We start from the raw sequence: 53,789 nt of genomic DNA on the forward strand, positions 1-53,789 counted from the left end.
CAGGCATACTTTGCATGTGGTTGAAAGTCATACTCACTACTGTGTAGCAGAGACTGGCCACCTGCTGCTATTATGCATCCTTCTCTCCCAGTAGTGACCTACCTCACTCATACCCTTACTCACATATATACACACTTGCACACCAACAAACTCTCACACTTACACATGTGTCCTTGCATACACACATGTGCTCACACATACACGCTCACGTGCAGGTCTGCCCATATAAACCCACATACATTCATATACTCTCATACACATACATCCCACATTTGCACACACCTACATACCCCCACACAGCCATATTTTCTTTTCCACACACTCACACAACCACACACACTTACATAGACTCTCTCATTCTCATACATATGCTTTCACACACACACACATTTCTTCATACATGCTCACAACCACACACACATCCCGTGTAAGCCCTCACACGCACACTGCCATACACCTTCATTATCACGTATTCCAGTCATTTGTGGCAGTCTTTACCAGACGACCTTTGTGTCCTTGTGAACTGAGGAAGCCAGTGGATCCACATGTCTGGGTGAAGAGTGTGGTTTTCACATAGGCATGAAATAGGAAGGTTGGTTCTTAAGTTGACAGGGGGACAAGATAGAGTTCTTTTCAATTTTGGGGGGACACCTGGATGCTTTTCAAAAATACACATTCCTTTGACTCAGCATCTAGACCTCACGGCCAGGTGAGAGGAAATACGGGGACCATGTGTTTCTCAAGCAGTACAAGAACACATCCTTCATTCAGTCATTCAGTCAATTAGTCTGTCAGATATTCTTAAGTATTGATTGAGCACATACTAAGAACCCAGATGTCAAGAACATAAACAAGAAACCATAGCCCCTACCCTGGCAGTATTCACAATCTGGTGGGAAGACATGAGTAAAGGACGACAGTGTGGCCCAAGGTTGATGAGACAGAAGTGCTCTGTGGGTGCACTGAGGACAGGTATATCCCCTGATCAGGGTGACCATGTAGCAACAGTCTCTGCTTGCTCCTTGGAGGGAGAGGCAGACATGCAAATAAGCAAGCTCCATGGTTAGCAAACTTGAGGGCACATCAGCAATCCCCAGAGGGATTCTTACAACACAGATCCTGGGACCCAGCCTAGAGTTTCTGAATCAGTAGGTCTGAGGTGGGACTTGAACATTTGCACTTCTTACACTGTTACTGGTGGTCTTTGGGTCTACACCTGGGAGTGGAATTGCTGGGTCATATGGTAACTCCATGTTTAATTTGCTGGGGAACCACCAGACTTTTCAGCAGTGACAGGACCATTTTACATTTCCACCAGCAGTGAATGAGAGGTCTGATTTCTCCATATCCTTGCCTGCTCGTGTTATTTGGATGTGCATTTGTAACAGTTCAGGTTAAGGAGAAGGAATCTGAATGGGACTAGGAGGAGCAGCAGGGAAGACAGGGGGAAAACCATAGCAGCACACTGTTCTGAAAGCCTGAGAGGCTAGGTTTCAAGACAGCCAGTAGCCATGCTAGCAGGGTCGTAATAGTGCTATAATGCTGTGGAGAACTGGTTAAGGGGTTTATTAGAGACCAGGGCAGGGGCAGGAGCTAGAAGTATGGTAGGAGATTGAGAAAGTGGAGACATGGTCGCTGGCCTGGGAGGGGGTGTTCATGGGGGTAATGGGAGGAGGTGGAAATGAGGTTTGAGGGAGGGCTTTGGTCAAGGCTCTAGGACCTGCATGATATAATTTGAGTTGGTTCCCATGCTGACAGCACCCTCTATTATTGCTGGGGATTCGGAGCATGTGCTGAGGGCCCAGAGGCCCTGCTGGCCTGAAAGTTTATTGGAAGAGGAACTGTCTGGAGCCAGCCATCAGGAAATCTGGCTGAAGCAGCTCTAGGGGAGCCAGAGAAGATGCAATTTGGGAAACTCAGCAAAGCTTGGGCAGTGCTGGAACCACCCCCACCATTGAAATGACAAGTCCCTCTTTCCAAGGGGGAGAAAGTTCCAGTGCCCAGCTCAGTACCTGGCAAATGATGGGGATCTAATAAATGTGCTTGCATGAATGAAAAGGTGAGAGAGGGGTTTGGGGGAGGGAGGGCAAGAGAGAGAGAGAGACGAAGACAGAGACAGAGAACCCTCCTCACAGGTTCACAGGAGTTTATTTGCATGAGACTTGTGAGGTTCAAGGGGGCCGGCAGGGTTCAAGGGCAGCTGGTTGGTAGCAGCTGCTGGGGCTATGAGCAGCCAGGGAAGCAACAAGAGGCTGGTGGGACAAGTAGTTTAAGGGTTGTTAGGGCCATGTCCTCCTGTCCTCTTTTCCCCAGTCTGCTCCCCACCTTTTGATTTAAGGGCTGAAGTGAGGGTAAAGTTCCACAAGGGCCCTTTGGCCAGGATGAGCACCAAGTCCTAAGCCGAGCTGGTAGAGTCTATGCCTGACCTCACTCAGCAGGGCCTACTGCAGGCTGATGCCCAGTGCATAGTTAGTGGTGGAAGACTGGATTGGTATGGTAGGAGAATCTCAAGGCACAAGGATCTCTGAATGTCCTGCCAATCTTGTCAACCAGGTTGGTTGACTTTTTGCTGGGCCCTGGGAAGGATGGACTTCCAAAACTGAGAGTAAGGCAGAGAATGCAAAGTAGGGTGGGGAGCAAGGATGGGGAGGTGGGCGGGGGGGGGTGAAGTAAGGAATAGAAAGTGTGTTAGGACCATCCTGCTGTGCTGCTTCTTTTCTAGAAGCATGTCACCATTTCCAAAGACTTTCCTATCTATTCATAGATAAGGCTGAGCCACCCTCTTGTGCTGGCTGTGAGTGGGACACCAAGACCCTTCTCCCACATCAAACTGGCACTCTGGGGTAGTCCCACTGGCATAAGGGACCCCTGACCATTCTGTCATCAAAGCTATTTCCTTTTGCCTACTCCTCCATCCTCTTCCCCTTCTTTTCCTCACCCGTCCCTCCTCATTTTTCTCTCTCCTTTTTTTCTTCCCTCTTGGTTCTTCTCCTACCTCTGTTCCCCTCTCTTCCCTTCTATTTCCTTCCTTAACCTCCTATTTCCCTATCTCCCTACCTCTACCTCCTTCTCCTCCCTCCAATCCTCTCCTTCAACCTTCCTTCTCCTCTCAACTTCTCCATTTGCCTTTCCTTTCCTACCCTTTCCCCTCTGTACTCTCATCCTTTCCCAGGTGGAGAGAAGGCTGGGCCTGAGTCTTCAGCCTCTCTTAGAGGGAGAGTGGAGGGAAGAATGTGGTGGAAGAGGAGATAGAGGCAGAGAGAAGCTGCCTGTTTTAGGCTCTGGAAGTTTGGTGTCACCTGTGGTGTGGGGGAGGTGAATAGAGAGTGGAACTTCCAGATAGAGTGCTGTATACACCTCCCTACCCACCACCCCAGTCCCCTCTACATACACTTGGTGTTGCTGTGGAGTGGCCGAAAAAGTAAGGGATGGGTGACTACAAGACTGCTGTGTCACATGAATGCTTTCTAGAAACTTCCTGGCTTCTACATGCTGGACCACCGTTGATGATGGTGATGCTGGTGGGAAACACTACAGGGTAGCTGCCATGAATCAATCCCCTTGGCCATTTTTAAGCATATCCCCATGCTGTGGAGGGACATGTATATGTTCTAGAATAGTCCTTTTGAATATGTGTATGTGAAGAAATAAAAAGAACTGTGAACAGGCAGTCTGGACTTGGCCACTAGTGTGATTATGGTTAAAGCCACTTACCTTCTTTGGGTTTCATTTCACTCATCTGGGAAATACTTTGCTCTGATGGCTCCTGGGGTTCCTTTGACCACTGGCAGTGAGCCAATTTTAAGCTGCTGTACCATCCTATTCAGGCTTTCTATTGTTGGTTGGCCAATTGCAAGGTAGTGTGGTGCCTGAATCCACAAACTGGCCTTCCCTGTACAATCGTTGGGCCAGCAGTGTCAAACTCACCTAGGACCTTAACAGAAATGCAAATATCTGCCCCCTCCACACTCTGACTTAGAAATTCTGGGGGTGGTGCCAAGAATCTGGCTTTGAACAAACCCTCTGGGTGATTCTACTGTGCGTTGATATGTGACAACAATCCCTGATCAGTCCACCCCCCTGTTGGCAGCCTTGCTTTTAAAAGATAGATTTGATTATAGCAAAAGTAAGGATTTATTTCCATGAAAGACATCACAGATAGTTAACAGACAGATGACAGATGGGGAGGAGATATTTGCTGTTTAAACTGACAAGAGATTAATGGAGAAAATATACAAGAAAATTCTGCAAACCAATAAGAAAAAGACCCAACAGGAAAATGAACAAAGCATATGAATAGGCAATTCCCAGAAGGAGAAATCCAAAAGGCTAACAAGTGAGTATGTGAAGAGATGCTCAACTTCATTAGTAATCAGAGAAATGCAAATTAAAACAATGAGACAGAATACACACATGTCAGATTGGCAAAAACAGCTATATGATGCCAAGTGTTGGCTAGGATAAAGAGAAAGGGGAACTATTGTGTGTATTGGTGGGAGTCAAGCTAGACTGATACAGCTGCTTTGGAAAGCCACCTGACAAAATCTAGGCAGATCAAGTGTACCTGTCCACACTGACCTAACAACCTCTGCATGCCCACAAAGGGGATACTAGTTTCCTGTGGCTGTTTTATTACCATGAATTTGGTGGTTTAAAACAACAGAAATTTATTCTCTAGTACTTCTGGAAGCCAAAAGTCCAAAATTAGTATCCTTGAGCTGAATCAGGCTGTTAGCAAGGCCCACATTCCCCAAAGGCTCTAGGAGAGGCTCTTTCTTTACCTCTTCCCATTGCTGAGGGCTCCAAGTGTTCCTTGGCTTGTGGCTATATCACTCCATCCTTTAAGGCCTGCATCTCCACTTCTTTCTCTGTTCCATCTTCATATCGCCTTTCGTATACACGAAGGCAATGTGTGAAATCTCCCTTGCCTCCCCTTTATAAGAATATATATGTACTGATTGAATAGTGTTTCTGCAAAATTTATGTTCCCCCAGAAACTCAGAAGTGACCTTATTAGGAAATACAGTCATAGTGGCTTAGGAGGGACCCTTGATCCAATGACTGATGACCTTATAAAAGGGGGAGTGGATACATGGACACACAGGGGAGAAGGTGATGTGAAGATACAGACACAGCTTAGAGTGATGCTGCCACAGCTAAGGAATGCTGGGGACACCAGAAGCTGGAAGAGGCAAGAAGTGTTCTCTACTAGAGACTTGGGAGGGAGTGTGCCCTGCTGACAGCTTGATTTCAGACTTCTGGCCTCCAGAACCATGAACCATGAAAGAGTTAATTTTTGTTTTAAGACACCCAGCTTGTGGTACTTTGTTACAGCAGCTCCAGGAAACTCATACAACACATGATTGCAGTTCAGGCCCACCCTGATATCCGGGATAATCTCTCCATCTCAAGATCTTTAATTACATCTGCAAAGTCTCTTTTCACATACAAGGTAACATGTATGGGTCCCAGGCATTAGGACCAGATATCTTTGGGCCAACATTCCACCTGTTACGGGGACCCACACAAGGAGTTCATCATGCATTGCTAATGCTAACAGAGGATCAGAGGCAACCCAGGTGTCCACCACTGGGGAAAAGGGAAAGTAACTGAATGGTTACAAACAACCAATTTAGGAATAGACAGCAGCATGAAAAGGTAACACACATATGGCTGCATGGAAAAGCATCCAGGGAGAAACTAAACAAGTTCTCCAGGACAATACCACTTGTGTTTACTGGAAACATATATACACACCCTACATATTTGCCAGATCACACACTGAAGTGTTTGCTACTGAAGGGAGGGTAATTGGAGTGGAAAACAGTAATCATGAGGACAAGATGGATGGATGAATGGATTGATCCAGCCAGAGATGGATCTCACACACCAATGATGGTAATGCCATGAATTGAGGTGTGTCATTACTTAAGGTCCAAAATAAAAGTAAAATAAAAAAGAAAAAGTCCCAGATGGGTTGTTTCCAGTGAAGGCTATATTACACTGGAAGTGCCTAGCATATTTGGCACAAAGACACACTGTTCAGTTAGCTGCAGTGATAAAGGGTGGCAGCCAGTGAGCTTCATCTTTCTCTTTCCATTTTTCTCTTCCCCCTGGGAAGTAGGAACGGGAGAAACCATGTGGCCTCCAGAGTGCGGGAAGGATACTTTCTCTAGCAACGCCAGGGAACAAAGAAAGCCACATGGATGTCATTTGCTGTCACCTGACAGTTGTTTTCCATCTGCTGTACTGAGTGCCCCCTCCTAGCAGCCTTCAGCAGGCAGCTGATGTTGGCTCACCTATTGGTCTTGCTTTAGACCTCCCATGGTTTTGTTAATTCTTGGGACACACCCTGTCTCCCTTTTTCCAGATACAATACTTCTCCCAATGCTACTGATCAAGTAGCAGAAGGGCAAAATACAACAAGGCCAGCGGTCCTGCCCTGGAAAGAGTTATATAAATCAGTGTGAATTCCAAATCACTTTGGTAAATAGTCAGTTATTTTAAACTCTGGGAAAGGGAGTTGGATCTTGTTTACTTCTTTCCCATTGGGTTCCTCCTTGTCTCTGGTAAATTTCCCTTCAAAAATACCATTCTTCTTGCTTATGCTTGGGTAGGAAAAAAAAACTTAATTTTTAATGTTTTGTCTGTTAATACCAAGGCAAGAGGGAAAAGGAGAGTAACATTTTAGTGTAACTTTCTCTATATTCCCCACAAAGCCTTTTTAGTAGACTTGCCTTCAATATTACTTAATCTAACAACAGCAACAAAAAAAATCTGATTGTTGCATTCAGCTATGTTCTCATTCGGGCTCTCTTTGATCTACTTAAGGATTCATATTTCTGGGTACACTAATAGCTGCTTAATTTTGCAATTTATTCCTCTTTACCTCCTTACTCCTACTGTTATAGGCACACCTGGGAGACTACATTTCCAAACACAGGTGAGGAGGAATCAAGCAGTGGTTTTTCATCTCCTAAAATGCTGTAACAGCCTGCTCAATGTCTGTGCTCTTTGTGAACAAATGTTTCATTTGAGCCTTGCCTCCTTTAACACAATTTGCAGAGCTTATTCAAAGCAGAAATTGGTTCTAAGCACAAAATTCATCAGAGATTCCAATGCATTCTTCGTTGTTTGCTTGTGAAACAAGAATTTAGTCCAACAGAAAAGGGAAGATGAGAAAACAGGCAAAGGTAGCTTGTCTTGTTTCTTCCTCACAAATATTCCCTGCTCACCAGCCAAGAGAGGCCCTTAACCAATCCCATGGTACCACAAAACTTCAGTGTATCCATCTGTACAATGATATGGTTGGAACTAGATGCATGTTTTCATACTCTACTCATGGAATGTTCTTGGAGGTATGTCAGGAGCCACCATAGAGATAGGAAGAGAACTAGCAGATAGGGATCCTAACCCCTCTTTCAACAATTGCCCCTCTACTTTCATCTGCTGTCATGATAGACTGCAGCACATGAATTTTCACTTGAAAAGTAATTGATTTTGCCCTGGCTGGGTATTGGTTAGAGCATCTTCCCCATACGCAAAGGTAGCATGTTCAACCACTGGTCAGTTCACACACAAGAATCAACCAATAAATGCATGAATAAGTGAAACAACAAACTGATTGCTCTCTGTCTCTATCTCTCTCTCCACACTTTCTCTCTCTCTAAAAAACATCAATAAAATATAAAAAGAAGAGTCGTTGATTTTGCTGCTAAAAAGTGTGTGGAAACCATCCAATTAAATGAACTCTAAGAGTCCCGTACTAGTTTCTTGGGTCTGCCATGACAAATTACCATAAATTGAGAGCTTACAACAACATAAATTTATTCTGTTTTTATTCTGTTCTGGTACTGAAGGCCAGAAGTCCCAAATCAATATCACTGAGCTAAAATCAAGGTGCTCTAGGGGAAATTCATTCCTTGTCTCTTCTAGCCTCTGGCTGCTGCTGTTGTTCCTTGGCTTGTGGCCAAATCACTCCAATCTTCAAGACTTACATCTTCAAATCTCTGTCTGCTCTGTCTTCATAACTCTTCCCCTATGTATGTCTAATCTCCCTCTGCCTCTCTCTCTTATTGGTACATGTGATTGCATTAAGACCCATTCAGATGATCCAGAATAATCTTCCCATCTTAAAACCCTAAACTTTATCACATCTGCATCTGCATCAACTTTTTTTCCCATACAAATTAACACTCAAACATTCTGATGATTAGGATGTGGACATCTATTGGGAGCATTTTGCAGCCTACCATAGGTCTTTTCAACAATAAGATTCTGCACCCCACCTCCACCCGTTGCTGCACCAATTTTCATCTTGTTATCTATCTCTCTACATTCCCATGCCTTAAATTATCCAAAAGTACAGCATTGTTTTTTTATTCAACAGGAATACAGAATCTAAACTTCATTCCTTCATCATGAAATAGTGTAGGTTTGTGAGCCCCCTGCTCTGATCTGTGATGTTTTTCTTTCTATGAAAGTCTAATGGGAATTATAAGTTGTTTTTGCTTTGGTTGACCTTGCTGCCCAGAAGATACTGTGTGCCATGTATAGCCCCCAGACAATGTAAAGAGAAGCACCAATGTTGACTCCAGGGCACAAGTTAGGACTACAGTTCTGGCACCCATCTTCTAGTTTGGGCGATTTCCTTTGCTCTGTGATCTGGAAGCACCTGTCTGCTCTCTGTCAATGAGGAAAATATTTGCAGGACCTCGCAGCAGTAACTTCTGCAGTAACAGAGGTGGTGTTTAAAAAATATTTTGTTGCAAGGATCGTTTCCTGCCCCAAACCCCACTTACATTCTATTTTTCTGGTCATGAAAGTAATTCTTGCTTAGTATTCAAAAGTATAATGAAATACTAAAAAAGATACCCCAAAATTCATCCTTTGCAGGACAATCACATTATTGAGTACTTTCTATATGTCCAGACACAGGCTAAGTGCCCTCCACACTTTATCCCTTCCAATCTTCAGAACTACCCTTTGACTTGGGTATTATCAGGCCCATTTTACCTATGAGGAAACTAAAGCATGGAGAAATTTAGCAACCAACTCAAGCGACTAAGATAGGAAACATGAGAATTCAGGCTTGACAGGTAATCCTGACTCCAAAGCTCATGCTCTTGACCTCTGCACCCACCACACGCATTCAGTATAATTTTGTACTCAGGGGTCTCAAAATATGACTGTGTACTCATGAGGACATATCCCTGCTAAGATGCGTTCTTTCAAGAATGTATCTTTGCCAGGATCGACTTATATTCTGTCCTGCTCAAAGTCTCATTCTGTGAAGCTCTTGCAGTATTCTGAGTTTCTGGAGGGGGACGTTGGTTGGTGGGGTATTCATCTGGCCATCAGTTGATCAAGAAACTTAGGGAAAGCAAGGCCCCATCAGCAGAGCCTGAGGAGTCTGTCTCTACCCAATTCCACCCACTTGATGGGGGTGTGGCATGGTATATTGAAAAGGCCAGTTCACATACATAAGATAACAGGAATGGTGCCATCATAGAGGTAGGGTGGTGGGAGGCCAGACATTCTTCTTACCCTTAAATTAACCACCTTGCCTTTTACATTCATTTCCTTTCTCAGCTAGTTATGTGCCTCCTTTTCCTTTGGTGCTCTAGAAACATATCCACTTCCATTTCTAAAGCATTGGAAAGTTTTCCAGTCCCCACTTTGGTGGGAGGAGGCAGTGTGATGCAGTGGGCAGAACTCAGGGTAGTGAGGCAGAGTCCTTTGTTTCCATACTCAGCTCTGCTACTAATATATCTGTGTAACCTTGAGGTCCTCTCTGGGACTCAGTTCCCCATCTAGAAAAGTTCACACTAAATGCCAATTGTCCTTTTACCTGTAAAATTCTATGATTTATACAGTGTTAATACTTGGCATGCTAAGAGGGGATGTGGAGACCCATCACAAATATTTAACTAGCAACATATGCTAAGATCATCACATAATAACAAGCAAAATCATGGCAAGATTTAGAAGAGAGAGGGTGACACATAGCATAATTTGATACTCTGTTCTCTCTAGACCTCCCAATCAATCCATTGTTCCAGAAGCTGGATTTCTGTGTGATCTCCAGCTGATCATCATCATTATCATGACCCAGCTCTTAAGATTAAAGGCAGGAAGCTAGCTAGCAGGGAGAGTTTCCCAGAGGCTGCTACAATAGCAGCAGCAGCACAGCAGCAGCAGCAGCACAGCAGCAGCAGCAGCACAGCAGCAGCAGCAGCACAGCAGCAGCAGCAGCAGCAGCAGCAAGGCCACTGTGGATCTTTCTCTCACCTCACCCTTTAAAAAATATATTTTACCCTGGCTGGTGTAGCTCAGTGGATTGAGCGCGGGCCTGTGAACCAGAGGATCATGGTTCAATTCCCAGTCAGGACACATGTGAGCAGGGGACACACGAGAGGCAACCATACATTGATATTTCTCTCCCTCTCTCCTTCCCTTCCCCTCTAAAAATAAATAAATAAAAATTTAAAAAATATATTTTAAAAATAAATTAAAATAAAATAAAGTATTTAAAAATATTTTCTTTTTTTATTTCTAGAACAAGGAGAAACACCGATGTGCAACCCAGGCATATGCCCTGAAGGTGAATTGAATTGGTGACCTTTTGGTTTGTGGGACAATGCGCAAACCACTGAGCCACACCATTCAGGGCTCCTCGCCATTTAAAAAAAATAGATTTTAGCTCTGGCTGGTGTGGCTCAGTGGACTGAGCACCGGCCTGTGAACTAAGGGGTCACTGGTTTGATTCCCATTCAGGGCACTGTCTGGGTTGCAGGCCGGGCCCCGGTTGGTGGTTGCACAATAGACAACAACACATTGGTATTTCTCTCCCTCTCTTTTCCCCTCCCTTCTCCTCTTTAAAAATAAATAATAAAATCTAAAAAAATAGATTTTATGTTGCTGCTTTTATTACTAAATGATGCTGGCCTTCATCTCTCAACACTGTTAATCCAATTTGATTGTGTTCACGTTTTATTCTGAGATCCTAGTTGTGAGGAAACCCTTTGCAGGGCAGTGGGCTGTCTAGAGGTCATGGGAGGCAGTTCTTACCCTGGAGCTGTCCAGGTCTGGTGGAGGAACCAGGCAGGCACAGAAACAACTGGAGCACCCAAGTTGTTCTGGATCCTAGGAATAGTACAAGCAGTGCTAGGATGGATCACAGGATCTCTGTGTGTGAAATTGGGTGTGTGGGGGGTTGTGCACTACAGTCCTGCAGTGTATTCATGGCACCACAGGAACCTGGCTGGAATTGAATCTTAAAGGGTCTTTCTGTAGTGTCATTTCAAGTTTATGGAGAGTCATGAAAGGATTTTAAACTGAGCAGTAAAAAATAAAGAAATGTACATTTATAAAAGACCCCTTGGGTTGTTGGTGTGGAGAGCAGATGATCTGAGAGGGCCAAGCAGGGAAACTTTGTTCAGGGGAGAGATGATCATGGCTCAGTAGAGGGAGGGAGGTGGGAAGAAACAGTAGTATTTGGGAGATATTCAGGAAACCTAATAGATAGGACTAGGGGACCTTGTGGGTATAGGAGATGGGGAGAGAGGGGGAACCAGACAGGATGCTAGAGTGATTGTGGTGCCACTCTCTGGGGTGCATATAAGGGAGGGGCTGAGGTTAGGGAGCTTGCTTTGGGACACACTGGGGTAAGATCCTGGAAGGTCACTCATCTGATGACTTCAGCAATTGCCCTCAGGCCCTTTGACCTTTGCCGTACTTCTCTCTGTGGCTTTCAGCAGACAGAAGAGTCATGGATGGTCATTGACACGGGAAATACACTCCGTGGATCCACCCTCTCCTTGTTTGTTTGCTCACTGAAGACAAAGGGCAGCAAGGCCTAATCAAAAGACTGGAAGGCAGGAGTCTTGATTCTGTCCAGATGGCTTGGTGTCCTCGGGCAAAACACTTGATTTCTCTGGGCTTCAATTTTTCCAATATATGCATAAATATCTCACAGTACCTTTGTGAGGTGCAGGGTAGATAGTAGTTATGCAAGCACCTTGTGAATCGTTAAGGAACAAAATGCAAAGTAGCATTATTATTATCATCATTATTATTATCATCACTGTCATTATCATCCTGTTCTCTGATCTATCTTGGGTCATTTGTAATTTATGTTTATAGTTTCTCACCTTTATCATTTTATCTGATTGTCCTTTTCTTTGATAACCAGTGAATCGCACAGGCCAGATACAAATGTCTCCAAAAGTAAGTGGAAAGTTGAGGTGATAATCTAGAGAAATCATTTTTTAAGCTTTTTCTTATCTTAAGGCAGGCTGAATGGGAGAGTCACATCACATTTAAAAAGTCCAGAATCATTTGAAAAGATTACCAAAGGAGATGTGTTTACAAATACAAACATACATTTGCCACTTCACTGCAAGACCATAGAACCAGAGTCTCTTAATCCATTCATTCCTTCAACAATCACTTGCATATGGAGTGTGCCCTCTTCCAGGCATCTGAGAAACACTGAGGGGTTTGTGCTCCAGTGGATATTAGTGTGAGAAAGACCCTGGAGGTCATCTAGTATCTGCAGCTCCTTGACTGTACAGAAGGGTAAACTGAGGACCAGTGAGGCTCATGGACTTGTCCAGGGGTTTGCCAAGGCCCCTGGCAGCTAAGGAAAAGCAGAAAGTAAAGCTCCATGTGCTCCTAGGCTGTGAGTACTTCTATGATACTTGTGCTGGTTTGGACTTGGAAACACAGTTACTTGCTCAATACTTCATGAAGCAAACAGTCTGTGTCAGACCTTGGGCTGGACCTTGTGGAGGTGAAGTCATTGAAAGATAAATGGTGCTCACTCCATGTTCCAGATGAGCTGTCAGTTCAACTGGAAACCACAGTACCGTGGTCTCAGTGCCCCTCTCGAGGATTCTGGCCCAGTTGTCCCCTTCTCCTCCTCAATCCCATATAAGATACAATACACAAGACCCAGACTCCACCAGGCATTTATGGAATGAACATGGGTTGAGGAAGGGCTAGTGTAGGAGTGGGTGTATGCCTTCTGATGCACCAGTCCAGCTGGTCTTGATTCTCTAGCTCAGGTCCCAGACAGCCCAGAGAAAGTGATTCACCAGAGAAAATACAACTCCCAACAGAGGCAATTGTTTCTCAGTTGTGGACAAATACAGTTCAGGCTTTGCTACCGGTGTTTGTATTGCCCTTCAACTGTTGTTCTTCTGCACTGTCTGAAGAATCAAGAATGAAATCAAAGGTGACCATTAGAACTGTGAACCCTTTATGAGTGCTAATTTTGTGTCAGGCATTGCTCTAAGGGCTTCATATGACCCACACAAGAACTTATGATGTGGGTACTATTACTGGTCTCATTTTGCAAATGGAGAAGCTGAGGTACAGAGAGGTAGTGTTTCTTGCTCAAGGCACACACCTGCCTGGTAAGTGGCAGAGCTTGGACTCCATCCCTGGCACAGTGGCTCTCATTTTTCCCCACACACCCAACATAAAATACTACTTAGAGTTGTTCAGACTTTGGTGTTCTCTTTGCAAGTCAAAGCCCTAGCTAGTGCCACAAATGCACCACTGGACTCTAGTGCTCAGAAATCAAGAACAAGGACCCACCCTCCCTCTGGTTTCCCAGCACTTCCCTGTGGCACCAGGCAGCCAAAGGGGAGTGTCCTTGCTCTCCTCCAGGAGTGAGATAGATCCATAGCCACTCTCTACTTGGCTGAATTAAGTCCCTTGTGGAGTTGGCATTTGTCTTCTAATTTTCTCATCATCCCCACCCTATCTGAGAGAGGGCTGATGACTGTTTCTGAGAGGGTGTGCCCTCCACACCTAGCCTTCAATAACACAGGGATGCCTTTACTTTCTTAGGCCTTTATTCATTCATCTAGTATTTCTGAGTGTCTCCTGGGTCCCAGACCTGTGCTAGTTGGGTAAAAGCCCACTTGAGACATATATTCAACAAGTAATAACCCAAATGATGGCTGTGAAAAGTGTCCCAAAGGAGACCAGGTGGAGAAAAGAATGTGGGTATGGGACCACAGGAACCTTTTACTGTATTGCTGAAGTGCGCAGAGGACCACCTGTCAGCTTTGTTTTTTTAGGGCAGTGTGAGTGGATGAAGATAGGAGAATCATTCCTTTTGTGAAGCCCCACTGATAAAGTTAAGTATGTTGATGTCCTAAGGGACCCCAGGGACATCTTGCTCTTGGTCTCCCCTTTCAGTATGGGAAACTGAGGCCAAGGAACAGGGAGGGAGAAACATTTTAAAAATAGCAACTCCAATCCCATGTTTAAAAGGGGCCATGTTTAGCTCCCCTTCTCCCCACTGCAGGAATCCCTTCAGTTCAGGTGAAGAGAGACGGCTTGTACCTTTTCCTTAAGATGGGGCACTAGCCCATTAGTTGCTCAGTCAGAGCGAGGCTTTGGCATGACACCAGGGGCAGGCACAGAAGGGCCTGGTTATCAGATGGTTGGAAACTCCAGGAGTGGGGTGGAGAAGGGGGCGATGAGAACCTGCTACTGCCTTCTGAAGGGAGGGGATCACAGGTGAGGTGGTCTAGAGCGGGTAACCCAGCAGCACAAAGAAGTCTTTTTTTTTAAATTAAATTTATCGTGGTAACACTGGTTAGTAACATATAAGTTTCAGGAGTACACTTCTATAATACAACATCTGTATATTCTATCATGTGCTCACCACCCATAGTCTAATCTCCCTCTGTCACCATATATTTGACCCCCCTTATCCTTTCCACCCTCCCCCCTCCCCCTTCCCTTCTGATAACCATCATACTGTTGTCTATGAGTTCATCTGTTTGTTTGTTTTGTCTTATATCCACATGTGAGTGAAATCATATGCTTCTTGTCCTTTTCCATCTCATTTATTTCTTCAAGATCTGACAGGGCAAGGCTGTCACTGCAATGGGTGGGGAGACAGTAAAGGAGACCCCACTGCAGCGTGTCCTCATTTCTCTACTCCTTTCTCCCCTAAGCGAGATCCCAGGACCAGGTGCCTGGGAGGACAGGGACCTTTATTTTATCTCCTTCTTCCTCACAGGTCCTGGCCTACCTGGTGGGCCCTGGTATTGGCCCATCCAATAGACCCTGGATGGGCTGGTATTGGCCAGGACTGTGTTCCCACAGGCAGCAGGGTGGGGAATAACTCCTAGGAAGCCCTTTGGCTGCTCACCCACATCTGGCTGTCAGTCATTATGAAAGCCTCAGCCAGCCCGTGGGCCTGGTGGCACTGGTGCTGCCTCAGAGGCCTGGGTGTTGACTCCTGTTTCAGGTGGGTGGGTCTTGCCATTCCCCTACAGGGCTAGAATCTTCAGAATGGGAGGGAGACCAGGAGTAGCCCACTCTTCATTCAGTGCGCCTGGGTGGAGGAGACATAGGCTGGCCTCAGCATTCTGCTGGGAAGGTAAGACCCTGGCTTCCTCAGCCATGACAGGCACATGGCTGAGGGTCCCATAGCTCAAGTAGCCCTTTGTGTTCTGGGCTGCTATGCAAAGTTTCCTTGGCCTCACCTGTGGCCATGCAGGCAGGAGAGGCTGAGCAGAGGCTGGTTTCCTGTGGGCCTTTTTTTGAGTGTGTCTCTTCTGAACCTGGAGCCCCGTTTTCTCAATGGCACTGGCTGTACCTGCCAGCTTGCTGATGGCTTTTGCACCAAAGGTGGAGCTGAACTATAAAGGGTAGGACAAATGTGACAATAAGGGTCAAGAGACCACACTTCTAGCCCTGGCTCAGCCAGAGACTCCTGCTCGACCTAATCTCTCTTCCCAGCTGTGCGATTCTACAAACCTATTTGCACCCAAGACCCTACCTACCCTTCAAAAACACTTTCCTCCCCATGGCAAAAAAGTAAAGTTAGAATGTAATTCCCACCCAAGAGCAGAGGGAGAGGGGAGATGTGAGGCTTCAGGCCTTGAATAGGTCACCTTGGGTGAAGAGGGTGGGGCAAGGAGCCTAGGAAGTCCTAGAAGCTAGATTTTTTATCTGTGAAGATATGAATTTACAAAGGCTCCTACATCCCCCTCTGAAATGGCCTGCTTCATTGTAAGACCTTCACAGCAAGTACCCTTAACATATTTTAAATGATTCAACAATCTGACCCTACACTTACCCCCATGTTCACCTGGCTGCATATTCACTGATCTTTAAGGAGGCTGGCTGAGTTAGTCCTTAGGGATGTCACCTTTAAGTCCTGGGCACCCAGGAGAAGACCTGCGGCAGGGGTAGGTGTAGTTGTGAGTGTAGATGTGTGTGTATGGGGGGTGGGTATAGGGGGCTAGGACTTCGTTTCTGTTGAATGAAGATTCCTTTTAATCTTTGAAGGGCCTGAACTGGCAAGAACAGAAAACCTCTTTAAATTACATTTGTCACTCTTTGTCCTATTTCCTGTTTACTTTCAATGTTTTCCTAACATCTTCAGGTAGTCAAGAAGCTTACAGGGTTCTGCTTTGAGGTACCCCTGTGTGATGGGGTTTGTCTGGGGCTTGGCCTCACAGGTAACTGGCGTGGTTAAGGTACTTTCTAGGGAGGACCAAAGCAGAAGTCCAGAGCACCCTCATTGCCTCAGCCAGTTGGACCTACACCCAAGCCACCACTGGGCGCGCTAAGCTTTGTTACAGAGGAGGCAGTCTGCCTTGGGGCCCTTGAGTTTAGAACTTTCCCAGGCACCCCTGACTTTCTGTCACTTTTTTCACCTTCCAGAGTTGTCTTTAGCCATTCTCTAGGTGGCCTTTTACTGGTGACACCCAGACCAGCTTCACTCACACCCTCCCCTCTCTCACAAAAAGATGAGACAACAGCTGGGGTGGGTAAGGTGAATTGAATTGCCATTTTTAAGAAATCTTCACCTCAAGATATGTTTACTGATTTTACAGAGAGACAAAGGGGAGGGAGAGAGGGAGGGAGTGGGGGGAGAAAGAGGGAGAGAGAGAGAGAGAGAGAGAGAGAGAGAGAGAGAGAGACTGATCTGTTGTATCTTGCACAATCCCTGACTGGGAATCAAATCCACAACCTTTTAGTGTACAGGATGATGCTCCAACCAACTGACCTACCTGATCAGGGTTTGAATCACCTTTGGCAGAGTACACTGAAGCTGGGAGACATGAGGTGATGTTGCAGAAGGCACACCAAGAAGCCAGGGCTCAAAGCCGCTGCCTTGCTCCTGCCTTCTAGCCCCTGCCGCATGACACTTCATTGACCCCCTGTTATTTATTAGTAGGCATTCAATACATGTACATGGAATTGAATTATGAGTTTCTGCTGAGGTAAGAACCTGCAAAGCCACAGCTTGTACTTAGGCATACTGCTGCACATGGGCAGCACTGAGGAGAAAATTATGCTGTGAGGAGCCTCCAAACTGAAGTTCAAGGGGAAGGGATGAAGGAATCAGGGCTACTGGGCCTAAAGAAGACATGGAGACTTGGGGTAATATGTGTATTTATGGGGCCAGGAGCAGGGAAACAGAGCAGCCATCTTTAAATCTCAGAAGATGCTCACTCAGTGATGTCATAATCATGTTCTGTGAAGTTCTGATGACGGCAACCACAGGTTTAAGCTTCATGCCTAGTGCTTCAGCTTGATAGAAAGAGGAGCTTTTTCAGAAGCAGAGATGGAAATAGTTTCTCTGAATAAGAGCAAACCTTTCGTCCTTCGAAGTAGGTACACAGAAATAGGAGACCCATGGGAAGGGCTGTGGCAGCAGGTGGGAAAGAATGGGTGGTGTACATGGACACTGCCCTTCTCTTCTGGCTGGGAGATACTCGTATTCTCTGGATTTGCCTTCATGCCACTGTCTCTGGGATTGCTCTGTGTGTGCCGGGGTGTGAATGTGAACGCATATGCTGCTTGTGTGACCCTCGCTATCCACTCAGGAGCCCAATAGTGCCTGGTGGGCTTTGTAGCTGACTACTCTTGTTCTTCCACCTTGGTGCCTGCCAACTACTAAGTGCAGTTTCCCAGTGTGGCCAGGATTCTGGGCAGTGACTGGATCAGAAAGAGATCCCTGTCCCGCCTGAGACCCCAGCTTGCATCCCTGGCTTAGGAAAGCCTAACAACATGGAAGCTAGGGTACTCTAGAAGAGTGGAAGTACTGGTCAGATCATATGTGGAGACCCTGCTTTCCTTTGGGAAGGGTGGAGACAGGGGAGAAAAGAGTGGTCTGGGCAGGTTAGACCCTGGGAACCTGGTCATAGAAGAAACTGGAGCTGTCTGCCTAAAAAGACCTGCTCTGCCACGAAATCTCTGAAGGGTGAGGTATTGGATTGTGGGTAGGATGGTGACCCAAAGGCTCAGAGATTTACCAAGATAGAAAAAGCCCAGAACGGAGGTGATGAGCTCCCTGTGAGTGAAGGTATGTGAGCAGGAGGTAGGCAACCACTCAGTTCCAGCAGGGCAGAGGATTAGAGAGGTGGCCTTAAGATGACCTTATTCCCAAAAGTCTGGAAATTGGGGACTTAAAGGAAGGTGACTTGATACCTGCAGGCACCTGCAGTGCCTTTGCCTTTTGGTCTCAGTTGGATCCCTAATGATGGAAACCTAGCAGTGCCAGCTGCAGGGTCTCAGGATTGTGTAGGAGGCTCAGAGGAGTTGGCAAGAACTGAGTGGGGATAGGGAGGCAGTTGCCTTGTGATGTCAGCTCCCCTAAGCACTTCAAACATAGCCAGTTTCTGGAAACAGCGTTTGGAAAACTCGTCTTTTGGTCTCACTTCTAAATATGGGAATTATAAATAGCTGGCTATCTTGCTGGGTTCAAAGTGCTTTGGAAAGGGAATGTCAAACTCATGATGCACCTCTTTCATTATTTTCTCCAAATTTCAACCCATAAAATGTGCAACTTTTCCTTACCCTTCCTTCTTCCATTCTTTCTAGGAAGCTCAAAGAAGGAAAGGCCCTCCAATATTTTTCAACAGGGCTGATACTAGTATTTGTAGTGGGACATTTCTTCCGTATGGCTGCCTTGCCCAATGCAGGACACTTAATATGCCTCCCTATCCTCTCCTCTTACTAAACTCCAGCAACAACTCTCAGTCATGGGGCATTTTTCAAACATCCCTTAGAGGTGACACTGCCTACCCACCCTCACTTTGAAAACCATAGCATGAATCCCCTAAAAGAAGTGATTTGCCTAAGCCCATTCCACTAGCCAGTGGCAAAACTGACGGGGCTAAGTCAAGTCAAATCCCATTCATTCCTGCCAAGAACTTTTATTCTTTACCAGGATGTGTGTCAGGACAGCGGAGGGACTGTGGGCCTGAACTGTGGCAGTGAAGAGGTGACTCCCGCAACACAGAAGTACTATTTCTCACGATTTCTGTGCTTTTGCCAAGCCCTGCTTTCCTCCTCTAGCCCACCTAGCTCAATGTTTTCGAAATTGCGGGCACAAACACCTTTCTGGCAATTAGTGGAGAGAGCCCAGTCAAGCAGGATCCTTAGGAGCGGAGTCAGGCTTCTTTCGGGCTGGGCAGCGGTGAAACGCCAAGGTCTCGGCGAACGAGCTGTGGCGAGACCCCTGCCTCGCAGCCGCGACAGAACTGGGCAGAGGTAGAGGACCTTTGACCCTCGCCCGTTGCCCCCGGAGGTTTTCTTAGGCTGGGAGACTGCCTGGGGGCCTAGGGCCCCGGGCCCGGGTGCGCCGGCCGCGGGGTGGAGGGAGCAAAGGGCAGCGCAGCTGGGCTCGACCTCGCGTTCCCACGCCAGAGGCCAAGGCCGCGGGGAATGGCGGGGCCACTTCTCCAAAGTCCTTTGAAATCCTAGCTCAGTTCGTGTAGGGGGCGTGGAGATTGGGAAAATAAGATTATTCCTGCCTTTTACCTCCGCAGCTAGCGCCTACGGGTTGTTCTGTTTGAATGAATGATCCCAGCGGCTGCGCCCAATGGGCGCCCGCGCCTGTTTAATATGCATGAGACCCGCAGCCAATGGCCGGGCAAGGAGGCTGTTTTAAACGGCGGAGCCCGCTGGCCAATCAGGCGGCTCTCGTGGAGGCAGCTAGCGCGAGGCTGGCGAGCTCTGAGCCTCGCGTCGTGCCCTGCGCTGCCCAGACTAGCGAACAATACAGGTACGTTTCCGCCGCCGGCGCCCGCGCCCGCCACCGCCGCCGCAGCGTCTGCACAACTTTCCAGTCCGCGCCGCGGCCAGCGCGTCACGTTGCTGCCGCCTCTTGCCTCTCCTCTTCTCGCCCTTCCCGCCCCCTCCGCCTTCCTTCTACCTAGGCGACTGGGAAAGAAGAAGCAATTCAGGTGTTTCAACTTTCCAGTGCTTCATTCCGACCTCCCCGCAGTCTAGGCTAGGCTCCTTTCCCGGAGCCACTCTTGGTCACGGCCCCCTGGGGCCGCGCCGCGGGGCTCAGACCCCCCTGAGGTTAGATGTTGGGGCAGCGGCGGTGGCAGCGCGAGCTGAGGGGCGGCTGCGGGCTCTGGCGGCACCCGTCCCGGATCCCGGCGACGGCTTTGAGAAGGGGGCAGGGTGCTCTCCGGCCCAGGACGGCCGCCTCCGGGGACAGGCAGCCGGTGTCCGCGGGGGGGCTGCGGTGCAGACAAACTTCGCTGCCTGCCTCTGCCGGTGCCCTGCGGGTCCGCAAGCTGCAATGTTTCTTTTGCATTAACATGGCCGTCTCAGGAGCGGACGGAGGTCGGGGGGGGGGGGCGTGGGCGGGCCGGCCGCCCCCCCCTCGTCGCCTGCCCGCGGGGCACCGCCGCTTCCACTAACATGGCTGGCGCGTGATGGGCGCTGGCGAGGGGTGGACAGGTGGGGGTTCCCGGGCGGCCTCTGGCTTTGGTCGAAGCGCCTGTGGCCAGGGGCTGGTGGTGTGGAGGGCCAGGGGCGCTGCCGCGGGCCGCAGCGCTGTCGAGCGTCATGGCTGCACGGCGTCTTTGTTATCCCGAGGAATTCGACCCGCGCCCTGCGGGCGTTGGGAGGGGTGTCCAGCCTGGCGCCCCCGGGCACCCGGGCAAGGGCGGGGCGGGGTAGGATGCGGGCAGAGGAGCGGGCGGTGGCGGCAGTGGTGGGGCCGGACGGCTTTGTTCGCCACCGCCGCCTGTGCCCACTGCTCTTGAATCAGCCATTTTAGCAAGTGGGGCTTGGAGGCACGGCGGGCGCCACCATCACTGCGGCCGCTTCTGGCTGGGCTCTGCGTCTCCAGAGCACTGCTGCTACCGCTGCCCCCGGCCCCACCTGTCCCCCTGGGAAGGCAACAGTGTATTTCAGGGGCACTTTCTTTCATCACGAAGCTTTTGACAAAATGGAAGGTGAATTATGGGTGTCAGGGTGACCCAGCACCTGACCGTGCCCGGCTGCCCGCTGCCGGCCTGGGGCTCCCCTGTGTTCTGGCCTGCCGCACCCGTGCAGACACTGTGGGGTCCTAATGCAGTCCCTGGGATGGTCCTTGCAAAGGGCAGTGCTTTAGTTTTACATGATGACCTTGGGTGTGGGAAAGGAAAAGATGGCGGGAAGCTGGGGTGGGGGGGACAGGGACGATGACACGCCACAGCTACATTTTTATTTGGAAACTTTGGAAGAAGTATTTCTGGCTGGGCATGAATTCTGCTTTACCAGATGAGCAGGACTATCCGTTTTGGTATCCCCTGCCCCTTTAGATGACGAAGAGACAGATGTGGATTAGTACAGGGGTATCTGCTCACTTGCTATATCACCATTCTTGTAAAAGCCATTTTTTATAAGTCTAAATGCATCAACGATAGTGAAATACCAAATTTTCTCTATTTACAATTCTGCTTTGATCTGTGTTTAGCAGCAGTGACAGTATTTTTGTTCCTAACATGGGGGTGAAACAGATGACCAGCTAGTTTTAAGTCATTGATTTCAAGCTTCTATCAGCCTGCACTGCCTACAGATGTGTCCTCCCTACTTTGTGGTTGTAGTTTCCAAAAACGTATTTCTCAATCAGAATCTAGTTAAGCCACTTGGGTTGCTTCCATTTGGAGTACTTGATCGCTCTTGGAGAAGTAACTTGCAAACCTGCATGCTTCATGCTGGTCAAAAGTTAAATGACAAGTGACAGTGAAGCTCATTTCCTCCCCAGTCTGTCTTTGGTTGTCTGTGACGTCAGGCATGGGGGGTGTTTCCTAAGAGCAACCTAAATTTCAATTTTACCATGCCTTTGGTATGTCATATAGTTCTGTTGTATTCATTGGATTGTTTTTCTTTGTTTCTTTTCCTTCCATCCATCAGTCAGGATGGCTAAAGGTGATCCCAAGAAGCCAAAGGGCAAGATGTCTGCTTATGCCTTCTTTGTGCAGACATGCAGAGAGGAACATAAGAAGAAAAACCCAGAGGTTCCTGTCAATTTTGCAGAATTTTCCAAGAAGTGCTCTGAGAGGTGGAAGGTATTTTTGTTTGTATTCTTCAAGCTACTATTAGTTGGATGTCACACTTTGGTGTTATTTATGTTTAGAGTAGCCCCAGGTATCTGTTTTCTTCCTCTTCACTTAGACACATCTTGCATGTTTTTAGAATTTTGTATGTGCACTTTTATTTTTTAAGACTCTACAAGGGTTTAAAGCTTTCATCCCCTCTTACAAGTGGTTAAAGCAGCTGCCACTTTAATTATAGGACAACCCAAACAGGTATGTGTTCACTGCATTGAGGAATTTAACAGATCCTGTTCTTTGCAGACAATGTCGGGGAAGGAGAAATCTAAATTTGATGAGATGGCAAAGGCAGATAAAGTACGCTATGATCGGGAAATGAAGGACTATGGGCCAGCCAAAGGAGGCAAGAAGAAGAAGGACCCCAATGCCCCCAAAAGGCCACCGTAAGTGACCAGAGGATTCAGGGCAACCATGAAGAGCTTTCCTTCTTGAAAGATTTTAAAAAGATACTTTACCTAAAAAAATGTCAGGGTACCTCTGCGAAGTATTCTGTATTTTGAGCTTGAGGTACTTGTGAGCTTTGTGTGCTTGGTGGTTGCCCGTTGGCCTTTCCACTGGGAAGCAGGCAGTCTAGTTTGAGGTTTCAGTGTCCTTAGGTACATTCTCTACCCTTTGTCCAATAACTGATAGACTGAGAAACCACTATATATTTCTAAAGCAGCTTAAATATTCTAGAACCTACAACTTTGAAATTGTATGTGGTATCATGCATTTCTTCAGTGTAGGTGGGAGTCATAGTGGTAGGAAGTATGTGGGTCCAGGAACATGGGGTTTTGACTTAAGCTCATGTTTTTGAGTGTTCTCATCTAATTTATATATTTTCTCCCCCAAGGTCTGGATTCTTCCTATTCTGTTCAGAATTCCGCCCCAAGATCAAATCCACAAACCCTGGCATCTCTATTGGAGATGTGGCAAAGAAGCTGGGAGAGATGTGGAATAACTTAAGTGACAGTGAAAAGCAGCCTTACAACAATAAGGCTGCAAAGCTGAAGGAGAAGTATGAGAAGGTGAGGTGGGCCAGAAGTGTGTGGTCTAGATGGCGAGTAGTCAGATGCCCTGGGTATGAGGGGTTGTGGGTAGAACGTTGCTTTGCTGGGCTGAGTAACTAGCAAATCATGTGAGGGCCCATCTCCACTCAAGATCAGCCACTTGTGCTGGTGTTCAGGCTTCTGACAGGTCTTTGTATTTAGAACAACTTCAGGCAGTGTTAAAAAAATAGGATAACATGGGATGTTACTGGCATGGGATTAGATAGTGCTATTAACATGAGTTAAAGGCTACTTGATCAACCATTACCTTTTAGATTTGAATGGCTGAGAACCAAATTTATATCAGGAAACAAATACTTCAGATAGCAGCCTTGTACTATTTTGAATTACTGCTCTCTTATTCTGAGACAGGGACAGCATGTTTCTACCCTGTGCTAAAATAATGGCAGGAGAGCTTGTCTCCTCATTTGGAATATGTCCCTGTTCCTTCCAGGATGTCGCTGACTATAAGTCTAAAGGAAAATTTGATGGTGCAAAGGGTCCCACTAAAGTTGCTCGGAAAAAGGTGGAAGAGGAAGACGAAGAAGATGAGGAGGAAGAGGAGGAAGAAGAGGAGGAGGAGGAGGAGGAGGAGGAGGAGGAGGAGGATGAATAAAAAAACTGTTTATCTGTCTCCTTGTGAATACCTTAGAGTAGGGGAGCGCCGTAACTGACACAGCTCTTATTTGAGAGGTGTCTGTTGCCCTCATTAGGATTAATTACACAATTGGATCATGATCATATGTAGTCTTTCAAAGTGCTCTAGAAATTGTCAGTGGTTTACATGAAGTGGTAATGGGTGTCTGGAGCACCCTGAAACTGTATCAAAGTTGTACATATTTCCAAACATTTTTAAAATGGAAAGGCTCATGTTCTCCTCACTCTGTGCACTTTGCTGTTGGTATGACAAGGCATTTAAAGATGTTCCTGGCATTTTCTTTTTTTAATCTGTAAGGTGGTGTTAACTATATGGTTATTGGCTAGAAATCCTGAGTTATCAACTGTACATATCTATAGTTTGTAAAAAGAACAAAACAACCAAGACAAGCTCTTGATGCTCTTTGCTTGGCGTTGAGGCTGTGGGGAAGATGCCTTTTGGAGGGGCCGTAGCTCAGGGCGTGCACTGTGAGGCTGGACCTGTGGACACTGCAGTGGGCATCCATTTAGCTTCAGGTTGTTTTGTTTTTGTATATAGTGACATAGCATTCTGCCATTCTTAGTTGTGGAAAAAGGGGGGGTCAGCTGGCATGAGAAGTGTTTGGATCTTTTTTAGTTAAGTGCAGTAGTTTTAAACTTTGTTTTTAAACAAACTAGAACTCTTCATCAGCAAAGAGTCGCTGCATCAATGAAAGTTGAAGAACCTTCTGTACTAAACACAATTTGAAACATTTTGTTATTTTTTGTATGTTTAGAATGCTGAGATGTTTTTGAAGTTAAATAAACAGTATTACATTTTTAAAGCTGTTCTCTATTATAATAGTCTAAATTTCTGACTCATAGCAGTGTTAGTGGTAGAACAACCCACTCCACTGTATTTGGCGACTAGCCTCATTGTAAGTCGTAACACTGTGGCTAGCATAAGATGAGATGGAAGAGGGGTACTTGAAGCTACTGCGTGATTTTGTTTGTGTCAGAATGGCATTAAGCTGAAGTCTAAACCATTGAATATAGGAGTTAAGATAATGACACAGGCAAGGTTAAGTAGCCTTTAGAGGTTCAGGAAGATGGGTGGTTAGGATTGAGGCTACTATAAGTTTAAATTTATTTGCCTCCTGCCTCACCACTGACATGGGCCAAATTCATCATTGCTAAGCAGCAAAAACATCTTCCTGAGGGTATGATGTGTCAAATATTCAGGCTTCATTAACTTTATCCCTCCAACCCAGAACATTTGGTCCACTCAACAATTGATGTCTTGAGTGCAGGTAGGGTAGGGAGTAGTGTCTCACACACACTTCAAGGAACCAAACAATCTAAGAAAGATTGCTTGGGGGCTCCTGTTGCAGGCGTGGTGTTGGGGCACCTGTGAGGCAGACTGATGGAATGTTTCTAAGCACATTTAAGTGCTTAGATGTCAGATGGACAGTAGGATGGCCTACACAAGATGTGAGCTCCTTCGTTGGAAACATGGATTGTTAAATGTTCTTAAACTTGAAGCTTGGTTTGTGTTCATTGATTATTTCATGTTGGTAGATAGTGTAACATTTTGTTCAAGTTGGGGTGAGGTGATGGCCACAGTGGCCAAATGGTTATACTAAATATTTTGAGGGCTGATGTGTTTATACATCTCAACTGTTGGCAGTAATGAAGGGTACTATGTTATGGGTGAATGTTGGCATTGCCTAGTATTGACACACAGATATGGATGTTCGAGGTTAGGAAGCACTTGGGAGTGTTTTAATGACCTTACTCAGGAGAAGGCAGTTTTCTGTTAAAATTGACTATTTGGAAATTGGCATGTTTGCAGATGGTGTCCACCTCACCCTGTCAGATCCTGGGTGGGTACAAGTCATAGTCATAGTCACTGGCCTGATCTCTGATCTCTAATCTACATTCATAGCCTTTCCTTCTCACATCAGAACTGTGTCCTAAATGTTTTTCTGGTTCTACAACATTACCACTAATTAAAAATCCCTTGGTCCCGAGGTTTGCCCAGAGGCACTTGCACTTGTTCCAGGATTGCCCCTCCTGCTTTAGCCATGCCCTTGTTACTTTTCTCCAGCTCTGCCTTGGCATTGCAGTCTGAAGCTGCTGCTGCCCAACACACAATGTGCAATGCTAAGATTGGGAAGCTGTGGGCAATGTTTGTCATATGGAAGAGAAGCTCAACTTGTCATAAAGAAGAGGTATTTACTAAGTGGTGTCCCTCTATCTGTAACTAAACATGCCAACTATGGAAGAGGGTGATTTTGCTGCAACATAGAAGTAGGGAGGCTGTCAGTGATCTTTGATTAAGGAGACATTTAGCTCTAAAGAGAGTCAAGTCTATTTGGCTCATTAGCTGCTTGCAACAAGACTGCTACTCATCCCAAGATTGCTTCTCCTGGTGGAATAATGTTCTCTAGCTTCCCTGAAGTGTGGTAAAGGGGCATGCTGTCACTACTGTAAGGCTTAGGCTTACCTTGATTTCTGGGCCCACAGTAGGTACTCTTTCAATGTCAACCTGCTATTTTTTTTAAATCTAAAGGACAGTACCTGCTGTCTCTAATCACCTCCTCTCCAACCCCTTCACCCTGTTCTTGAATGGTGTTTTATCCTTTGGAAAGAACAAGGTTGTGATGTAGCAACTATTGTCTGTGTCTCCTGTGTGTCTATTCTCATCACAAATGTATTTGGGGATGTTGGATGCACTCATTTTCTGTAATAAAGTTTCTTAATCAGTCATCCCCAAAAGTGATCAGTGGGCTTCCTGAAATCTGTTTGAGATACCGAATCTCTGTATTTTGGGTTGATTGTAATCAGGGTTTTACAAGTATAAGTTTTGCTGTAACCACAGGTCCAAACTAACATTAAATGGAAAGGTAACATCAAAAAGGACAAGTGTTAAGTACTTCAAAGTCCCTAGATCAACCCTTCAGACAGGTATAGGGGGGGAATTGGCTGTGGAGTTCTATGCCAGTATAAACATTCAATCTCCAGAATGCTAAAGTGACTGCTTTTAATCAGCCAGCCCTGCCAACTAGGGCTTCTTAAAGCCGAGGGTTGGGGCTTAGTTGGCTGACAGCCAGCCCAACAAAGAGTTTTGGGTGAGAGGACAATGGGGTCTGTTTGCTGTTCTTGGGCCCAAACAGTATCCTGTGGGACCCAGCACTACTTGGAAGGAAATTGTTGGGCCAATTAGGCAGCCCCAGGCTTCCCTTCCTGCTCCAACCACAGAAACTCCTATGCTGTGTTTTACCTTAAGCATCCTTCTAAGATTTTAACTTAAAAAAAGAAGCTGGGACACCATATTGATAAAATAAAGGGGAAAACCCCTATATCATCTTAATGGATACATAGAAAGTATTTGATTAATCCAGTACCATTTCATGATAAAAACAGTAAAAACAGTCTGGCAGGGAACTTCTTCAACCTGATGCAGAGCACTTAGGAAAACCCACAGCTGATACATATATGAAAGACAAAACTTTCTCCCTAAATTCAGGAACAATACAAGGATGCCTGCTTGTGCCACTTTTATTATCATTTTATTAACATCATAGAAGTTCTATCCAGGGCAATTAAACAAAAAAAACACCAAAACATTCAAACTGAAAATGAAGGAATAAAGCTATGCTTACTTGTGCATGACATGATCTTATACATGGACAATCCTAAGAAATCTCTAAATAAAACTGCCAGGACAAATTCAGCAAAGTTACAGGATACAAGATCAATAAAGAAAATTTGTTGTGTATCTGTATATTAACAATGAACAATTTGAAAATGAAGCAATTTATAACAGTATCAAAAAGAATACTTGGTAATAGACAACAAAAAAGAGCAGAACTTATATGAGGAAAACTGAAATATTGAAAGAAAATGGAAGGACATGTCATGTTCATGGGTTGGAAGACAAATTGTTAAGATGGCAATACTAAAATTGATCTATCAGAATCCCAGCTAGCTTCTTTGTAGAAACCAACAAGGTCATTCTAAATTTCATATCAAAAGTCAAGGATAATCAGAATGATCTTGAAAAAGAACAAAGTTGGAGGATTTAGATTTCTTGATTTCAAAACTTTATACAAAATTATAGTGACCAAGACAGTGTGGCACTGGCATAAGAGCAGAACAAATAGACCAATGAAATAAAATTGAGAGTTCAGAAATAAAGCCATGCATCTGTGGCCAATTGATTTTCAGTACAGATACCAATATCATCATTCAGTGGGAGGAAAGAATAGTTTTTTAAACAAATGATATTCACATCCAAAGAAATTAATTTTAACCCCTACCTCACACCACATAAAAACTAATTCAAAATGGGTTAAAGATCTAAACGTAAGAGCTAAAACTATAAAACTTTTAGTAAGAAACATAGGTGAAAACCTTTGTGACCCTGGATTTGCCAGTGGTTTCTTAGGATGCCAAAAGCTCAAAGCAACCTAAGAAAACAATTGAACAATTGAACATATCAAATTACAAAAATCTTTTATGCTTCAAACAATACCATCAGGAAAGTGAAAAGATAACCTATGAAATGTGAGAAAATACTTGCAAATCATATAAGAGCTTAATATTCAAAATATATAAGAAACTATTACAACTCATTAATAAAAATACAAAAAAAAACCCAGTTTAAAAATGGGCAAAAGATCTAAATACACTTCTGCAAATAAAGTGTACAAATAAGCATATCAAGAGATTATCTGCATCATTAGCCATCAGGAAGATGCAAATCAAAGCCATAATTAGATACCATTTCACTTCCAGTAGCATGGCTATAATAGTAACATTAAAAAACAAAGCAAAACAAAAAGCTAGTGCTGGTGGGCACGTGGAGCAGCCAGAACCCTCATACATTGGTGGTGGGAATGTAAACTTGTGCAGTCTGTTTGGAAAATAGTATGGTCCCTTCAGTTAAATGTAGAATATGAGCATAGACTATGACCCAGCAATTCTACTCTTAAGTATACACTCAAAGAATTGAAAACAGGCATTCAAACAAATACTTGTACATGAATGTTCCTAGCAGCATTATTTATAATAGGTAAAAAGTGGAGACAACCCAAATGTTCTTCAAGTGATGATGGGTAAAATATGTTTTATCCATACAACGAAATATTCTTGAGCCATGAAAAGGAATGAACTGCTGACACATGCTACTACACAGATGAACTTTGAAAACATCATACTGAGGGAAAGAATCCACTAAAAAAAGAGGCACATGTATAGTTCCATTTATATGAAATGTCCAGAGTAGGCAAATCTATAGATACAGAAAGTAGATTAGGGCTGCTGAGAAGTGTTGGTTGCTAGAGGGAAATAGGGAGTGACTGCTAATAGGTGTGAGGTTTCTTTGTTTGAAGATAAAAGTGTCCTGCCCTGGCTGGTGTAGCTCAGTGGATTGAGCAGGGGCCTGCGAACCATAGGATTGTGGTTCGATTCCCAGTCAGGGCACATGCCTGGGTTGCAGGCCGGACTCACGAGAGGCAACCATACATTGATATTTCTCTCCCTCTCTCCTCCTCTTCCCCTCTAACAATAGATAAATAAATAAATAATTTAAAAAAACTAAAAAAAGAAAACTTCTAAAATTAATGGTGATGGTTGTACAACTCTGTGAATATAGTAAAAAGTGAATACTTTAAATGGGTGAATCTTATGGAATGTGAATTATACCTCAATAAAGCTTTTGAAAATAAAATGTGGAAAAAGCTTGGTGTAGAGGGAATTGTTAAAGCACAGAAGGAGAATATTCTATTGATGGACCAAGGTCCCCTGGGCAGAGAGAAAGCGTGAATCTAGAGAAAAATGGAAGGAATTGGTTTTTTACAGAAGGGAAGACACTAGAGTTGTCAGTGGGAAGTGATGGATTGCTCATCTGGCAATTTTATTTTCTTGTGCAGTTGGTGGGCAGAGCAGAGAGGAAGGGTGGAGTTTAAGGCCAGTCTGGCTAGTGTCATGCAATGAAGGCCAGAAGAAGTGGATTTTAAAAAACATTTTATTTATTGATTTTAGAGAGAGAAACAATTATTTGTTGTTCTACTTATGTATTCATTGGTTGATTCTTGTGTTTTCCTTGACTGGAATCGTACCCACCATCTTGGCAGATCAGGATGATGCTGTAACCAACTGAGCTACCAGGCCAGGGGAGAAATAGATTTTGAGGTGGGAATATTCAGTACAGTCACATGCAGCTGAGAGTTCAGGTGATGCAGTGACACAAAGGTGTTTTTGCACTTGAGAGCACGGGAAGCCTGGTTGGTCTTATGACAGCTGGTTCAGGGGACTGGAGAACTGACTCATGTGTGAGGGGTTTGGGAGAGGAAATCAGTTGAAAAGCAGAATCAGAGTGGGTTCTTTTTTGTTTGTTGTTGGTCTTGATTTTAAGATAAGAGAGAAATGATGAGTTATGATCTATGATGACACTATCTATATATCTATTGACAGGCTAGGCCTCTCCCCCTGAGCTTCAGACTTGTAGATTAAATTGTCTCTTTGACAAGACACTTGGACGACCCAGAGGCAACTGGAATTTCACATGTTCAGACCTAAGTTCATTATCTTCCCCCAGATGTGTTCTTTTCTCCAGCCAGCTCCTTTTCTCACTCTTGTTAATCAATTTCCAAATCCTGCTGTAGCACAGGAGCTCCAAAATGGGGAGCTGCCTAAGTGTTTGTGATATTCTGGGGGGAAAAAACCCACCCGGTGGACTAGCACATGTGGATATACCATTTATTACTCACATTAAAGGAGAGTGTACCAATGGCAGTGCAACTCCTCCAGTATGAGGCTCGTTATAAGGGGGCCCAGGCAAAGGCAGCAGGGGTTCAGTTTGCACAAACCTACATGTGGCCTGGAGTTACATCAGTGTGTGTGTACAGGAGGAAAATGTCATGAAGCGGTCACAGGACAAGAAGCTCCTCCCAAAAGGAGATGAGGGAGAAGTTACAATCCACCCCCAAAACAATACACATTCCTTCTGGCTAGGGGACCCCTGACCAGCCCTCACCACAGGTGGTGGAAAAGCCATGTATTGACCCCACACCTGCCAGCTGTACTTCATAAAATATGTTGGATCCACCCTTGCTGTCAGTGTAAGTGAATTTCTTATCCCCAAATTAACCCATTCACTTTTAAAACTAGATTAGCCCTGGCTGGTGTGTCTCAGTGGATTGAGCACTGGTCTGCAAGCTAAAGGGTCGCTGGGTTCAATTCCCAGTCAGGGCACATGCCTGGGTTGTGGGCCAGGTCCCAGCAGGGGGCACTCAGGAGGCAACCACACACTGATGTTTCTCTCCCTCTCTTCTCCTTTGTCTAAAAATAAATAAAATCTTTAAAAAAATCTAGATTAGCACTTGCAATTTGGCTTTCGATCATCAATTTTCCTCCAGGGTAATCTCCAACTCTCAGGCCCTGATTGGATATGTCTGTTGTAGTACCATCAGAGCTGGAGTGTTAAAACTGGGGACACTCTCTTTTGTCTGGACGAATGCAACAGCTTCCCAAGTGATTTCCCTGTTTCCCTCTTACTCTGACTCTATCTCCATACCTAGTATAGTTGCTGAAGTATAGTTGGTGCTTAATATATATTTATTGAATAAGTAAGTGGGTAAGCGAATGAATGAATAGGGAAAGATCAGGGGAAATGTCAACAGGGGTAGACCTTGTAGGCCATCTTAAGAATTTTGAACTTTTCTAGAGTCAATGGCGAGCATTTAAGAATTTTCACCTGTTGGTGTTGTAGGCTGGTACATGGTGATATGATCAGCTATGTACTGTAGTTAAATTATATTGGCCTCTGAAGAGTTTAGACTAGATGACACAAGGAAGGGCAAGAATGGAAGCAGGGTGTTAGAGTAAGAATACTGCTACAGAGAGTGACCCTGAAATCCTAGTGACTTAATGAAAGCTTTATATCTCATTGACATTACAGTCTAATCAGAAGGCAGACAGTCTTCTACACTGTGACTCAGAGATCCCCGCACCTTCCATTCTGTGGTATTACCATGTTCAACCCACGACCTCCACGTTGCTGCAGAATAGGCTTTAGGACAAGGCCTGGAAGTGGCATTACATCACTGTTGCCCACATTCCATGGTTACCAAATGAACTACAAGGCATTTAGGTCATCTGCTCATTTTGGGTGCCTAGGCAGAAAATGAAATGGATTTTTGAACACATGGCATTTTCTCTGCCATCTGGGGAAACGGGATAGGGGTGATTATGGGAGTCTACCTAGATGAAAGATGCTGGTGTCTTGTATAAGAATGGTGGTGATGGGGGTAGAAATAAGTTGTGGGAATTCAAGAAATACTTAGGACTGCTGGGACCTGGTGGGGGATTGGAGGCAGGGGATGAGGAAGAGGGAGGGGTTAAGAATGAGTCTATTTCTCTCATTTGGGATGCTTGAGGGATGGCAGAGTCTTTCAGAAAGATAGACCCGTGAGGAGGAGCAGGTTTCAGAGGGAATCATCTCAAGACTCTGCAGTGTTTAGAAAGGTAACAGGTTCAGGTTCACATTTTCCTACAAGGGAAAGTTTGTAACTTGTAGTCACAGACCACTCATGCTGTCAGCCTGTCTTTCCCTCTCAGGACTAGTCTGGAATTTGCATTTTTTCAGGTTTTTTTAAATTGGTTTCCCTCCAGGAAAATAGCCAGCTCTGACATCTTTGTAGGAACTGTCTGCTATGGTATGATCTTACCAAATTGTCAGAGCCAGAAATTTCCTGGGAGGGAAACTAAAGCCCTTGGGCTGGAAGGGGATTTCCCCTTTTCACACTTATACTTCTAAATATGTTTCTAAACTGGGAGCATTTGAGAAAAAGCTCAGGGAATCACCCTGTTGTTAGCCTTAGGCCACAGTTGTTTTTTTTTAATCCACATAAGAAATATGAGATGCCTGTTTGTATATTGTGTTCCAGGCATGTGGTGGGGTTTTGTTTTAAAAGTCTTATGGAAGTGTGTCAGCAGTGATATTGTAGCAATGTTGACTGTAATATTTCACAGTTCCTATTGCAAGATTTGTATAACATATGATGCTTTTCTCCTTTGTCCAAACCCTCAGTTGTGTACATGAAAAAGGGCTTATATTTGAATGATGAAACATTAGCAGAATGCTGAAATACATCACTGAAAAATATTGGGCTAGCCATGATTTTTAAAATCTTTTTGTGCCAGACCTGCTTTTAACTTCATCAAGAAACTCTTCTGCATATATTATTTTATCAAATAAAAGCAGCTGATCAAGGAGCATAACTCCCAAAGTTTCTATCTTGATTTAGCTATTGGAGGAGCATCCTCAGACTAAGAGGCCACATGGGATGATAGAGGGAACATCAAATAACTAGCTGAGTGCACGGAATGCCAGAAGAGTACAGATATAAATTCCCCTTTTTGGTGCTGCTTACTTTTTCCCCACTCCAGGACTGAGAAGGTCTAGGTTTTAGAGGGGCTAAGTGACTTGTCTTACGTTACACAGATAGTTAACCTAAGTTAGGAAGTTAGTAGGCAGTACCTACAGATAGTAGTTGAGCTAGGATTCAAATTGATTTCTGTTGACTCCAAAGTTTTTCCTATCATTCACCCTGCCTACAGAGAGTACATGCCGTGTGACAAGTATCCCATTAGAAGCTGAGAATACAACATGATCCTGGCCCTCGAGTTGTTCATAGTCTGCTGCTGAGTTAAGTGAACAAGTAATTAAAATATAGTAACTGTGCTAATAGAAGTCAGAAGGGGACTCCTAGGAAGAAAGGAGGGGGAACAATTTATGCAGTGCCCAGTTAGAGAGATCTTCCTGAAGTAGAAGATGCTTGAGCTGTTTGTTAAAGGCAGAGGAGTAAGCCCTGACCAGTGTGGATCAGTTGGTGGAGCGTCAGCCTGCAAAAAGAAAGGTCACCAGCTTGATTGTCAGCCAGGTTACATGCCTGGGTTGCAGGGCAGGTCCTTAGTTGGGGCACATGCAAGAGGCAACCCGTTGATGTATCTCTCACACATCGATGTTTTTCTCCCTCTCTTTCTCCTTCCCTTCCCTATATCTAAACATAAATAAATAAAATCTTTTTCTTAAATGACAGAGGAATAAGCTGAATGAAGATGGTTTGGAATAGGAAACAACACACACAAAAGCAGAAAGGAGAAGCAGCATGGTGTATATGGGGAAATTGTAAGCAGTTTCTTCAAAGGGGGATGTATTAGTTATTTATTGCTGCATAACAAATTATCCCAAACTCCAGTGGCTTAAAATATAACAACATTTATTATCTCATAGCTCTTTGGGTCAAGAATCCAGACCACTTAGCTGTATTAGCTGGTTTGTCTTTCAGGGTTGCAAGTCATCTCACATCTTATGCAGAGGAGGATCATTTCCAAGCTTACTCACATGATTGTGGGTAGTGTTTAGTTTCTTGCTATCTGCTGGTTGGAAGCCTCCCTCAGTTCCTGGTCACATGGGTCTCTCCATAGGGCAGCTCACAATGAGGCGGCTTAATTCATCCATGGAGAAGTGAGAAGAGGTAGAGTGTGTGTGAGCAAGATGGAAGTCACAGTTTCTCTGGACCCTAATGCCAGAAGTGAAGTTGCATCACCTTTGCCATATTCTACTCATTAAAAACAAGTTACTAGGGCCAGCCCTCACTCAAAGGGAGGGGATTATACAAGGGCATGAATACCACAAAGTGTGGTAATCACTTCACAATATATGTAAGTCAAGTCATTATGTTGTACACCTTAAATTTACACAGTGTTTATGTCGATTATATCTCAATAAAACTGGGGAAACAAATAAATATTAATTACACAGAAACCCCACTAAATATTTGCATACCCCACAATTTAGTAATTCCACTTCTCAGCGTGTGTTCCAATAGAAAGAGTTCCATACCCATGACCCATGAACAAGATGTTAATAATGGCACTATTTGTAACAGCTATATACTAGAAACAACACAAATGCTCATCACAGTAGAAAGGAAAAATCAATTGTAGTATATTCATACAGTGGAATACTGTGCAATAATGAAAAACAATGAAATATAGGCATATGCAACAACATGGGTAAATCTTGCACACATAATATTGAATGAAAACACTCAGACACAAAAATGGTACATACTGAATGATTCTACTTGTATGAAACTCAAAAACAGACAAAGATAATGGATATTCCTGGGCCAGAGTACTGACTGGAAAGAGGAATGAAGGAATCTTTTGGGGTGCTGGAAACGTTCTGTGTCTTGATCTGAATGGTGGATATGTGGGTGTATACTATAAAAATGCATCTACATGTAGAGTTAAGATTAGCAGACTTTATCCACTTAATTGTATGCTCACTATCCCTTAATTAAAAAGTTATATTTTTATGATCACAGGGTTATAAAGTACAGCATAGGGAATATAGCCAATAATATTATAATAACTATGTGTGGTGTCAGATGGGTACTAAACTTATGGGGGTGATCACTTCATTAGTTATGTAAATATCTAATCACTATGTTGTACACCTGAAACTAACATAATATTGTATATCAACTGTAATTGAAAAAAAGAAAATATTTTTTTAAAGTAGAAAGATTTGCATTTCTGTACTTTTATTTCTGATAGTGGAAGATTAGGTAATTTGAACCAATCCTCCTATTGAAAAAAACTGGAAAAAATATTTTTCAAAATCACTTAAAGCCCTGGCTGGCGTAGCTCAGTGGCACAAATGCCAGCTTGTGAACCAAAGGGTCACCGGTTTGATTTCCAGTCAGGGCACATGCCTGGGTTGCCAGCCAGGTCCCCCATTAGGGGCATGGGAGAGACAGTGGACCTATGTTTTTCTTGTGCATTGATGTTTCCCTCTCTTTCTTTCTCCCTCCATTTCCCTCACTCTAAAAAATAAATTAATTAAATCTTTAAAAAATCTGTTTATCAAGAGACATTATCATTAAAGGATATGAATAGGTAAGCCACAGAGTGAGAGAAGATATTTGCAACACATATAACTGCAAAGGACTCACATCCAGAATACATAAAGAACACCTAAAAAGTACCACAGAAAAAGACAGATAGCCCTGCAGGAAAATGGCCAAAAATTTAAACACTTACTTCACAAATGTCTAATGACCAATAAGCGTGCTAAAAGAGGCTCAATTTCATTAGTAATAATGAAAATGAAACTTTTAGTCACAATGAGACACCATCAGATACTCATCAGAGTTGCTAAAATGAGCAAGCCTGACAATTGTAAGCACCGAGGAAGATGCAGAGCAAGGGGAGCTCATGAGTGGCTCATGGGAGTTTATGTCGGTATGACCACTTCAGAACATTGGTTTAGCATCATTTAGGAAATTAGGTGTGCACTCTACAAAAGGGCAGGCATGTGAGGCTAAAGAGACACATTCACAGTACCACTGTTTGTAATGGACACAAACCCATTGTAATAGTGCCGTATTGAGGGGGAAACAATCCAAATGTCCAAAATAAAGAATTCATGGTATATTCATTCAATCAAACAAATGAACTTCAGATATCCACAGCAACACAGATGAACCTCACAGGTGTTGTGTTGGATGAAGGAAACTGATTATTTCATTTAAAGAAAATTTTATTACCAGGCAAAGGTAATATATTTTTTCTGAATGTATACGGAAATGACTCAACTATAAACAAAAGCAAGTAGTAGATATTCTAAAAGTCAAAATAGTGGTTTACCCTTGGTGGGGCATGAAAATGATTATTACTATGAGGACTGTTATGGGTTGAATTGTATCCCACACCCAAATTCGTATGTCCTTACCCTCAGAACCTCAGAATGGTACATTATTTATTTATTTATGGGAAAAGGAAGGAAAGAAGAAAAAGAGGGAAAGAAACATTGATGTGAAAGAGAAACATTGATCCGTTTTCTCTCTCACAACTCCCTTTGGGACCTGGCCTGTGATCCAGGCATGTGCCTTGACCAAAAATTGAACTGGTGACCTTGTGCTTTGAGGGATGATGCCAAGTGCACTGAGCCACACCAGTCAGGAAAGATGGTACCACATTTAGAGCTAGGTCTATAAAAGGTAATTAAATTAAAATTAGGTAATTGAAGGTAATTGATATGGGCCCTCATGCAATCTGACTAGTGTTCTTGTAAGAAGAGATTAGGACACAGACACACACAGAAGGAAGACCATGTGAAGACACAGGGAGAAGATGTCCATCTACAAGCCAAGGGAAGAGATCTGCCAACACCTTGATCTCAGACTTCTGATCTCCAGAATTGTGAGATAATATATTTCTGTTGTTTTAGCCACCCAGGCTGTGGTACTTTGTTATGGCAGCTCAAGCAGACTCATTCAAGGGATATTTGAGAGGACTTCTGGATGCCTCCAATTTTCTATTTCTTGACTAAGATGATAATTGCACAGACACTTGCTTTACCCTAAATTTTTAGGTTGTATGTTTGTTTTATTTACCTTCCTGTACATGTATTATATTTCACAATAAAACAGCAAAATGAAAGAGAATGGCCTGGCCTGGACTGGGCAGGGAAAAAAACTTTTTCTTATTGGATCCTTACACCAGTCCTGTGGTAAAGACCTGGGAAGTACTCTTTCCTTTTGTAAACAGCTTTATTGAGATATAATGAACATATCATACAATTCAGTCATTTAAACCATACAATTAAATGATTTTTAGTGTATGTACAGAGTTGTGAAGCCATCGCCATAGTCAATTTTAGAATATTTTCATTGCTTCAAAAAAACCTCGCTCTTTTATTTCCTATCATCCACACCAGCCCTGGAAACCAGTAATCAAATTTCTGTGTCTATAGCCCTATATATTCTGGACATTTCATATAAATTGAATCATATATCATGTGGTGTTTTATGTCTGACCTCTTTCACTTATCATGTTTTTAGGGTTTGTCCATGTTGCAGTATTTATCAGCACTTTATTCCCTTTTATGACTGTATAGGTAGACCACATAATGTTTATTCCACTAATCAGTTGATGGACATTTGGGCTGTTTCTACATTTTGACTATTATCAATAATGCTACTATGAATATTTGTGAACAACTTTTTGTGCAGATACACATTTTCATTTCTCTTGGATATATATACCTAGAAGTGGAATTACTGAGTTTTATGGTAACTCTATGTTTTTATATTGTTAACAAACCTCCAAAATGTTTTCCACCATGGAAGCACTATTTTAAATTCTCACAATCAGTGAATAAGGGTTCCCATTTCTCCACATCCTTGTCAACATTTGTTATTCTCTGCCTTCTTAATGATAGTCCTCCTAGTTGGTGGGAACTGGTAGCTCTTTGTAGGTTTGATCTGCATTTCTGTAATGATGTTGGACAACTTTTCATGTGCTTATTGGCAAAGATTGCTAATTCCATTTTCCTAATGAATATATCAAGCCTCATAGAAGTTAAGTGACTCATCTCATGCCATGCAGTCCAAGGCTCCTTTTTCCTTCCAATGCATCCCTGACATCTCCATGGAATGCAGGATCCTCCCAGCAGGTGAGCATGAATTTCAGCACTGGTTTCTCTTAGGGGCCTGCCCTGGCCCCATCTTGAGACTTTTGGTTTCCTGGATCAGTTTCTGTCACTGCCACAAAACCCCTGAAATCTTATTGTGTCTACTGGCATCACCTTACAGCATCTGCCCTCTGTTCCATATAAAGTGTTCTTCTTGATACCTTGACTTTCCTATGGAAGGGCTCTTAACTTTACCCAAAATGGATCTGTGAACATCCTGGCCTAGCTAACAGAGAATCTCAGAATGTCCGGACTGGCAGAGCCCCATGACAGCATAAAGTCCAAGGCTTTATCATTCTGAGGGGTAAACAGGTTCCTATAAGCAGGTTGCTGTCTGAAGTCTCATAGAACATTAGTGGTGGAGTTGTGGACAGGGCAGAACTCTTTCTGCTGTGTACATGATGGAAAAAACAGGAGAACATTCTTTCCTTTACATTCTTCTCAATCAAGGGAGCATAAAACAGTGCTGTATTGAGGGGAAAGGGCAAAATACCCCCTGGCTGCTGCTCATCATAGAATGAAGCCAGAGCTCTGTGTTGGTGGGCAAACAGGGTGCAGCCACTGAAAGCTGTATTTGACTGCATTAGCAGGTGCCCTAATATGGTGGAGCAAGGTCTTCTGCCCTTATGACCTGTTAACCATAGTCACTTGAGAAAGGTAAAGACAAATGGATTTCTCCTCCAGACCCTTTGACCTCTGCAAACCAGGTGAAGAATATACTTAGACCTAGTAGAGTTGAGGAAGGATGGAGGGAATAACAGATCTTTTCTTTTTCAGTTTTTCAATCTTTGATCTTCAGCCAGTCCACTTGTTACCTCAAATCCACATTCACACTGAGGCCAGTGGGAGTTGAAAGCCCAGTATCTGCTGGGACTCCCCACCCACAAGTAGTAATGTTCATCTTCTCCTTAGAGCAGGGGTGTCAAACTCATTTTCACCAGGGGGCACAACAGCCTCACGGTTGCCTTCAAAAGGCTGAATGTAATTTTAGGACTGTATAAATGTAACTACTTTTTAGCAGTTAAGCAAGAGCTTGGTGCTGCTGCCAGGTAGAAACAAGGTGCTGGGCCAGATAAAACAAGGTAGAAGGCTGGATTTGGCCCGCAGGCCTTGAGTTCTTCTAAGCCACCTATGCCTTAGAGGATTAGGCCATTGGGGCTAAACTCCAAGCTTCAGTTCCCAGTCCCATGAAGGTCATTTCCCTTTCTAGAATATCAGTGCTATAAGAAGGCCTGAGGTATTGAGGATGTACCTTGAGCTAGGATGCAAAAGCCTGGATTCCACCCTCAAGTTCTCCACTACCTATGCCATTATGGGCACACACTTTTCTGGCCATCAGTTTCCTCATGTATAAAATGGAGTTAAGAAGAACACTATCATACCTTCCTCACCAGAGCATTATGAAGATAAAGTCAGATCATGTATCTTGACATAATTTTAAAGTCCTGAATGGACAGATAACTGGTTCATATCTCAAATATAAAAAGAGCTCCTTATAGTGATGGACAAAAGATAAACTCTACAATTAAACCCGGAAAAAGTTAGGAAAAGAAAGTCCACAAAAATAAGGAATATGAAAAAATCATTAAATATTAAATGTACAAAAATCTTGTCCTGGCTGGTGTGGCTCAGTGGATTGAGTGCTGGCCTGTGAACAGAAAAGTCACCAGTTCCATTCCCAGTCAGGGCACATGCCTGGGTTGCAGGCCAGGTTCCTGGTTGGGGGCATGCAAGAGAAAACTGATCAGTGCATCTCTCCCACATCTATGTTTCCCTCCCTCTCTTTCTCCCTTTCTTCTCTTCGCTCTAAAAATAAATAAACAAAATCTTAAAAATAAATATATGAAAATATTGAATCTAATAAAAATGCCATATATTTTAGCTTATTTGTTGACAAAAGTTAAGAAGAATGATAATACTTGGTGTTACTAAAGATGTGAGAAAGTAAAGTAATATAGCATGTCTAGAGGGCAATTAAGCAAAATGGATACAATTTTTTTAAAAATGCATGTATGTTACTCTTTGGGTATACCATAAGAAAGCAACTGAGATACATGCAAAAATGTAAGTGCACACAATCATATTATTCTGTTAAGCATTTTAATAATTCAGATTGTGATTTTTTAATTAAGAACAAATGTCCATGGTGCTTTAAAAATATAACCAATTAAAAAATACGTGTTTGTATTAATGGGAAAAAATTTCTAACTTCTCTTCTGACTAGTTACCTAACTCAAAAATTTCATAAAATTGACACATTTCCCATTTGTATTAAAAATTTTCTGTACCCAGAAATACTGAAATTACATATTAAATATATTTAAGTGGCAGAAACTGGTACAATATTAGGAAGTGAATACATTAGTACTATGTACTTAAGATGTAAAACCTAACACTTGCAAAAGAAAAGTCTACATAGGTTTAACACTACACATCTTTAGACCTAGTACACATAACTACTTTTCATATTATATGTACACTTTTTGTATATATGGAATATTTACAATACATTTTTTTCTTTTTTTGATTGTTTTTCAAATACAGTTGTACCCATTTTTACCCCACCATGCCCCCTTGCCCCACCCATCCCCACCTCCCACCCTTGAACCCACCCACTTTGGCTTTGTCCATGTGTCTTTCACACATGTTCCTTGATGCCTCCCCCATTACCCCCTATTATCTCTCTCCACCCTCCTCTCTGGTTACTGTCAGATTGTTCTTTATTTCAATGTCTCTCATTGTATTCTGCTTGCTTGTTTATTTTGTTTACCACATTCCACTTGTAGGTGAGATCATATGGTATTTGTCTCTAACTACCTGGCTTATTTTGCTTAGCATAATGCTTTCCAGTTCCATCCATGCTCCTACCACAAGGTAGGAGCTCCTTCTTTCTTTCTGTTGCATAGTATTCCATTGTGTAAATGTACCACAGTTTTTTATTTTATTTTATTTTGTTTTAAAGCATTTTTTAATTTAATTATTGTTCAACTACAGTTTTCTGTCTTTTACTCCCATTCCAGCCGACGCCCCAGTGCTCCCCACCTCCCTCCCATTTCCACCCCCCTTAGTTGTTGTCCATGTGTCCTTTATACTTGTTCCTGTGAATCCTTCCCCTTTTCCCCTGAAATTCTCTCCCCTCTCTCCTCTGGACCCTGTCAGCCTGTTCTGTATTTCAGTGTCTTTGGTTATATTTTGCTTGCTTGTTTGTTTTGTTGTTCCTCTTAAAGGTGAGATCATATGGTATTTGTCTTTCACTGCCTGGCTTATTTCACTCAGCATAATGCTTTCCAGTTCCATCCATGCTGTTGCAAAGGATAGTAGCTCCTTTCTCTCTGCTGAATAGAATTCCATTGTGTAAATGTACCACAGTTTTCAGATCCATTCATTTACTGATGGGAACCTAGGTTGCTTCCAAGTCTTAGCTATTGTAAATTGTGCTGCTATGAACATTGGGGTGCATAGGTTCTTTTGGATTGGTGTTTCAGGGTTCTTAGGATATACTCCTAACAGTGGAATTGCTGGGTCAAAAGGCAGATTCATTTTTAGTTTTCCTAGAAAGTTCCATACTGTTTTCCATAATGGTTGTACCAGTCTGCAATCCCACCAAGAGTGAACTAGGGTCCCCCTTTCCCCACAACCTGTCCAACATTTGTTGTTTGTTGCTTTGTTTATGATGGCCATTCTGACTGGTGTAAAGTTGTATCTCGTTCTGGTTTTAATTTGCATCTCTCTGATAGCTAGCAACATTGAGCATCTTTTCATGTGTCTCTGGATCCTCTGTATGTCCTTCTTGGAGAAGTGTACCCCAGTTTTTTTTTATCTACTCATTTAATGATGGGCACTTACATTGCTTCCAACACATGGCTATTGTGAATACAATACATTTTTTAAAGAAAATGCATTATAAATGAAAAATAATTGAATAAGGATGATTATCATGGCCTTGCTTATAATGGAAAAATGTTTAGAAGAATTTTTGTGTTACATTGATATAATAATGTTCTCAATGAGTTGTTCCTCTCTTTTTCTATCTTTTTTACGATGTAACATTGCTGCTGCTTGTATCATGAGGTAGAGTGGATTTTCTCATTACTTTGACTGTGGACTAGGCTTGTGACTTGCTTAAGTCAATGCAATGCATCATCAGTAATACTGTGTGCCTTCCAAGGCTAGTCCTTAAGAAGTCTTGAAGTTTCCATTTCTGTCTCTTGGAATCCTCAGACCACTATGCTATTTTCCAATTCTGGAGGATAAGAAATATGTGCAGTAAAGGGTTAACTCAGAAGACTTAGGGTGCTCAGAAGCTTCAAGCGCCAAAGAAATGACTAGCCTCCTGCTGGGCTCCTTGGAGACAAACTCTGAGTCCTTGGAATATCCTGCCTGTGAGTGTGAGTCCTTCTGTGTGACTGAGGCTTTGTGCCACATGTCAGTTTAACCTCTGGAACTAATATCTGAGTAGCTGAGGTCAGTCATGTGCTGCTACATGTCTCCTGACCTGACCCCCAATAAACATCTGAAACACTAAGGCTTTGTGAGCTTCCCTGGTTTGCAATACTTCGCATGTGTTTTCATACATGATTGCAAGAAGAATGAAGCATATTCCCATGAGATTCCACTAGGAGATACCTGGCAGCTCATAACTGATTTCTGTTGGACCTTTTCCCATGTGCCTTTTTTCTTTTGCTGATTTTGGTCATCATCATCACCACAACAAACCATAATCAGGAATATAACAGCTTTTCTGAGCACTGAGTGTGTTTCTAGCAAGTTGTCAAGCCCGAGGGTGGTCTCTGGGACCCCTGACACAGAGGCTGCATGGAGAAGAAGTGAGGAGCCCCAGGCAACAGGTAGCACTAACAGGTGCTTGAGGAAGAACATCTGGGGCCTTTGAGTCCTGGTGAAGCTGTTAGATGTCTGCACCTACAAGAGTGAACCTAGGAGAACCCAGCAGAAAGACTGCCACCCTACCTGCAAACTCAAGACTCAGATTTGGGTGATTCATTAATACCCATGGGTAGCTGAAATAGTAAATGATCAAAAATAGGCACATAGTTAAAGACGTTATGTTATATCTATACATTGAAATACTAAGATATCCTTTGAAATGCTGATCTAGATTCTGCACATACACTAGTGGGCAAAAGTAAGTTTATAGTTGTTTGTGTGAAAAAGACATAAAGATTATGCTTAATAATAAATAATACAAGAATAAACCTCATATTTGCATACTCACAACTGTAAACCTACTTTTTCCCACTCCTGCATTAACATGGGACTGTGTTCACTATGTATTTCAATTATTAAAAATTATAAATATGTATAATGCAATCCCATTTTGAAAACAATATATGCATTTATATCTAAATGTATAATTAAGATGAGCTGTATGCAGTTGTTGATATTCAACCATTTTTGACCTACCAAAATAACAATTTCATGTAATTTAACTAATGCATATTGATAGAATCAAGGTGGGAAGGCCCCACAGCAAAGTGTTAACTGTGGCTGTTTTTGGATGGTGAGTATAGACCCTGTTTTACTATCGTTTTTTGGTTCACCTTTATTTTCTAAATCTTGTACATCAAACATGCATTTCTTATTGTAATATTAGGGAAAAACAAAATTAAACTCTTCTTCACATAAAAAGCTAAAGAAACATGTGAGCAGTATGACTAGATGAGGAAACTGAGCTGGGGTGGAAGAATAGCTGAGCTCAGGCCTGGGGCTAGGTTTCCCATTAGCCTGAGATTCAGGTTTGCTGTCTGTGACTCAGGTTAAGTTCACACAAGTCCAGGGCATTGGAAAAGGAGGTCAAGTGCAGAGGCTTCTTCAAAATTGGCTGGCTGGCTGTGGCACTGGGCCTACACTTTGGGACGGCTTCCCAGAGCCTTGTTAATCATTGCCTTTTATCCCCAGTGGCACTGTCAGCTTTAATCCTCGGGCGAAAATCAAGGGGAGAGAGCCAGCCTGCCCTTTAGGTGGCTTGGGCAATTGTAGGAGGAGCAGCCTCTCTTCGAAACATTTCTGGGGCAGGGGAGGGGGTGTCTTAGCTCTGTACGGAGCCTTGGAGATTATCCAGTACCATTAATGCAGGATGCACAACTCTCCCCAGGAGAAACCCTCTTGATACTCCCCCCACAAAGTCCCACCCTCTGCCTATCTGACCACAGGCCTATGATGATGGGGATGGGGCTCATTATTCTCAGAGGCACCCACCACAACTGGCAGTGATCAATAAAATATCCGTTCTTACTGGGAATACCAAATCAGCTCAACCCTTCCTCTGTCGGAATCCCCTCTTCACTTTGAGCACATCAGCCTCTCCTTTGGACGTACAGCCCTCAGCAGCAATTGTTTTTTTCTAAGTGGAATACCATCCTCAAAAAATTTACAAATCTTGTTGACCCCATGGTATATTCCAGGCATGGGACTTGGTGTTATGATGTATATATGCTATTTCTTTTAATTTTCTGAACAACCCAATGAATGAGGTTTTAATGTCCATATTTTACAAATGGAGAAACTAAGGCCCAGGGAACAAGAATGCCCAAAGTAACATAATAGGAAATGGCAGAGATAGAGTTTGATCCTGATCTGTCCATTCAAACCACTATATTATATAGCTGCTTCCATTTCATTGATAGATACCTGGCTTCATTTGACAAAGAGTTTGAGACAGCTTAGAATGTCAATAATTGGATAAAAGAAATAGAAAGCAGGTCCAGAGAAAATGCAAACAACAGTAGCAAATTATAACAAGGTAAAGAAATGTATAAATATGCATAACATCAGGGCTATAATTGACAGTAGGAGTTGTCTGAACTGCCAGGCTACCAACATGAATAGGGAAGGCAATTATTCTTCTAATTCTTATTACTGGTAAGAAGTTGTTTAGAGAAAAACATAGCTGGCAAAGAATTCTAAAAGCAATTTATTAAGACTGTTGATGATACTGTCAACTGTTACCATTCGGCACCTTCCATTAAAGCCACTTTTGTATTCTGATATCAATGATGGGGTAGCTTAACTGTACCTTTATTTGTGTGTCTAAGATACCTGTATCTACATGTAATGAGTACCTGAATCCATGTCTCTAACTGTACCTGCATCTTGTGTCTTTATCTGTACCTTTATCTGTGTCTTCATTTGCACCTGTATCTAAATCTCTATCTGTACCTGTATACACATTTCTATCTGTAGACACATTTCTGAATCTGTGTTTATCTCTACCTGAATGTGTCTGCATCTGTATTTTTTCTATATCTAGGAATATATATATATATATATATATATATATATATATATTATATATATAACTTTCTTTACACCCATGTCTGGGTTTTTATAAGTATCTGTGTTTGTGTCTCTATCTTTACCTTTTTTGTGTGTCTGTATCTGTACATGTTTCTGGTCGCCATCTTTGCCTGTATCTATCTATCTTTCCAAGTGTCTGTATCTTTATCTTTACCTGCATCTGTCTGTATCTGTATAAATATCAGTATTTCTCACTGTGCCTCTGCGTCTCGATGTGTACCTGTATTTTGTCTCTATCTATACTTGTATCTGTCCATCTGTACCTCTATCTGTGCCTCTATCTTTGATTGTATTGTGTCTCTATCTGCCCCTATATCTGAGTCCCTATGTGTACTTTCATCTTCGTTTCAACCAGTATCTGTATCCAAGTTTATACTTACTTCTATTTGGACTATACATGTACTTGTATCTCTGTCTCTAACTGTAGCTATATCTGTGTTTCTATCTGTACAAGTAGAGGTACCTAAATTCCTGTTCCAATATGTTCCTATCTGGGTCTATAGAAATACTATATTATAATACTATTGTGTCTCTAAGTGTACTTTTATCTGGTTCTCCATTGTACCAGTATAAGTGCTTCTTTCTGTACCTGTAGTTGTGTCTCTGTATGAAATAGTGTCCCTGTCCCTATCTGTAAATATATTTCCCTCTATTTTATCTGAATCTATTTGTAATGTAATATCTTTATCTGCATCTGTTTCTGTGTTGATATCTGCAGCTATATCTGTGTTTTTATTTGTACCAGTGTCTTTCACATACAGGTAATTGGATCTCAGTCTCTTTCTGTAATAGTAAATGTGCCACTATTTGGACCAGTGTCTGTGTCTCTACCTGCATTTGTATTTGTGTCTCTATCTGAATCTGAACCTGTGTCTTTATTTGGATATGTATCTGTATCTTTATCTGTACTGTATTTGTGCTTCTATTTTTACCTGTATCTGTTCTCTATCTGTACCTGTATTTTTGTCTCTATAATTATGTGCATCTGCCTTTCTGTCTGCACTAGTGATTGTGTCTCTACCAATACTTATATTTGTGTCTATATGTGTATATGTATCTGTGTTTCTAATTGTATCTGCTTCTGTGTCTCTATCTGTGCTTATATCTGTCTTTTTATCTGGACCTGTAATCTGTGTCTGTATTAGAATCTATATTAGAATCTCTACAAGTACCTGTTTGAGTCTCAGTGTGTTCCTGTATCTAGTTCTCTACCTATATCTGCACCTTGCTCTCTATCTGTACCTATGTCTGTTACTCTATAACTATGTTTATCCATGTTTTTGTCCGTTATTGTATTTATATCTTTATACATATCTGTATGTGTACCAGTAGCTATGTCTCTCTTTGTACCCCATCCTTTTATTTCTCTACACCTGTATCTACTTCTTTATCTATGCCTCAATCTGAGTTTCCATAAGAACTTGTATCTGTGTCTCTATTTTTACTTCCATGTGTGTCTGTTTCTATATAATTGTGTCAGTGTCTCTATCTGCACGTGTATCTCTATCTCTATCTATACTCGTGTTTCAGTCTCTATGTGTAAATGAAGCTGTGTCTTTATTATTACCTGATATTTGTGTTTGTACATGGATCTGTGTCTCTATGTGTTTTTGTACTTCTATCTTTATCCGTATCTCTATGTGTATCTGTTAGTATCTGTCTATTACTGATTTGGTTCTCAGTCTACCTATTTCTAGTTTTATATGTGTATCTGTATCACTGTTTCTATTCATACATGTGTCTGGTGTCTATGTGAACCTTTAACTATATGTCTACCTGCATCTATGCATAGATCTTTGTCTGTTTCTATATTTGTGTCTCTCTGTGTAACTTTTTAAAAAATTATTTATTTTAATTTTAAAAATTTATTTATTTTAATTGTTGTTCAAGTACAGTTTTCTTTTACTCCCATCCCAGCCCACCCCCCAGTGCTCCCCACCTCCCTCCCATTTCCACCCCGCTTAGTTGTTGTCCATGTGTCCTTTATACTTGTTCATGTGAGTCCATCCCCTTTTCCCTTATGATTCTCTCCCCTCTCCTCTCTTGACCCTGTCAGCCTGTTCCGTATTTGAGCGTCATTGGTCATATTTTGCTTGCCTGTTTGTTTTGTTGTTTAGATTCCCGTTAAAGGTGATATCATATGGTAATTGTCTTTCACTGCCTGGCTTATTTTCCTCAGCATAACGCTTTCCAGTTCCATCCGTGATGATGCAAAGGGTAGGAGCTCCTTCTTTCTTTCTGCTGCATAGAATTCCATTGTGTAAATGTACCATACATTTTTGATCCAGTCATTGACCTATGGCCATCTAAGTTGCTTCCAACTCTTGGCTATCGTAAATTGTGCTGCTATGAACATTGCGGTGCATAGGTTTTTTGGATTGCACTTTTAGAGTTCTTAGGAAATAATCCCAGCAGTGGAATTGCTGGGTCAAAAGGCATGTCCCTTTTTAGTTTTCTTAGAAAATTCCATACTGTTTTCCATAGTGGATGTACCAGTCTGCAATCCCACCAACAGTGAACTAGGGTCTCCTCTTCTCCACAACCTCTCCAACACTTGTTTGTTGCTTTGTTTATGATGTCCATTCTGACCTGTGTAAAGTGGTATCTCATTGTGGTTTTAATTTGCATCTTTCTGATAGCTAGCAATATTGAGCATCTTTTCATGTGTCTCTGGATCCTCTGTATGTCCTCCTTGGGGTAGTGTCTGTTCAAGTTCTTTGCCCACTTTTTAATTGGGTTGCTTGTCTTCTTAAAGTGGGGTTGTGTAAGTTCTTTGTATATTTTGGAGATTAAAACTTCAGGCTAATATCACTGATGAACATAGATGTAACTCTTTTTTCTAAAGCTTCACCAAAAGGCATTTTTTATTGCTTTTAGAGATAGGGGGAGGAAGGGGGAGGGAGGGAGGGCGGGGGATAGAGAGAGAGACTGATGTGAGAGAAAAACATTGATGTGGGAGAGAAAAAAATTAATTGCCTTCTCATTTGTGCCCTGACCAGAAATCGAACTCACGACCTTTCAGTCTACAGGACAACAGTCTGACCAAATTAGCCACATTGGTCAGAGCTATCTGTAACTCTTTCTAGGACTCACTTTGTACCTCTACCTGGTTGTGTACCTGTATCTGTTTCTGGATCTCTATCTTATCCTGTCTCCATCTTAACTGGTGTCTATTTATATCTGTATCTGTGTTTCTATCTTTATCTATATCTGTGTGTCTCTCTCTTTGCATTGTATCAGAATTTTTACATATACCTGCATCTGTATCTTTATCTGTACCTATATCTGCATCTCTATAAGTATCTTTGTCTGTGTCTCTGTCTGCACCTGTATTTGTGTCTCCATCTGTACCTGTTTCTGCATCTCCATCTTCACCTGTATCCATTTTTCTATTTGTACCTATATTTGTATCTCTATAAGTATCTTTGTCTTTATATAAAACTTTATCTGGTTTTCTATAAATATATCTATGTTTGTCTCTATATCTACCCATGTCCATGTCTGTATCTCCATCTGTTTCTCTATCTTTACCTCTGTTAGATATCTATTAGTATCTATCTATGCTACTATCTGTACTTCTTGTTTCTACTTCTACCTATATCTGCATTTATATCTATACCTATGTCTTTCTGTGTATGTGTTCCTGTATATGGGTATCTATTTGTAACCATATCTCTTTGTGTACTTGTATCTGTGTCTTTATATGAAGGAAAAACCCCAAACCCTGGAGTTTATTTATAAAAAATTTGTGTATTTATTCTTACATGTTTAAACTTCAGTCACCTTCAAAATACTCTCCATTTGATGTAGTACACCTATCAAGACATTTTTTCAACTGCTCAAAAAGTTTTTAAACTAATTGATTTTGACACTTTTTACTGATTTTGCCTTTTTTTGTTTTACTTTTTCCCCATTGGCAAAAGATTTCCCTTTGAGGACTTGTTTCATCTTCGGAGACAAAAAAAAGTTTCTCAGAGCAAGATCTAGTGAATACAGAGGGTGGGGCATGGGGGTCATGGCATTTTTGGTCAGAATCTAATGAACACTCAGCACAGTGTGGGTGGGTGCACTGGTAAAACACCCATCATAAAATGGGCAAACACATTAAAAGAGGATACAAAAAAATTCACTGAAGCTAAACACAGCATCTCAGAACAACACCAGCTGCTACACAGATACAGATGGGTTCCTAGAACACTCATCTAGTGGAGGAAGTCTGTATTACAAGAAGCCCACCCTCCAGAAGATAATTCTGGGGAGTTTTGGGTCCCCTGGTGTGTACCTATATCTGTTTGTCTATCGATATCTGTACTTGTATCTGGGTCTTACCTGTATCTGTATCTGTATCCATATCTGTATCTGTATCTGTATCTGTATCTGTGTCAAGAAAACTTGGAAATGCTCTGACATTTTCAAGAAAGATTGTAAAACCTGCTTGTTACCTGTGCTGCTTCTACCGTTGTTTCTCATTTTATTAGTTTAGAGACTGATGTAAGAAATCACCGCAAACTGAGTGACTTAAACAAATTAAAATATTGTCCTAATTTTCTCATAGCTAAAAATCTGGGGTCAGGAATTAGGAAGGGATAGGTCCTCCTGAAACTTGTTGTGGGGAATCTGTTCTATGACTCTCTCCTGGTTTCTAGTGGATTACTAGAAACATTTGGCACTCCTTTATTGTGGGATCATCACTCTGATGTCTGACTTTATATTCACATGGTGTTCTCCCTGTGTGGGTGCCTTTGTGTCAGATTTCCCCTTTTTATAAGGATGTTAGTTACATTAATTTTTTTAATTTTTATTTTTATTTAATTCTTGTTCAAGTACAGTTTTCTGTCTTATATTCCAGCCCTGCCCCCCCAGTGTTCCCCACCTCCCTCCCATTTCCACCCCCCACCTTAGTTATTGTCCATGTGTCCTTTATACTTGTTCATGTGAGTCCATCCCCTTTTCCCTTATGATTCTCTCCCCTCTCCTCTCTTGACCCTGTCAGCCTGTTCCGTATTTGAGCGTCATTGGTCATATTTTGCTTGCCTGTTTGTTTTGTTGTTTAGATTCCCGTTAAAGGTGATATCATATGGTAATTGTCTTTCACTGCCTGGCTTATTTTCCTCAGCATAACGCTTTCCAGTTCCATCCGTGATGATGCAAAGGGTAGGAGCTCCTTCTTTCTTTCTGCTGCATAGAATTCCATTGTGTAAATGTACCATACATTTTTGATCCAGTCATTGACCTATGGCCATCTAAGTTGCTTCCAACTCTTGGCTATTGTAAATTGTGCTGCTATGAACATTGGGGTGCATATGTTCTTTTGGATTGGTGTTTCAGGGTTCTTAGGATATACTCCTAATAGTGGAATTGCTGGGTCAAAAGGCACGTTCATTTTTAGTTTTCTTAGAAAATTCCATAGTGTTTTCCACAGTGGTTGCACCAGTCTGGAATCCCACCAACAGTGAACTAGGGTCCCCTTTGCCCCACAACCTCTCCAGCACTTGTTTGTTTCTTTGTTTATGATAGCCATTCTGGCTGGTGTTAAGTGGTATCTCATTGTGGTTTTAATTTGCATCTCTCTGATAGGTAGCGACATCAAGCATTTTTTCTTTTCATGTGTCTCTGGATCCTCTGTATGTCCTCCTTGGAGAAATGTCTGTTCAAGTTCTTTGCCCACTTTTTAATTGGGTCGCTCGTCTTCTTTGAGTGGAGTCGAGTGAGTTCTTTGTGTATTTTGGAGATGAAACCTTTGTCTGAGGTATCATGGGCAAATATGTTTTCCCAAACTGTTGCTTCTCTTTTTATCTTGATACTGTTTTCCTTAGCCATGCAGAAGCTTTTAACTTTGATGAGACCCCTTTTGTTTATTCTTTCCTTTATGTCCCTTGCTCTGGGGACGTATCAGTAAAAATGTTGCTGCGTGGAATATCTGAAATTTTCCTGCCAATGTTCTCCTCTATGGCTTTAATGGTCTCACAGCTTATATTTAAGTCTTTTATCCACCTTGAATTTATTTTGGTGTACGGTGTAAGTTGGTGCTCGAGTTTCATTTTTTTTGCATGTAGCTGTCCAGTTCTCCCAACACCATTTGTTGAAGAGGCTCTCTTTACTCCATTTTATGTTACTGCCCTCTTTGTTGAATATTAATTGACTGTAGAGATTTGGGTTTATTTCTGGGCTCTCTGTTCTATTCCATTGGTCTATGTGCCTGTTTTTATGCCAGTACCAGGCTGTTTTGATTACAGTGGCCTTGGAATACATGTTGATATCAGGTATTGTGATCCCTCCTACTTTGTTCTTCTTTCTTAACATTGCAGGTGCAATTCGGGGTCGTTTATGGTTCCATATAAATTTTTGAAGTGTTCATTCTATGTCTGTGAAATATGCCATTGGTACTTTAATAAGTATTGCATTGAATCTGTAAAATGCTTTGGGTAGTATGGACATTTTGATGATGTTAATTCTTCCAATCCATGAACATGGTATATGTTTCCATTTGTGATTTCCTCAATTTCTTTCTTCAATGTTGTCTAGATTTCTGCATACAGGTCTTTAACCTCCTTGGTTAGGTTTATTTCCAGATATTTTATTTCTGTCCTTGCTATGTCAAATGGGATTTTTTTCCTGATTTCTCTTTCTGCTGCTTCATTGTTGGTATACAAAAATGCCTTTGATTTCTGCATATTGACTTTGTATCCCACTGTTTTGCCAAATTCATTTATTAGTTCAAGCAGTTTTTTGGTAGAGGCTATAGGATTTTCCATGTACACTATCATGTTATCTGCAAACAATGCCAGTTTTGTTCCCTCCTTTCCGATTTGCATGTCTTTTATTTCCTTTACTTGTCTGATCCCTGTGGCTAGAACTACTAATACTATATTGAACAGAAGTGGTGAAAGTGGACAACCTTGTCTTGTTCCTGATCTTAGTAGAAAAGCTTTAATTTTTTCCCATTGAGTATGATATTGGCTGTAGGTCTTTCATATATGGCCTTTAGTATATTGAGGAATACTCCATCTATTCCAATTTTTCTGAGTACCTTTATCATAAATGGGTGTTGTATCTTATCAGAAGCTTTTTCCGTGTCTATTGATATGATCATGTGGTTTTTGTCTCTGCTTTTATTTATGTGATGTATTACATTTACTGATTTATGAATATTGAACCATCCTTCATCCCTGGGATGAATCCCACTTGGTCATGGTGTATGATCTTTTTGATGTATTGTTGGATGCAATTTGCCAATATTTTAATGAGGATTTTAGCGTCTATGTTCATTAGTGATATTGGCCTGAAATTTTCTTTCTTTGTTGTGTCTCTATCTGGCTTTGGAATTAGGATGATGCTGGCTTCATAGAGAGAGTTGGGAAGTTTTCCCTCCTTTTGGATTTTTCGGAATAGTCTGTGAAGAATAGGGGTTATCTCTTTCTCAAATGCTTTGTCGAATTTTCGTGTGAAACCATCTAGTCCAAGGGTTTTGTGTGATGGGAGTTTTTTGATTACTTCTTCAGTTTCATCTGCTGTTATTGCCCTGTTCATGTTTTCTGCTTCTTTATCATTGAGTTTTAGATTATATTTTTGTAGAAATTTGTCCATTTCACCTAGGTTTTCAAATTTCTTGGCATACACTTCTTCATAGTAATTTCTTACAATCCCTTCTATTTCTGTGGTATCAGTTGTAATCTCTCCTCTTTCATTTCTGATTGTGTTTATTTGTGTCCTCTCTCTTCTTTTCTTTTTTAAAATATATTTTATTGATTATACCATTACAGTTGTTCTATCCCCCCCTTTATTCCCCTCCACCCGCACCCTCCCTTCCCCACCATTCTCCCCCCCTTAGTTTATAACCACGTGTCTTAAGTTCTTTAGATTCTATATTTCCCCCACTATTCTTGCCCTCCCCCC

General features: G+C 42.6%; 1 protein-coding gene across 3 annotated transcripts; it reads left to right on the forward strand.

The window, feature by feature from the left end:
- The first annotated feature begins 19,964 nt into the window (after positions 1–19,964).
- Positions 19,965–26,803, forward strand: HMGB3 (high mobility group box 3). 3 transcript variants are annotated; one of them, XM_037059758.1, is made up of 5 exons: positions 19,965–20,050; positions 22,183–22,337; positions 22,626–22,765; positions 23,215–23,389; positions 23,865–26,803. In XM_037059758.1, the coding sequence occupies exons 2-5, from the start codon at positions 22,188–22,190 to the stop codon at positions 24,024–24,026; spliced, it is 627 nt and encodes a 208-aa protein (XP_036915653.1). In that variant the 5' UTR covers positions 19,965–20,050; positions 22,183–22,187; the 3' UTR covers positions 24,027–26,803. The 3 variants fall into 3 exon arrangements, with proteins under 3 accessions (XP_036915653.1, XP_036915655.1, XP_036915654.1); XM_037059760.1 differs by lacking the exon at positions 19,965–20,050 and adding an exon at positions 20,057–20,231; XM_037059759.1 differs by lacking the exon at positions 19,965–20,050 and adding an exon at positions 20,259–20,352.
- The last annotated feature ends 26,986 nt before the right edge of the window (positions 26,804–53,789 follow it).

Source organism: Sturnira hondurensis, unplaced genomic scaffold, assembly GCF_014824575.4.
Source record: "Sturnira hondurensis isolate 20B ecotype Veracruz unplaced genomic scaffold, ASM1482457v3 Scaffold0011291, whole genome shotgun sequence".
In the NCBI taxonomy this organism is placed as follows: domain Eukaryota; kingdom Metazoa; phylum Chordata; class Mammalia; order Chiroptera; family Phyllostomidae; genus Sturnira; species Sturnira hondurensis.

Bases quoted from the DNA above. Each gene is read 5' to 3' on its own strand.
- HMGB3 (XM_037059758.1), top strand. From the start codon at position 22,188: ATGGCTAAAGGTGATCCCAAGAAGCCAAAGGGCAAGATGTCTGCTTAT. The intron at 22,766-23,214 runs GTAAGTGACCAG...TTCTCCCCCAAG, and splicing joins AATGCCCCCAAAAGGCCACC to GTCTGGATTCTTCCTATTCT. The intron at 23,390-23,864 runs GTGAGGTGGGCC...TGTTCCTTCCAG, and splicing joins TGAAGGAGAAGTATGAGAAG to GATGTCGCTGACTATAAGTC.